This window comes from Schistocerca serialis, unplaced genomic scaffold (genome assembly GCF_023864345.2).
Source record: "Schistocerca serialis cubense isolate TAMUIC-IGC-003099 unplaced genomic scaffold, iqSchSeri2.2 HiC_scaffold_1417, whole genome shotgun sequence".
NCBI classification, from domain to species: domain Eukaryota; kingdom Metazoa; phylum Arthropoda; class Insecta; order Orthoptera; family Acrididae; genus Schistocerca; species Schistocerca serialis.
The window spans coordinates 32,733,881-32,805,969 of record NW_026047644.1 but is presented as its reverse complement, the minus strand read 5'-3'; positions in this window follow the sequence as shown (position 1 = coordinate 32,805,969).

Here is a 72,089-nt window from a genome sequence, read left to right as displayed (position 1 = left end):
AAGAAGGTCCAAGGGATACAGTAAACCTGAAGTGAAACATCGGAATCAAAAACTGGACTCACAGGAGAGGTTCAAATCATAGAAAGTTAGAGTGTCACTCCTCTTGTACTTAAGTCGCTATTGTGCCACTTGTATTATATACGGATGCAATTTCTGTGTTTTTTCGTCAATAAGAAGGTCCAAGGAATACAGTTAACCTGAAGTGAAGCATCCGAATCTAAAACTGACCTCACAGGAGAGGTTCGAATCATAGAAAGTAAGAGTGTCAGTCCTCTTGTAATTAAGTCGGCATTGTGCCATTTGTATTAAATTCGGATGCAATTTCGTTGTTTCATCGTCAATAAGAAGGTCCAAGGGATGCAGTAAACCTGAAGTGAAGCATCGGAATCTAAAACTGGACCCACAGGAGAGGTTCAAATCATAGAAAGTGAGAGTGTCAGTCCTCTTGTACTTAAGTCGGCATTGTGCCATTTGTACTAAATTCGGATGCAATTTCTGTGTTTCATCTTCAATAAGTAGGTCCAAGGGATACAGTAAACCTGAAGTGAAGCATCGGAATCTAAAACTAGACTCACAGGAGAGGTTCAAATCAAAGAAAGTTAGAGTGTCAGTCCTCTTGTACTTAAGTCGGAATTGTGCCTTTTGTATTAAATTCGGATGCATACTCTGTATTCCATCGTCAATAAGAAGGTCCAAGGGATACAGTAAACCTGAAGTGAAGCATCGGAATCTAAAACTGGAATCACAGGAGAGGTTCATATCATAGAAAGTTTGAGTGTCAGTCCTCTTGTACTTAAGTCGGCATTGTGCCTTTTGAGACTAATTCCGATGCTATTTCTGTGTTTCATCGTCAATAACATGGTCCAAGGGATACAGTAAACCTTAATCGACGCATCGGAATCTAAAACTGGACTCACAGGAGAGGTTCAAATCATAGAGAGTGATAGTGTCAGTCCTCTTTTACTTAAGTCGGCATTGTGCTTTTTGAATTTTATTCCGATGCAATTTTTGTGTTTCATCGTCAATAAGATGGTCCAAGGGATACAGTAAACCTGAAGTGAAGTTTCGGAATCTAAAACTGTACACACAGGAGAGGTTCAAATCATAGAAAGTGAGAGTGTCGGTCCTCTTGTACTTAAGTCGGCATTGTGCCATCTGTATTAAATTCGGATGCAATTTCTGTGTTTCATCGTCAATAAGAAGGTCCAAGGGATACAGTAAACCTGAAGTGAAGCATCGGAATCTGAAACTGGACTCACAGGAGAGATTCAAATCATTGATATAGTATCACTCCTCTTGTACTTATGTCGGTATTCTGCCTTTTGTATTAAATTCGGATGCAATTTCTGTGTTTCATTGTCAATAAGAAGGTCCAAGGGATAAGGTAAACCTGAAGTGAAGCATCGGAATCTAAAACTGGACTCACAGGGGAGGTTCAAATCATAGAAAGTTAGAGTGTCAGTCCTCTTTTACTTAAGTCATCATTGTGCCTTTTGTATTAACTTCCGATGCAATGTCTCTGCTTCATCGTCAATAAGAAGGTGCAAGAAATACAGTAAACCTGAGTGAAGCATCGGAATCTAAAACCGGACTCACAGGGGAGGTTCAAATAATAGAAAGTGAGCGTGTCAGTCCTCATGTACTTAAGTCGGCATTGTGCCATTTGTATTAAATTCGGATGCACTTTCTGTGTTTCATCTTCAATAAGAAGGTCCAAGGGATACAGTAAAACTGAAGTGAAGCATCGGAATCCAAAACTGGACTCACAGGAGAGGTTCCAATCATAGAAAGTGAGCGTGTCAGTCCTCATGTACTTAAGTCGGCATTGTGACTTTTGTATTAAAATCGGATGCAATTTCTGTGATTCTTCGTCTATAAGAAGGTCCAAGGGATACAGTAAACCTGAAGTGAAGCATCTGAATCTAAAACTGGACTCACAGGGGAGGTTCAAATCATAGAGAGTTAGAGTGTCTCTCCTCTTGTACTTAAGTCGGTATTGTGCCTTTTGTATTAAATTCGGATGCTATTTCTGTGTTTCCTCGTCAATAAGAAGGTCCAAGGGATACAGTAAACCTGAAGTGAAGCATCAGAATCTATAACTGGACTAACAGGAGAGGTTCAAATCATAGAAAGTGAGAGTGTCAGTCCTCTTGTACTTAAGTCGGCATTGTGCCATTTGTATTAAATTCGGATGCAATTTCTGTGTTTCGTCTATAACAAGGTCCAAGGGATACAGTAAACCTAAAGTGAAGCATCGCATATATAAAAATGGACTAACAGGAGAGGTTCAAATCATAGAAAATGAGAGTGTCAGTCCTCTTGTACTTAAGTCGGCATTGTGCCATTTGTATTAAATTCGGATGCACTTTCTGTGTTTCATCTTCAATAAGAAGGTCCAAGGGATACAGTAAAACTGAAGTGAAGCATCGGAATCTAAAACTGGACTCACAGGAGAGGTTCCAATCATAGAAAGTGAGCGTGTCAGTCCTCATGTACTTAAGTCGGCATTGTGACTTTTGTATTAAAATCGGATGCAATTTCTGTGATTCTTCGTCAATAAGAAGATCCAAGGGATACAGTAAACCTGAAGTGAAGCATCAGAATCTAAAACTGGACTCACAGGGGAGGTTCAAATCATAGAGAGTTAGAGTGTCTCTCCTCTTGTACTTAAGTCGGTATTGTGCTTTTGTATTAAATTCGGATGCTATTTCTGTGTTTCCTCGTCAATAAGAAGGTCCAAGGGATACAGTAAACCTGAAGTGAAGCATCAGAATCTATAACTGGACTAACAGGAGTGGTTCAAATCATAGAAAGTGAGAGTGTCAGTCCTCTTGTACTTAAGTCGGCATTGTGCCATTTGTATTAAATTCGGGTGCAATTTCTGTGTTTCATCGTCAATAAGAAGGTCCAAGGGATACAGTAAACCTGAAGTGAAGCATCGGACTCTAAAACTGGACTCACAGGAGAGATTTAAATCAAAGAAAGTGAGAGTGTCAGTCCTCTTTTACTTAAGTCGGCATTGTGCCTTTTGAATTTAATTGCGATGCAATTTCTGTGTTTCATCGTCAATAAGAAGGTCCACGGGATACAGCAAACCTGACGTGAAGCATCGGAATCTATAACTGGACTCGCAGGAGAGGTTCAAATCATAGAAATTGAGATTGTCGGTCCTCTTGTACTTAAGTCGGCATTGTGCCATTTTAATAAATTCGGATGCAATTCCTGTGATTCAAAGTCAATAAGAAGGTCCAAGAGTTACAGTAAACCAGAAGTGAAACATCGGAATCTAAAACTGGATTCACAGGAGAGGTTCAAATCATAGAAAGTTAGAGTGTCACTCCCCTTGTACATAAGTCGGTATTGTGCCTTTTGTATTAAATTCGGATGCAATTTCTGTGTTTCATCGTCAATATGAAGGTCCAAGGGATACAGTAAACCTGAAGAGAAACATCGGAATCTAAAACTGGACCCACCGGAGAAGTTCAAATCATAGAAAGTTAGAGTGTCAGTCCTCTTTTACTTATGTCGGCATTGTGTCATTTGTATTACATTCGAATGCAATTTCTATATTTCATCGTCAATAAGAAGGTCCAAGGGAAACAGAAACATGAAGATAAGCATCGGAATGTAAAAGTGGACTCACAGGAGAGGTACAAATCATAGAAAGTCAGAGTGTCAGTCCTCTTGTACTTAAGTCGGCATTGTGCATTTTGAACTTAATTCCGATGCAATTTCTGTGTTTCATCGTCAGTAAGAAGGTGCAAGGTATACAGTAAACCTAAAGTGAAGCATCGGAATCTGAATTTGGACTCACGGGAGAGGTTCAAATCATAGAAAGTGAGAGTGTCAGTCCTCTTGTACTTAAGGCCCCATTGTGCCTTTGTATTAAATTCGGATGCAATATCTGTGTTTCATCGTCAATAAGAAGGTCCAAGGGATACAGTAAACCTGAAGTGAAGCATCGGAATCTAAAACTGGACTCACAGGAAAGGTTCGAATCATAGAAAGTTAGAGTGTCAGTCCTCTTGTACTTAAGTCGGCATTGTGATTTTTGAATTTATTTCCGATGCAATTTCTGTGTTTCATTGTCAATAAGAAGGTCCAAGGGATACAATAAACCTGAAGTGAAGCATCGGAATCTAAAACTGGCCTGACAGGAGAGGTTCAAATCATAGAAAGTTTGAGTGTCACTCCTCTTTTACTTAAGTCATCATTGTGCCTTTTGTATTAACTTCCGATGCAATTTCTATGTTTCATCATCAATAAAAAGGTGCAATATATACAGTAAACCTGAAGTGAAGCATCGGAATCTAAAACCGGACTCACAGGAGAGGTTCAAATCATAGAAAGTGAGAGTGTCAGTCCTCTTGTACTAAAGTCGGCATTGTGCCATTTGTATTAAATTCGGATGCAATTTCTGTGTTTCGTCGTCAATAAGAAGATCCAAGGGATACAGTAAACCAGAAGTGAAGCATCGCAATCTAAAAATGGACTCACAGGAGAGGTTCAAATCAAAGAAAATGAGAGTGTCAGTCCTTTTGTACTTAAGTCGGCATTGTGCCATTTGTATTAAATTCGGATGCACTTTCTGTGTTTCATCTTCAATAAGAAGGTCCAATGGATACAGTAAAACTAAAGTGAAGCAACGGAATCTAAAACTGGACTCACAGGAGAGGTTCCAATCATAGAAAGTGAGCGTGTCTGTCCTCATGTACTTAAGTCGGCATTGTGACTTTTGTATTAAAATCGGATGCAATTTCTGTGATTCTTCGTCAATAAGAAGATCCAAGGGATACAGTAAACCTGAAGTGAAGCATTCGAATCTAAAACTGGACTCACAGGGGAGTTTCAAATCATAGAGAGATAGAGTGTCTCTCCTCTTGTACTTAAGTCGGTATTGTGCCTTTTGTATTAAATTCGGATGCTATTTCTGTGTTTCCTTGTCAATAAGAAGGTCCAAGGGATACAGTAAACCTGAAGTGAAGCATCGGAATCTAAAACTGGACTCACAGGAGAGGTTCAAATCATAGAAAGTTAGAGTATCAGTTCTCTTGTACTTAAGTCGGCATTGTGACTTTTGCATTAAAACCGGATGCAATTTCTGTGATTCTTCGTCAATAAGAAGGTCCAAGGGAGACAGTAAACCTGAAGTGAAGCATCAGAAGTTAAAACTGGACTCACAGGAGAGGTTAAAATCATAGAAAGTGAGAGGGTCAGTCCTCTTTTACTTAAGTCGGGTTTGTGCGTTTTGAATTTAATTCCGATGCAATTTCTGTGTTTCATCGTCAATAAGAAGGTCCAAGGGATACAGTAAACCTGAAGTGAAGCATCAGAATCTAAAACTGGACTAACAGGAGAGGTTCAAATCATAGAAAGTGAGAGTGTCAGTCCTCTTGTACTTAAGTCGGCATTGTGCCATTTGTATTAAATTCGGGTGCAATTTCTGTGTTTCATCGTCAATAAGAAGGTCCAAGGGATACAGTAAACCTGAAGTGAAACATCGGAATCAAAAACTGGACTCACAGGAGAGGTTCAAATCATTGAAAGTTAGAGTGTCACTCCTCTTGTACTTAAGTCGCTATTGTGCCACTTGTATTAAATACGGATGCAATTTCTGTGTTTTTTCGTCAATAAGAAGGTCCAAGGGATACAGTTAACCTGAAGTGAAGCATCCGAATCTAAAACTGACCTCACAGGAGAGGTTCGAATCATAGAAAGTAAGAGTGTCAGTCCTCTTGTAATTAAGTCGGCATTGTGCCATTTGTATTAGATTCGGATGCAATTTCGGTGTTTCATCGTCAATAAGAAGGTCCAAGGGATGCAGTAAACCTGAAGTGAAGCATCGGAATCTAAAACTGGACTCACAGGAGAGGTTCAAATCATAGAAAGTGAGAGTGTCAGTCCTATTGTACTTAAGTCGGCATTGTGCCATTTGTACTAAATTCGGATGCAATTTCTGTGTTTCATCTTCAGTAAGTAGGTCCAAGGGATACAGTAAACCTGAAGTGAAGCATCGGAATCTAAAACTAGACTCACAGGAGGGGTTCAAATCAAAGAAAGTTAGAGTGTCATTCCTCTTGTACTTAAGTCGGAATTGTGCCTTTTGTATTAAATTCGGATGCATACTCTGTGTTTCATCGTCAATAAGAAGGTCCAAGGGATACAGTAAACCTGAAGTGAAGCATCGGAATCTAAAACTGGACTCACAGGAAAGGTTCAAATCATAGAAAGTTTGAGTGTCAGTCCTCTTGTACTTAAGTCGGCATTGTGCCTTTTGAAATTAATTCCGATGCTATTTCTGTGTTTCATCGTCACTAAGATGGTACAAGGGATACAGTAAACCTTAATCGACGCATCGGAATCTAAAACTGGACTCATAGGAGAGGTTCAAATCATAGAGAGTGATAGTGTCAGTCCTCTTTTACTTAAGTCGGCATTGTGCCTTTTGAATTTTATTCCGATGCAATTTTTGTGTTTCATCGTCAATAAGATGGTCCAAGGGATACAGTAAACCTGAAGTGAAGTATCGGAATCTAAAACTGTACACACAGGAGAGGTTCAAATCATAGAAAGTGAGAGTGTCGGTCCTCTTGTACTTAAGTCGGCATTGTGCCATCTGTATTAAATTCGGATGCAATTTCTGTGTTTCATCGTCAATAAGAAGGTCCAAGGGATACAGTAAACCTGAAGTGAAGCATCGGAATCTAAAACTGGACTCACAGGAGAGATTCAAATCATAGATATAGTGTCACTCCTCTTGTACTTAAGTCGGTATTCTGCCTTTTGTATTAAATTCGGATGCAATTTCTGTGTTTCATTGTCAATAAGAAGGTCCAAGGGATAAGGTAAACCTGAAGTGAAGCATCGGAATCTAAAACTGGACTCACAGGAGAGGTTCAAATCATAGAAAGTTAGAGTGTCAGTCCTCTTTTACTTAAGTCATCATTCTGCCTTTTGTATTAACTTCCGATGCAATTTCTCTGTTTCATCGTCAATAAGAAGGTGCAAGATATACAGTAAACCTGAGTGAAGCATAGGAATCTAAAACCGGACTCACAGGAGAGGTTCAAATCATAGAAAGTGAGAGTGTCAGTCCTCTTGTACTTAAGTCGGCATTGTGCCATTTGTATTAAATTCGGATGCAATTTCTGTGTTTCATCTTCAATAAGAAGGTCCAAGGGATACAGTAAACCTGAAGTGAAGCATCGGAATCTAAAACTAGACTCACAGGAGCGGTTCAAATCATAGAAAGTGAGAGTGTCAGTCCTCTTGCACGTAAGTCGGCATTGTGCCTTTTGTATTAAATTCGGATGCAAACTCTGTGTTTCATCGTCAAAAAGAAGGTCCAAGGGATACAGTAAACCTGAAGTGAAGCATCGGAATCTAAAACTGGACTCACAGGAGAGGTTCAAAATATAGAAAGTTAGAGAGTCAGTCCTCTTGTACTTAAGTCGGCGTGGTGCCTTTTGAATTTAATTCCGATGCAACTTCTGTGTTTCATCGTCAATAAGAATTTGCAAGGTATACAGTAAACCTGAAGTGAAGCACCGGAATCTAAAACTGGGCTCACAGGAGAGGTTCAAATCATACAAAGTGAAAGTGTCAGTCCTCTTGTACTTTAGTCGCCATTGTGCCATTTGTATTAAATTCGGGTGCTATTTCTGTGTTTCATCGTCAATAAGAAGGTTCAAGGGAAACAGTAAACCAGAAGTATAGCATCGGAATCTAATACTGAACTCACAGGAGAGGTTGAAATCATAGAAAGTTAGAGTGTTTGTCCTCTTGTAATTAAGTCGGAATTGTGCCTTTAGTATTAAATTCGGATGCAAACTCTGTGTTTCATCGTCAATAAGAAGGTCCAAGAGATACAGTAATCCTGAAGTGAAGCATCGGAATCTAAAACTGGAATCACAGGAGAGGTTCAAATCATAGAAAGTTCGAGTGTCAGTCCTCTTGTACTTAAGTCGGCATTGTTCCATTTGTATTAAATTCGGATGCAATTTCTGTGATTCATCGTCAATAAGAAGGTCCAAGGGATACAGTAAACCTGAAGTGAAGCATCGGAATCTAAAACTGGACTCGCAGGAGAGGTTCAAATCATAGAAAGTGAGAGTGTCGGTCCTCTTGTACTTAAGTCGGCATTGTGCCATTTTAATCAATTCGGATGCAATTCCTGTGATTCAAAGTCAATAAGAAGGTCCAAGAGTTACAGTAAACCAGAAGTGAAACATCGGAATCTAAAACTGGATTCACAGGAGAGGTTCAAATCATAGAAAGTTAGAGTGTCACTCCCCTTGTACTTAAGTCGGTATTGTGCCTTTTGTATTAAATTCGGATGCAATTTCTGTATTTCATCGTCAATAAGAAGGTCCAAGGGATACAGTAAACCTGAAGAGAAGCATCGGAATCTAAAACTGGACCCACAGGAGAGGTTCAAATCGTAGAAAGTTATAGTGTCAGTCCTCTTTTACTTATGTCGGCATTGTGTCATTTGTATTAAATTCGAATGCAATTTCTATGTTTCATCGTCAATAAGAAGGTCCAAGGGAAACAGAAACATGAAGATAAGCATCGGAATGTAAAAGTGGACTCACAAGAGAGGTTCAAATCATAGAAAGTTAGAGTGTCAGTCCTCTTGTACTTAAGTCGGCATTGTGCATTTTGAACTTAATTCCGATGCAATTTCTGTGTTTCATCGTCAGTAAGAAGGTGCAAGGTATACAGTAAACCTGAAGTGAAGCATCGGAATCTGAATTTGGACTCACAGGAGAGGTTCAAATCATAGAAAGTGAGAGTGTCAGTCCTCTTGTACTTAAGTCGCCATTGTGCCTTTGTATTAAATTCGGATGCAATATCTGTGTTTCATCGTCAATAAGAAGGTCCAAGGGATACAGTAAACCTGAAGTGAAACATCGGAATCTAAAACTGGACTCACAGGAAAGGTTCAAATCATAGAAAGTTAGAGTGTCAGTCCTCTTGTACTTAAGTCGGCATTGTGCCATTTGTATTAAATTCGGATGCACTTTCTGTGTTTCATCTTCAATAAGAAGGTCCAATGGATACAGTAAAACTAAAGTGAAGCAACGGAATCTAAAACTGGACTCACAGGAGAGGTTCCAATCATAGAAAGTGAGCGTGTCTGTCCTCATGTACTTAAGTCGGCATTTTTACTTTTGTATTAAAATCGGATGCAATTTCTGTGATTCTTCGTCAATAAGAAGATCCAAGGGATACAGTAAACCTGAAGTGAAGCATCAGAATCTAAAACTGGGCTCACAGGGGAGGTTCAAATCATAGAGAGTTAGAGTGTCTCTCCTTTTGTACTGAAGTCGGTATTGTGCCTTTTGTATTAAAATCGGATGCTATTTCTGTGTTTCCACGTCAATAAGAAGGTCCAAGGGATACAGTAAACCTGAAGTGAAGCATCGGAATCTAAAACTGGACTCACAGGAGAGGTTCAAATCATAGAAAGTTAGAGTATCAGTCCTCTTGTACTTAAGTCGGCATTGTGACTTTTGTATTAAAATCGGTTGCAATTTCTGTGATTCTTCGTCAATAAGAAGGTCCAAGGGAGACAGTAAACCTGAAGTGAAGCATCAGAAGTTAAAACTGGACTCACAGGAGAGGTTAAAATCATAGAAAGAGAGAGGGTCAGTCCTCTTTTACTTAAGTCGGGTTTGTGCGTTTTGAATTTAATTCCGATGCAATTTCTGTGTTTCATCGTCAATAAGAAGGTCCAAGGGATACAGTAAACCTGAAGTGAGGCATCAGAATCTAAAACTGGACTAACAGGAGAGGTTCAAATCATAGAAAGTGAGAGTGTCTGACCTCTTGTACTTAAGTCGGCATTGTGCCATTTGTATTAAATTCGGGTGCAATTTCTGTGTTTCATCGTCAATAAGACGGTCCAAGGGATACAGTAAATCTGATGTGAAGCATCGGAATCGAAAACTGGACCCACAGGAGAGGTTCAAATCATAGAAACTTTGAGTGTCAGTCCTCTTGTACTTAAGTCGGCATTGTGCATTTGAATTTAATTCCGATGCAATTTCTGTGTGTCATCGTCAATAAGATGGACCAAGGGATACAGTAAACCTTAAGCAAAGCATCGGAATCTAAAACTGGACTCACAGGAGAGGTTCAAATCATAGAGAGTGAGAGTGTCAGTCCTTTTTTACTTAAGTCGGCATTGTGGCTTTTGAATTTAATTCCGATGCAATTTCTGTGTTTCATCGTCAATAAGAAGGTTCAAGGGATACAGTAAACCTGAAGTGAAGCATCGGAAACTAAAACTGGACTCACATTAGAGATTCAAATCATAGATATAGTGTCACTCCTCTTGTACTTAAGTCGGTATTGTGCCTTTTGTTTTAAATTGGGATGCAATTTCTGTGTTTCATCGTCAATAAGAAGGTCCAAGGGATACGGTAAACCTGAAGTGAAGCATCGGAATCTAAAACTGGACTCACGGGAGAGGTTCAAATCATAGAAATTTGGAGTGTCAGTCCTCTTGTACTTAAGACGGCTTTGTGATTTTTGAATTTAATTCCGATGCAATTTCTGTGTTTCATCGTCAATAAGAAGGTCCAAGGGATACAGTAAACCTGAAGTTAAGCATCGGAATCTAAATCTGGACTCACAGGAGAGGTTCAAATCATAGAAAGTGAGAGTGTCAGTCCACTTTCACTTAAGCAGCATTGTGGGTTTTGAATTTAATTCCGATGCAATTTCTGTGTTTCATCGTCAATAAGAAGGTCCATGGGATACTGTAAACCTGAAGTGAAGCATCGGAATCTAAAACTTGACTGACAGGAGAGGGTCAAATCATAGAAAGTGAGAGTGTCAGTCCTCTTGTACTTAAGTCGGCATTGTGCCTTTTGTATTAGATTCGGATGCAAACCCTGTGTTTCATCGTCAATAAGAAGGTACAAAGAATACAGTAAACCTGATGTGAAGCATCGGAATCTGAAACTGGACTCACAGGAGAGGTTCAAATCATAGAAAGTGAGAGTCTCAGTCCTCTTGTACTTAAGTCGCCATTGTGCCTTTTGTGTTAAATTCGGATGCAATTTCTGTGTTTCATCGTCAACAAGAACGTCCAAGGGATACAGTAAACCTGAAGTATAGCATCGGAATCTAAAACTGGACTCACAGGAGAGGTTCAAATCATAGAAAGTGAGAGTGTCAGACCTCTTGTACTTAAGTCAGCATTGTGCCATTTGTATTAAATTCGGATGCAATTCCTGTGATTCATAGTCAATAAGAAGGTCCAACGGATACAGTAAACCTGAAGTGAAACATCGGAATCTAAAACTGGACACACAGGAGAGGTTCAAATCATAGAAAGTTAGAGTGTCACTCCTCTTGTACTTAAGTCGCTATTGTTCCATTTGTATTAAATACGGATGCAATTTCTGTGTTTTTTCGTCAATAAGAAGGTCCAAGGGAGACAGTAAACCTGAAGTGAAGCATCAGAAGTTAAAACTGGACTCACAGGAGAGGTTAAAATCATAGAAAGTGAGAGGGTCAGTCCTCTTTTACTTAAGTCGGCTTTGTGCGTTTTGAATTTAATTCCGATGCAATTTCTGTGTTTCAACGTCAATAAGAAGGTCCAAGGGGTACAGTAAACCTGAAGTGAAGAATCAGAATCTAAAACTGGACTAATAGGAGAGGTTCAAATCATAGAAAGTGAGAGTGTCAGTCCTCTTGTACTTAAGTCGGCATTGTGCCATTTGTATTAAATTCGGGTGCAATTTTTGTGTTTCATCGTCAATAAGAAGGTCCAAGGGATACAGTAAACCTGATGTGAAGCATCGGAATCGAAAACTGGACCCACAGGAGAGGTTCAAATCATAGAAAGTTTGAGTGTCAGTCCTCTTGTACTTAAGTCGGCATTGTGCCTTTTGAATTTAATTCCGATGCAATTTCTGTGTTTCATCGTCAACAAGAACGTCCAAGGGGTACAGTAAACCTGAAGTATAGCATCGGAATCTAAAACTGGACTCAGAGGAGAGGTTCAAATCATAGAAAGTTTGAGTGTCAGTCCTCTTGTACTTAAGTCGGCATTGTGCCATTTGTATTAAATTCGGATGCAATTCCTGTGATTCATAGTCAATAAGGAGGTCCAACGGATACAGTAAACCTGAAGTGAAACATCGGAATCTAAAACTGGACTCACAGGAGGGGTTCAAATCATAGAAAGTTAGAGTGTCACTCCTCTTGTACTTAAGTCGGTATTGTGCCAATTGTATTAAATACGGATGCTATTTCTGTGTTTTTTCGTCAATAAGAAGGTCCAAGGGATACAGTTAACCTGAAGTGAAGCATCCGAATCTAAAACTGACCTCACAGGAGAGGTTCGAATCATAGAGAGTAAGAGTGACAGTCCTCTTGTACTTAAGTCGGCATTGTGCCTTTTGTATTAAATTCGGATGCAAACTCTGTGTTTCATCGTCAATAAGAAGGTCCAAGGGATACAGTAAACCTGAAGTGAAGCATCGGAATCTAAAACTGGACTCACATGAGAGGTTCAAAGCATAGAAAGTTAGAGTGTCAGACCTCTTGCACTTAAGTCGGCGTGGTGCCTTTTGAATTTTATTCCGATGCAACTTCTGTGTTTCGTCGTCAATAAGAAGGTCCAAGGGATACAGTAAACCTGAAGTATAGCATCGGAATCTAAAACTGGGCTCACAGGAGAGGTTCAAATTATAGAAAGTGAGAGTGTCAGTCCTCTTGTACTTAAGTCGGCATTGTGCCATTTGTATTAAATTCGGATGCAATTTCTGTGTTCCATCTTCAATAAGAAAGTCCAAGGGATACAATAACCTGAAGTGAAGCATTGGCATCTTAAACTAGACTCACAGGAGAGTTTCAAATCATAGAAAGTTAGAGTGTCAGTCCTCTTGCACGTAAGTCGGCATTGTGCCTTTTGTATTAAATTCGGATGCAAACTCTGTGTTTCATCGTGAATAAGAAGGTCCAAGGGATACAGTAAACCTGAAGTGAAGCATCGGAATCTAAAACTGGACTCACAGGAGAGGTTCAAATCATAGAAAGTTTGAGTGTCAGTCCTCTCGTACTTAAGTCGGCATTGTGCCTTTTGAATTTACTTCCGATGCAATTTCTGTGTATCATCGTCAATAAGATGGTCCAAGGGATACAGTAAACCTTAAGCGAAGCATCGGAATCTAAAACTGGACTCACAGGAGAGGTTCAAATCATAGAAAGTGAGAGTCTCAGTCCTTTTGTATTTAAGTCGCCATTGTGCCTTTTGTATTAAATTCGGATGCAATTTCTGTGTTTCATCGTCAACAAGAACGTCCAAGGGATACAGTAGACCTGATGAATAGCATCGGAATCTAAAACTGGACTCACAGGAGAGGTTCAAATCATAGAAAGTGAGAGTAACAGACCTTTTGTACCTAAGTCGGCATTGTGCCATTTGTATTAAATTCGGATGCAATTCCTGTGATTCATAGTCAATAAGAAGGTACAAGGGATACAGTAAACCTGAAGTGAAACATCGGAATCTAAAACTGGACTCACAGGAGAGGTACAAATCATAGAATGTGAGAGTCTCAGTCCTCTTGTACTTAAGTCGCCATTGGGCCTTTTGTATTAAATTCGGATGCAATTTCTGTGTTTCATCGTCAACAAGAACGTCCAAGGGATACAGTAAACCTGAAGTATAGGGTCGGAATCTAAAACAGGAGAGGTTCGAATCGTAGAAAGTGAGAGTGTCAGACCTCTTGTACTTAAGTCGGCATTGTGCCATTTGTATTAAATTCGGATGCAATTCCTGTGATTCATAGTCTATAAGAAGGTCCAAGGGATACAGTAAACCTGAAGTGAAGCATCGGAATCCAAAACTGGACTCACAGGAGAGGTTCAAATCATAGAAAGTTAGAGTGTCAGTCCTTTTGCACGTAAGTCGGCATTGTGCCATTTGTATTAAATTCGGATGCAAATTCTGTGTTTCATCGTCAATAAGAAGGTCCAAGGGACACAGTAAACCTGAAGTGAAGCATCGGAATCTAAAACTGGACTCACAGGAGAGGTTCAAAACATAGAAAGTTAGAGTGTCAGTCCTCTTGCACTTAAGTCGGCTTGATGCCTTTTGAATTTAATTCCGATGCAACTTCTGTGTTTCATCGTCAATAAGAAGGTGCAAGGTATACAGTAAACCTGAAGTGAAGCACCGGAATCTAAAACTGGGCTCACAGGAGTGGTTCAAGTCATAGAAAGTGAGAGTGTCCGTCCTCTTGTACTTTAGTCGCCATTGTGCCGTTTGTATTAAGTTCGGATGCAATTTCTGTGTTTCATCGTCAATAAGAAGGTCCAAGGGATACAGTAAACCTGAAGTATAGCATCGGAATCTAAAACTAAACTCATAGGAGAGGTTCAAATCTTCGAAAGTTAGAGTGTCAGTCCTCTTGTACTTAAGTCGGAATTGTGTCTTTTGTATTAAATTCGGATGCAAACTCTGTGTTTCATCGTCAATACGAAGGTCCAAGGGATACAGTAAACCAGAAATGAAGCATCGGAATCTAAAACTGGAATCACAGGAGAGGTTCAAATCATAAAAAGTTTGAGTGTCAGTCCTCTTGTACTTAAGTCGGCATTGTGCCTTTTGTATTAAATTCGGATGCAAACTCTGTGTTTCATCGTCAATAAGAAGGTCCAAGGGATACAGTAAACCTGATGTGAAGCATCGGATTCGAAAACTGGACCCACAGGAGAGGTTCAAATCATAGAAAGTTTGAGTGTCAGTCCTCTTGTACTTAAGTCGGCATTGTGCATTTTGAATTTAATTCCGATGCAATTTCAGTGTTTCATCGTCAATAAGCAGGTTCAAGGGATACAGCAAACCTGAAGTGAAGCATCGGAATCTGAAACTGGACTCGCAGGAGATGTTCAAATCATAGAAAGTGAGAGTGTCGGTCCTCTTGTACTTAGGTCGGCATTGGGCCATTTGTATTTAATTCGGATGCAATTTCTGTGTTTCATCGTGAATAAGAAGGTCCAAGGGATACAGTAAACCTGAAGTGAAGCATCGGAATCTAAAACTGGACTCACAGGAGAGGTTCAAATCATAGAAAGTGAGAGTGTCAGTCCTCTTGTACTTAAGTCGGCATTGTGCCATTTGTATTAAATTCGGATGCAATTTCTGTGTTTCATCTTCAATAAGAAAATCCAAGGGATACAGTAAACCTGAAGTGAAGCATCGGAATCTAAAACTAGACACACAGGAGAGGTTCAAATCATAGAAAGTTAGAGTGTCAGTCCTCTTGCACGTAAGTCGGCATTGTGCCTTTTGTATTAAATTCGGATGCAAACTCTGTGTTTCATCGTGAATGAGAAGGTCCAAGGGATACAGTAAACCTGAAGTGAAGCATCGGAATCTAAAACTGGACTCACAGGAGACGTTCAAATCATAGAAAGTTTGAGTGTCAGTCCTTTTGTACTTAAGTCGGCTTTGTGCGTTTTGAATTTAATTCCGATGCAATTTATGTGTTTCAACGTCAATAAGAAGGTCCAAGGAATACAGTAAACCTGAAGTGAAGCATCAAAAACTAAAACTGGACTAATAGGAGAGGTTCAAATCATAGAAAGTGAGAGTGTCAGTCCTCTTGCACTTAAGTCGGCATTGTGCCTTTTGTATTAGATTCGGATGCAAACCCTGTGTTTCATCGTCAATAAGAAGGTACAAGGTATACAGTAAACCTGAAGTGAAGCATCGGAATCTGAAACTGGACTCACAGGCGAGGTTCAAATCATAGAAAGTGAGAGTCTCAGTCCTCTTGTACTTAAGTCGGCATTGTGCCTTTTGTATTAAATTCGGATGCAATTTCTGTGTTTCATCGTCAACAAGAACGTCCAAGGGGTACAGTAAACCTGAAGTATAGCATCGGAATCTAAAACTGGACTCAGAGGAGAGGTTCAAATCATAGAAAGTTTGAGTGTCAGTCCTCTTGTACTTAAGTCGGCATTGTGCCATTTGTATTAAATTCGGATGCAATTCCTGTGATTCATAGTCAATAAGAAGGTCCAACGGATACAGTAAACCCGAAGTGAAACATCGGAATCTAAAACTGGACTCACAGGAGGGGTTCAAATCATAGAAAGTTAGAGTGTCACTCCTCTTGTACTTAAGTCGGTATTGTGCCATTTGTATTAAATACGGATGCTATTTCTGTGATTTTTCGTCAATAAGAAGGTCCAAGGGATACAGTTAACCTAAAGTGAAGCATCCGAATCTAAAACTGACCTCACAGGAGAGGTTCGAATCATAGAGAGTAAGAGGGACAGTCCTCTTGTACTTAAGTCGGCATTGTACCTTTTGTATTAAATTCGGATGCAAACTCTGTGTTTCATCGTCAATAAGAAGGTCCAAGGGATACAGTAAACCTGAAGTGAAGCATCGGAATCTAAAACTGGACTCACATGAGAGGTTAAAAGCATAGAAAGTTAGAGTGTCAGTCCTCTTGCACTTAAGTCGGCGTGGTGCCTTTTGAAATTTATTCCGATGCAACTTCTGTGTTTCGTCGTCAATAAGAAGGTCCAAGGGATACAGTAAACCTGAAGTGAAACATCGGAATCTAAAACTGGACTCACAGGAGAGGTTCAAATCATAGAAAGTTTGAGTGTCAGTTCTTTTGTATTTAAGTCGACATTGTGCCTTTTGTATTAAATTCGGATGCAATTTCTGTGTCTCATCGTCAATAAGAAGGTCCAAGGGATACAGTAAACCTGAAGTGAAGCATCGGAATCCAAAACTGGACTCACAGGAGAGGTACAAATCATAGAATGTGAGAGTCTCAGTCCTCTTGTACTTAAGTCGCCATTGGGCCTTTTGTATTAAATTCGGATGCAATTTCTGTGTTTCATCGTCAACAAGAACGTCCAAGGGATACAGTAAACCTGAAGTATAGGGTCGGAATCTAAAACAGGAGAGGTTCGAATCGTAGAAAGTGAGAGTGTCAGACCTCTTGTACTTAAGTCGGCATTGTGCCATTTGTATTAAATTCGGATGCAATTCCTGTGATTCATAGTCTATAAGAAGGTCCAAGGGATACAGTAAACCTGAAGTGAAGCATCGGAATCCAAAACTGGACTCACAGGAGAGGTTCAAATCATAGAAAGTTAGAGTGTCAGTCCTTTTGCACGTAAGTCGGCATTGTGCCATTTGTATTAAATTCGGATGCAAATTCTGTGTTTCATCGTCAATAAGAAGGTCCAAGGGACACAGTAAACCTGAAGTGAAGCATCGGAATCTAAAACTGGACTCACAGGAGAGGTTCAAAACATAGAAAGTTAGAGTGTCAGTCCTCTTGCACTTAAGTCGGCTTGGTGCCTTTTGAATTTAATTCCGATGCAACTTCTGTGTTTCATCGTCAATAAGAAGGTGCAAGGTATACAGTAAACCTGAAGTGAAGCACCGGAATCTAAAACTGGGCTCACAGGAGTGGTTCAAATCATAGAAAGTGAGAGTGTCAGTCCTCTTGTACTTTAGTCGCCATTGTGCCGTTTGTATTAAGTTCGGATGCAATTTCTGTGTTTCATCGTCAATAAGAAGGTCCAAGGGATACAGTAAACCTGAAGTATAGCATCGGAATCTAAAACTAAACTCATAGGAGAGGTTCAAATCTTCGAAAGTTAGAGTGTCAGTCCTCTTGTACTTAAGTCGGAATTGTGTCTTTTGTATTAAATTCGGATGCAAACTCTGTGTTTCATCGTCAATACGAAGGTCCAAGGGATACAGTAAACCAGAAATGAAGCATCGGAATCTAAAACTGGAATCACAGGAGAGGTTCAAATCATAAAATTTTGAGTGTCAGTCCTCTTGTACTTAAGTCGGCATTGTGCCTTTTGTATTAAATTCGGATGCAAACTCTGTGTTTCATCGTCAATAAGAAGGTCCAAGGGATACAGTAAACCTGATGTGAAGCATCGGATTCGAAAACTGGACCCACAGGAGAGGTTCAAATCATAGAAAGTTTGAGTGTCAGTCCTCTTGTACTTAAGTCGGCATTGTGCATTTTGAATTTAATTCCGATGCAATTTCAGTGTTTCATCGTCAATAAGCAGGTTCAAGGGATACAGCAAACCTGAAGTGAAGCATCGGAATCTGAAACTGGACTCGCAGGAGATGTTCAAATCATAGAAAGTGAGAGTGTCGGTCCTCTTGTACTTAGGTCGGCATTGGGCCATTTGTATTTAATTCGGATGCAATTTCTGTGTTTCATCGTGAATAAGAAGGTCCAAGGGATACAGTAAACCTGAAGTGAAGCATCGGAATCTAAAACTGGACTCACAGGAGAGGTTCAAATCATAGAAAGTGAGAGTGTCAGTCCTCTTGTACTTAAGTCGGCATTGTGCCATTTGTATTAAATTCGGATGCAATTTCTGTGTTTCATCTTCAATAAGAAAATCCAAGGGATACAGTAAACCTGAAGTGAAGCATCGGAATCTAAAACTAGACACACAGGAGAGGTTCAAATCATAGAAAGTTAGAGTGTCAGTCCTCTTGCACGTAAGTCGGCATTGTGCCTTTTGTATTAAATTCGGATGCAAACTCTGTGTTTCATCGTGAATGAGAAGGTCCAAGGGATACAGTAAACCTGAAGTGAAGCATCGGAATCTAAAACTGGACTCACAGGAGACGTTCAAATCATAGAAAGTTTGAGTGTCAGTCCTTTTGTACTTAAGTCGGCTTTGTGCGTTTTGAATTTAATTCCGATGCAATTTATGTGTTTCAACGTCAATAAGAAGGTCCAAGGAATACAGTAAACCTGAAGTGAAGCATCAAAAACTAAAACTGGACTAATAGGAGAGGTTCAAATCGTAGAAAGTGAGAGTGTCAGTCCTCTTGCACTTAAGTCGGCATTGTGCCTTTTGTATTAGATTCGGATGCAAACCCTGTGTTTCATCGTCAATAAGAAGGTACAAGGTATACAGTAAACCTGAAGTGAAGCATCGGAATCTGAAACTGGACTCACAGGAGAGGTTCAAATCATAGAAAGTGAGAGTCTCAGTCCTCTTGTACTTAAGTCGGCATTGTGCCTTTTGTATTAAATTCGGATGCAATTTCTGTGTTTCATCGTCAACAAGAACGTCCAAGGGGTACAGTAAACCTGAAGTATAGCATCGGAATCTAAAACTGGACTCAGAGGAGAGGTTCAAATCATAGAAAGTTTGAGTGTCAGTCCTCTTGTACTTAAGTCGGCATTGTGCCATTTGTATTAAATTCGGATGCAATTCCTGTGATTCATAGTCAATAAGAAGGTCCAACGGATACAGTAAACCCGAAGTGAAACATCGGAATCTAAAACTGGACTCACAGGAGGGGTTCAAATCATAGAAAGTTAGAGTGTCACTCCTCTTGTACTTAAGTCGGTATTGTGCCATTTGTATTAAATACGGATGCTATTTCTGTGATTTTTCGTCAATAAGAAGGTCCAAGGGATACAGTTAACCTAAAGTGAAGCATCCGAATCTAAAACTGACCTCACAGGAGAGGTTCGAATCATAGAGAGTAAGAGGGACAGTCCTCTTGTACTTAAGTCGGCATTGTACCTTTTGTATTAAATTCGGATGCAAACTCTGTGTTTCATCGTCAATAAGAAGGTCCAAGGGATACAGTAAACCTGAAGTGAAGCATCGGAATCTAAAACTGGACTCACATGAGAGGTTAAAAGCATAGAAAGTTAGAGTGTCAGTCCTCTTGCACTTAAGTCGGCGTGGTGCCTTTTGAAATTTATTCCGATGCAACTTCTGTGTTTCGTCGTCAATAAGAAGGTCCAAGGGATACAGTAAACCTGAAGTGAAACATCGGAATCTAAAACTGGACTCACAGGAGAGGTTCAAATCATAGAAAGTTTGAGTGTCAGTTCTTTTGTATTTAAGTCGACATTGTGCCTTTTGTATTAAATTCGGATGCAATTTCTGTGTCTCATCGTCAATAAGAAGGTCCAAGGGATACAGTAAACCTGAAGTGAAGCATCGGAATCCAAAACTGGACTCACAGGAGAGGTTCAAATCGTAGAAAGTTAGAGTGTCAGTCCTTTTGCACGTAAGTCGGCATTGTGCCTTTTTTATTAAATTCGGATGCAAATTCTGTGTTTCATCGTCAATAAGAAGGTCCAAGGGATACAGTGAACCTGAAGTGAAGCATCGGAATCTAAAACTGGACTCACAGGAGAGGTTCAAAACATAGAAAGTTAGAGTGTCAATCCACTTGCACTTAAATCAGCGTGGTGCATTTTGAATTTAATTCCGATGCAATTTCTGTGTTTCATCGTCAATAAGAAGGTCCAAGGGATACAGTAAACCTTAAGTATAGCATCAGAATCTAAAACTGGGCTCACAGGAGAGGTTCAAATCATAGAAAGTGAGAGTGTCAGTCCTCTTGTACTTTAGTCGCCATTGTGCCGTTTGTATTAAATTCGGATGCAATTTCTGTGTTTCATCGTCAATAAGAAGGTCCAAGGGATACAGTAAACCTGAAGTATAGCATCGGAATCTAAAACTAAACTCACAGTAGAGGTTCAAATCATAGAAAGTTAGAGTGTCAGTCCTCTTGTACTTAAGACGGAATTGTGTCTTTTGTATTAAATTCGGATGCAAACTCTGTGTTTCATCGTCGATAAGAAGGTCCAAGGGATACAGTAAACCTGAAATGAAGCATCGGAATCTAAAACTGGAATCACAGGAAAGGTTCAAATCATAAAAAGTTTGAGTGTCAGTCCTCTTGTACTTAAGTCGGCATTGTGCATTTTGTATTAAATTCGGACGCAAACTCTGTGTTTCATCGTCAATAAGAAGGTCCAAGGGATACAGTAAATCTGAAGTGAAGCATCGGAATCTGAAACTGGACTCACAGGACAGGTTCAAATCATAGAAAGTGAGAGTCTCAGTCCTCTTGTACTTAAGTCGCCATTGTGCCTTTTGTATTAAATTCGGATGCAATTTCTGTGTTTCATCGTCAACAAGAACGTCCAAGGGATACAGTAAACCTGAAGTATAGGATCGGAATCTAAAACAGGAGAGGTTCGAATCGTAGAAAGTGAGAGTGTCAGACCTCTTGTACTTAAGTCGGCATTGTGCCATTTGTATTAAATTCGGATGCAATTCCTGTGATTCATAGTCAATAAGAAGGTCCAAGGGATACAGTAAACCTGAAGTGAAACATCGGAATCTAAAACTGGACTCACAGGAGATGTTCAAATCATAGAAAGTTAGAATGTCACTCCTCTTGTACTTAAGTCGGTATTGTGCCATTTGTATTAAATACGGATGCAATTTCTGTGTTTTTTCGTCAATAAGAAGGTCCAAGGGATACAGTTAACCTGAAGTGAAGCATCCGAATCTGAAACTGACCTGACAGGAGAGGTTCGAATCATAGAGAGTAAGAGTGACAGTCCTCTTGTACGTAAGTCGGCATTATGCCATTTGTATTAAATTCGGATGCAATTTCTGTGTTTCATCGTCAATAAGAAGGTCCAAGGGATACAGTAAACCTGAAGTGAAGCATCGGAATCCAAAACTGGACTCACAGGAGAGGTTCAAATCATAGAAAGTTAGAGTGTCAGTCCTTTTGCACGTAAGTCGGCATTGTGCCATTTGTATTACATTAGGATGCAAATTCTGTGTTTCATCGTCAATAAGAAGGTCCAAGGGATACAGTAAACCTGAAGTGAAGCATCGGAATCTAAAACTGGACTCACAGGAGAGGTTCAAAACATAGAAAGTTAGAGTGTCAGTCCTCTTGCACTTACGTCGGCGTGGTGCCTTTTGAATTTAATTCCGATGCAACTTCTGTGTTTCATCGTCAATAAGAAGGTGCAAGGTATACAGTAAACCTGAAGTGAAGCACCGGAATCTAAAACTGGGCTCACAGGAGAGGTTCAAATCATAGAAAGTGAGAGTGTTAGTCCTTTTGTACTTTAGTCGCCATTGTGCCGTTTGTATTAAATTCGGATGCAATTTCTGTGTTTCTTCGTCAATAAGAAGGTCCAAGGGATACAGTAAACCTGAAGTATAGCATCGGAATCTAAAAGTAAACTCATAGGAGAGGTTCAAATCATAGGAAATTAGAGTGTCAGTCTTCTTGTACTTAAGTCGGAATTGTGTCTTTTGTATTATATTCGGATGCAAACTCTGTGTTTCATCGTCAATAAGAAGGTCCAAGGGATACAGTAAACCAGAAATGAAGCATCGGAATCTAAAACTGGAATCACAGGAGAGGTTCAAATCATAAAAAGTTTGAGTGTCAGTCCTCTTGAACTTAAGTCGGCATTGTGCCTTTTGTATTAAATTCGGATGCAAACTCTGTGTTTCATCGTCAATAAGAAGGTCGAAGGGATACAGTAAACCTGATGTGAAGCATCGGAATCGAAAACTGGACCCACAGGAGAGGTTCAAATCATAGAAAGTTTGAGTGTCAGTCCTCTTGTACTTAAGTCGGCATTGTGCCTTTTGAATTTAATTCCGATGCAATTTCAGTGTTTCATCGGCAATAAGCAGGTTCAAGGGATACAGCAAACCTGAAGTGAAGCATCGAAATCTGAATCTGGACTCGCAGGAGATGTTCAAATCATAGAGAGTGAGAGTGTCGGTCCTCTTGTACTTAGGTCGGCATTGGGCCATTTGTATTTAATTCGGATGCAATTTCTGTGTTTCAGCGTCAATAAGAAGGTCCAAGGGATACAGTAAACCTGAAGTGAAGCATTGGAATCTAAAACTGGACTCACAGAAGAGGTTCAAATCATAGAAAGTGATAGTGTCAGTCCTCTTGTACTTAAGTCGGCATTGTGCCATTTGTATTAAATTCGGATGCAAATTCTGTGTTTCATCGTCAATAAGAAGGTCCAAGGGATACAGTAAACCTGAAGTGAAGCATCGGAATCTAAAACTGGACTCACAGGAGAGGTTCAAAACATAGAAAGTTAGAGTGTCAGTCCTCTTGCACTTACGCCGGCGTGGTGCCTTTTAAATTTAATTCCGATGCAACTTCTGTGTTTCATCGTCAATAAGAAGGTGCAAGGTATACAGTAAACCTGAAGTGAAGCACCGGAATCTAAAACTGGGCTCACAGGAGAGGTTCAAATCATAGAAAGTGAGAGTGTCAGTCCTCTTGTACTTTAGTCGCCATTGTGCCGTTTGTATTAAATTCGGATGCAATTTCTGTGTTTCTTCGTCAATAAGAAGGTCCAAGGGATACAGTAAACCTGAAGTATAGCATCGGAATCTAAAACTAAACTCATAGGAGAGGTTCAAATCATAGAAAGTTAGAGTGTCAGTCCTCTTGTACTTAAGTCGGAATTGTGTCTTTTGTATTAAATTCGGATGCAAACTCTGTGTTTCATCGTCAATAAGAAGGTCCAAGGGATACAGTAAACCAGAAATGAAGCATCGGAATCTAAAACTGGAATCACAGGAGAGGTTCAAATCATAAAAAGTTTGAGTGTCAGTCCTCTTGTACTTAAGTCGGCATTGTGCCTTTTGTATTAAATTCGGATGCAAACTCTGTGTTTCATCGTCAATAAGGAGGTCGAAGGGATACAGTAAACCTGATGTGAAGCATCGGAATCGAAAACTGGACCCACAGGAGAGGTTCAAATCATAGAAAGTTTGAGTGTCAGTCCACTTGTACTTAAGTCGGCATTGTGCCTTTTGAATTTATTTCCGATGCAATTACAGTGTTTCATCGGCAATAAGCAGGTTCAAGGGACACAGCAAACCTGAAGTGAAGCATCGAAATCTGAAACTGGACTCGCAGGAGATGTTCAAATCATAGAAAGTGAGAGTGTCGGTCCTCTTGTACTTAGGTCGGCATTGGGCCATTTGTATTTAATTCGGATGCAATTTCTGTGTTTCAGCGTCAATAAGAAGGTCCAAGGGATACAGTAAACCTGAAGTGAAGCATCGGAATCTAAAACTGGACTCACAGGAGAGGTTCAAATCATAGAAAGTGAGAGTGTCAGTCCTCTTGTACTTAAGTCGGCATTGTGCCATTTGTATTAAATTCGGATGCAATTTCTGTGTTTCATCTTCAATAAGAACATCCAAGGGATACAGTAAACCTGAAGTGAAGCATCGGAATCTAAAACTAGACACACAGGAGAGGTTCAAATCATAGAAAGTTAGAGTGTCAGTCCTCTTGCACGTAAGTCGGCATTGTGCCTTTTGTATTAAATTCGGATGCAAACTCTGTGTTTCATCGTGAATAAGAAGGTCCAAGGGATACAGTAAACCTGAAGTGAAGCATCGGAATCTAAAACTGGACTCACAGGAGAGGTTCAAATCATAGAAAGTTTGAGTGTCAGTCCTCTTGTACTTAAGTCGGCATTGTGCCTTTTGAATTTAATTCCGATGCAATTTCAGTGTATCATCGTCAATAAGATGGTCCAAGGGATACAGTAAACCTTAAGCGAAGCAACGGAATCTAAAACTGGACTCACAGGAGAGGTTCAAATCATAGAGAGTGAGAGTGTCAGTCCTCTTTTACTTATGTCGGCATTGTGCCTTTTGAATTTAATTCCGATGCAATTTCAGTGTATCATCGTCAATAAGATGGTCCAAGGGATACAGTAAACCTTAAGCGAAGCAACGAAATCTAAAACTGGACTCACAGGAGAGGTTCAAATCATAGAGAGTGAGAGTGTCAGTCCTCTTTTACTTAAGTCGGCATTGTGCCTTTTGAATTTAATTCAGTTGCAATTTCTGTGTTTCATCGTCAATAAGAAGGTCCAAGGGATACAGTAAACCTGAAGTGAAGCATCGGAATCTGAAACTGGACTCACAGGAGAGGTTCAAATCATAGAAAGTGAGAGTGGCAGTCCTCTTGTACTTAAGTCGGAATTGTGTCTTTTGTATTAAATTCGGATGCAAAGTCTGTGTTTCATCGTCGATAAGAAGGTCCAAGGGATACAGTAAACCTGAAATGAAGCATCGGAATCTAAAACTGGAATCACAGGACAGGTTCAAATCATAAAAAGTTTGAGTGTCAGTCCTCTTGTACTTAAGTCGGCATTGTGCATTTTGTATTAAATTCGGATGCAAACTCTGTGTTTCATCGTCAATAAGAAGGTCCAAGGGATACAGTGAACCTGATGTGAAGCATCGGAATCGAAAACTCGACCCACAGGAGAGGTTCAAATCACAGAAAGTTTGAGTGTCAGTCCTCTTGTACTTAAGTCGGCATTGTGCCTTTTGAATTTAATTCCGATGCAATTTCTGTGTTTCATCGTCAATAACAAGGTCCAAGGGATACAGTAAATCTGAAGTGAAGCATCGGAATCTGAAACTGGACTCACAGGAGAGGTTCAAATCATAGAAAGTGAGAGTCTCAGTCCTCTTGTACTTAAGTCTCAATTGTGCCTTTTGTATTAAATTCGGATGCAATTTCTGTGTTTCATCGTCAACAAGAACGTCCAAGGGATACAGTAAACCTGAAGTATAGGATCGGAATCTAAAACTGGACTGACAGGAGAGGTTCAAATCGTAGAAAGTGAGAGTGTCAGACCTCTTGTACTTAAGTCGGCATTGTGCCATTTGTATAAAATTCGGATGCAATTTCTGTGTTTCATCGTCAATAAGAAGGTCCAAGGGATACAGTAAACCTGAAGTGAAGCTTCCGAATCCAAAACTGGACTCACAGGAGAGGTTCAAAACATAGAAAGTTAGAGTGTCAGTCCTCTTGCACTTAAGTCGGCGTGGTGCCTTTTGAATTTAATTCCGATGCAACTTCTGTGTTTCATCGTCAATAAGAAGGTGCAAGGTATACAGTAAACCTGAAGTAAAGCACCGGAATCTAAAACTGGGCTCACAGGAGTGGTTCAAATCATAGAAAGTGAGAGTGTCAGTCCTCTTGTACTTTAGTCGCCATTGTGCAGTTTGTATTAAATTCGGATGCAATTTCTGTGTTTCATCGTCAATAAGAAGGTCCAAGGGATACAGTAAACCTGAAGTATAGCATCGGAATCTAAAACTAAACTCATAGGAGAGGTTCAAATCATAGAAAGTTAGAGTGTCAGTCCTCTTGTACTTAAGTCGGAATTGTGTCTTTTGTATTAAATTCGGATGCAAACTCTGTGTTTCATCGTCAATAAGAAGGTCCAAGGGATACAGTAAACCAGAAATGAAGCATCGGAATCTAAAACTGGAATCACAGGAGAGGTTCAAATCATAAAAAGTTTGAGTGTCAGTCCTCTTGTACTTAAGTCGGCATTGTGCCTTTTGTATTAAATTCGGATGCAAACTCTGTGTTTCATCGTCAATAAGAAGGTCCAAGGGATACAGTAAACCTGATGTGAAGCATCGGAATCGAAAACTGGACCCACAGGAGAGGTTCAAATCATAGAAAGTTTGAGTGTCAGTCCTGTTGTACTTAAGTCGGCATTGTGCCTTTTGAATTTAATTCCGATGCAATTTCAGTGTTTCATCGTCAATAAGCAGGTTCAAGGGATACAGCAAACCTGAAGTGAAGCATCGGAATCTGAAACTGGACTCGCAGGAGATGTTCAAATCATAGAAAGTGAGAGTGTCGGTCCTCTTGTACTTAGGTCGGCATTGGGCCATTTGTATTTAATTCGGATGCAAATTCTGTGTTTCATCGTCAATAAGAAGGTCCAAGGGATACAGTAAACCTGAAGTGAAGCATCAGAATCTAAAACTGGACTCACAGGAGAGGTTCAAATCATAGAAAGTGAGAGTGTCAGTCCTCTTGTACTTAAGTCGGCATTGTGCCATTTGTATTAAATTCGGATGCAATTTCTGTGTTTCATCTTCAATAAGAAAATCCAAGGGATACAGTAAACCTGAAGTGAAGCATCGGAATCTAAAACTAGACACACAGGAGAGGTTCAAATCATAGAAAGTTAGAGTGTCAGTCCTCTTGCACGTAAGTCGGCATTGTGCCTTTTGTATTAAATTCGGATGCAAACTCTGTGTTTCATCGTGAATAAGAAGGTCCAAGGGATACAGTAAACCTGAAGTGAAGCATCGGAATCTAAAACTGGACTCACAGGAGAGGTTCAAATCATAGAAAGTTTGAGTGTCAGTCCTCTTGTACTTAAGTCGGCATTGTGCCTTTTGAATTTAATTCCGATGCAATTTCAGTGTATCATCGTCAATAAGATGGTCCAAGGGATACAGTAAACCTTAAGCGAAGCATCGGAATCTAAAACTGGACTCACAGGAGAGGTTCAAATCATAGAGAGTGAGAGTGTAAGTCCTCTTTTACTTAAGTCGGCATTGTGCCTTTTGAATTTAATTCAGTTGCAATTTCTGTGTTTCATCGTCAATAAGAAGGTCCAAGGGATACAGTAAACCTGAAGTGAAGCATCGGAATCTGAAACTGGACTCACAGGAGAGGTTCAAATCATAGAAAGTGAGAGTGGCAGTCCTCTTGTACTTAAGTCGGAATTGTGTCTTTTGTATTAAATTCGGATGCAAAGTCTGTGTTTCATCGTCGATAAGAAGGTCCAAGGGATACAGTAAACCTGAAATGAAGCATCGGAATCTAAAACTGGAATCACAGGAGAGGTTCAAATCATAAAAAGTTTGAGTGTCTGTCCTCTTGTACTTAAGTCGGCATTGTGCATTTTGTATTAAATTCGGATGCAAACTCTGTGTTTCATCGTCAATAAGAAGGTCCAAGGGATACAGTGAACCTGATGTGAAGCATCGGAATCGAAAACTCGACCCACAGGAGAGGTTCAAATCATAGAAAGTTTGAGTGTCAGTCCTCTTGTACTTAAGTCGGCATTGTGCCTTTTTAATTTAATTCCGATGCAATTTCTGTGTTTCATCGTCAATAAGAACGTCCAAGGGATACAGTAAATCTGAAGTGAAGCATCGGAATCTGAAACTGGACTCACAGGAGAGGTTCAAATCATAGAAAGTGAGAGTCTCAGTCCCCTTGTACTTAAGTCGCAATTGTGCCTTTTGTATTAAATTCGGATGCAATTTCTGTGTTTCATCGTCAACAAGAACGTCCAAGGGATACAGTAAACCTGAAGTATAGGATCGGAATTTAAAACTGGACTGACAGGAGAGGTTCAAATCGTAGAAAGTGAGAGTGTCTGACCTCTTGTACTTAAGTCGGCATTGTGCCATTTGTATAAAATTCGGATGCAATTTCTGTGTTTCATCGTCAACAAGAAGGTCCAAGGGATACAGTAAACCTGGATTGAAGCATCCGAATCCAAAACTGGACTCACAGGAGAGGTTCAAAGCATAGAAAGTTAGAGTGTCAGTCCTATTGCACGTAAGTCGGCATTGTGCCATTTGTATTAAATTCGGATGCAAATTCTGTGTTTCATCGTCAATAAGAAGGTCCGAGGGATTCAGTAAACCTAAAGTGATGCATCGGAATCTAAAACTGGACTCACAGGAGAGGTTCAAAACATAGAAAGTTAGAGTGTCAGTCCTCTTGCAGTTAAGTCGGCGTGGTGCCTTTTGAATTTAATTCCGATGCAACTTCTGTGTTTCATCGTCAATAAGAAGGTGCAAGGTATACAGTAAACCTGAAGTGAAGCACCGGAATCTAAAACTGGGCTCACAGGAGAGGTTCAAATCATAGAAAGTGAGAGTGTCAGTCCTCTTGTACTTTAGTCGCCATTGTGCCGTTTGTATTAAATTCGGATGCAATTTCTGTGTTTCATCGTCAATAAGAGGGTCCAAGAATACAGTAAACCTGAAGTATAGCATCGGAATCTAAAACTAAACACATAGGAGAGGTTCAAATCATAGAAAGTTCGAGTGTCAGTCCTCTTGTACTTATGTCGGAATTGTGTCTTTTGTATTAAATTCGGATGCAAACTCTGTGTTTCGTCGTCAATAAGAAGGTCCAAGGGATACAGTAAACCAGAAATGAAGCATCGAAATCTAAAACTGGAATCACAGGAGAGGTTCAAATCATAAAAAGTTTGAGTGTCAGTCCTCTTGTACTTAAGTCTGCATTGTGCCTTTTGTATTAAATTCGGATGCAAACTCTGTGTTTCATCGTCAATAAGAAGGTCCAAGGGATACAGTAAACCTGATGTGAAGCATCGGAATCGAAAACTGGACCCACAGGAGAGGTTCAAATCATAGAATGTTTGAGTGTCAGTCCTCTTGTACTTAAGTCGGCATTGTGCCTTTTGAATTCATTTCCGATGCAATTTCTGTGTTTCATCGTCAATAAGCAGGTTCAAAGGATACAGCAAACCTGAAGTGAAGCATCGGAATCTAAAACTGGACTCGCAGGAGATGTTCAAATCATAGAAAGTGAGAGTGTCGGTCCTCTTGTACTTAAGTCGGCATTGGGCCATTTGTATTAAATTCGGATGCAATTTCTGTGTTTCATCGTCAATAAGAAAATCCAAGGGTTACAGTAAACCCGAAGTGAAGCATCGGAATCTAAAACTAGACACACAGGAGAGGTTCAAATCATAGAAAGTTAGAGTGTCAGTCCTCTTGCACGTAAGTCGGCATTCTGCCTTTTGTATTAAATTCGGATGCAAACTCTGTGTTTCATCGTGAATAAGAAGGTCCAAGGGATACAGTAAACCTGAAGTGAAGCATCGGAATCTAAAACTGGACTCACAGGAGAGGTTCAAAACATAGAAAGTTAGAGCGTCAGTCCTCTTGCACTTAAGTCGGCGTGGTGCCTTTTGAATTTAATTCCGATGCAACTTCTGTGTTTCATCGTCAATAAGAAGGTGCAAGGTATACAGTAAACCTGAAGTGAAGCACCGGAATCTAAAACTGGGCTCACAGGTGTGGTTCAAATCATAGAAAGTGAGAGTGTCAGTCCTCTTTTACTTTAGTCGCCATTGTGCCGTTTGTATTAAATTCGGATGCAATTTCTGTGTTTCATCGTCAATAAGAAGGTCCAAGGGATACAGTAAACCTGAAGTATAGCATCGGAATCTAAAACTAAACTCATAGGAGAGGTTCAAATCATAGAAAGTTAGAGTGTCAGTCCTCTTGTACTTAAGTCGGAATTGTGTCTTTTGTATTAAATTCGGATGGAAACTCTGTGTTTCATCGTCAATAAGAAGGTCCAAGGGATACAGTAAACCAGAAATGAAGCATCGGAATCTAAAACTGGAATCACAGGAGAGGTTCAAATCATAAAAAGTTTGAGTGTCAGTCCTCTTGTACTTAAGTCGGCATTGTGCCTTTTGTATTAAATTCGGATGCAAACTCTGTGTTTCATCGTCAATAAGAAGGTCCAAGGGATACAGTAAACCTGATGTGAAGCATCGGAATCGAAAACTGGACCCACAGGAGAGGTTCAAATCATAGAAAGTTTGAGTGTCAGTCCACTTGTACTTAAGTCGGCATTGTGCCTTTTGAATTTAATTCCGATGCAATTTCAGTGTTTCATCGTCAATAAGCAGGTTCAAGGGGTACAGCAAACCTGAAGTGATGCATCGGAATCTGAAACTGGACTCGCAGGAGATGTTCAAATCATAGAAAGTGAGAGTGTCGGTCCTCTTGTACTTAGGTCGGCATTGGGCCATTTGTATTTAATTCGGATGCAATTTCTGTGTTTCATCGTCAATAAGAAGGTCCAAGGGATACAGTAAACCTGAAGTGAAGCATCAGAATCTAAAACTGGACTCACAGGAGAGGTTCAAATCATAGAAAGTGAGAGTGTCAGTCCTCTTGTACTTAAGTCGGCATTGTGCCATTTGTATTAAATTCGGATGCAATTTCTGTGTTTCATCTTCAATAAGAAAATCCAAGGGATACAGTAAACCTGAAGTGAAGCATCGGAATCTAAAACTAGACACACAGGAGAGGTTCAAATCATAGAAAGTTAGAGTGTCAGTCCTCTTGCACGTAAGTCGGCATTGTGCCTTTTGTATTAAATTCGGATGCAAACTCTGTGTTTCATCGTGAATAAGAAGGTCCAAGGGATACAGTAAACCTGAAGTGAAGCATCGGAATCTAAAACTGGACTCACACGAGTGGTTCAAATCATAGAAAGTTTGAGTGTCAGTCCTCTTGTACTTAAGTCGGCATTGTGCCTTTTGAATTTAATTCCGATGCAATTTCTGTGTATCATCGTCAATAAGAAGGTCCAAGGGACACAGTAAACCTTAAACGAAGCATCGGATTCTAGAACTGGACTCACAGGAGAGGTTCAAATCCTAGAGAGTGAGAGTGTCAGTCCTCTTTTACTTAAGTCGGCATTGTGCCTTTTGAATTTAATTCAGTTGCAATTTCTGTGTTTCATCGTCAATAAGAAGGTCCAAGGGATACAGTAAACCTGAAGTGAACCATCGGAATCTGAAACTGGATTCACAGGAGAGGTTCAAATCATAGAAAGTGAGAGTGGCAGTCCTCTTGTACTTAAGTCGGAATTGTGTCTTTTGTATTAAATTCGGATGCAAACTCTGTGTTTCTTCGTCGATAAGAAGGTCCAAGGGATACAGTAAACCTGAAATTAAGCATCGGAATCTAAAACTGGAATCACAGGAGAGGTTCAAATCATAAAGAGTTTGAGTGTCAGTCCTCTTGTACTTAAGTCGGCATTGTGCATTTTGTATTAAATTCGGATGCAAACTCTGTGTTTCATCGTCAATAAGAAGCTCCAACGGATACAGTGAACCTGATGTGAAGCATCGGAATGGAAAACTCGACCCACAGGAGAGGTCAAATCATAGAAAGTTTGAGTGTCAGTCCTCTTGTACTTAAGTCGGCATTGTGCCTTTTGAATTTAATTCCGATGCAATTTCTGTGTTTCATCGTCAATAAGAAGGTCCAAGGGATACAGTAAATCTGAAGTGAAGCATCGGAATCTGAAACTGGACTCGCAAGAGAGGTTCAAATCATAGAATGTGAGAGTCTCAGTCCTCTTGTACTTAAGTCGCAATTGTGCCTTTTGTATTAAATTCGGATGCAATTTCTGTGTTTCATCGTCAACAAGAACGTCCAAGGGATACAGTAAACCTGAAGTATAGGATCGGAATCTAAAACTGGACTCACAGGAGAGGTTCAAATCGTAGAAAGTGAGAGTGTCAGACCTCTTGTACTTAAGTCGGCATTGTGCCATTTGTATTAAATTCGGATGCAATTCCTGTGATTCATAGTCAATAAGAAGGCCCAAGGGATACAGTAAACCTGAAGTGAAACATCGGAGTCTAAAACTGGACTCACAGGAAAGGTTCAAATCACAGAAAGTTAGAGTGTCACTCCTCTTGTATTTAAGTCGGTATTGTGCCATTTGTATTAAATACGGATGCAATGTCTGTGTTTTTTCGTCAATAAGAAGGTCGAAGGGATACAGTTAACATGAAGTGAAGCATCCGAATCTAAAACTGACCTCACAGGAGAGGTTCGAATCATAGAGAGTAAGAGTGACAGTCCTCTTGTACTTAAGTCGGCATTGTGCCATTTGTATTAAATTCGGATGCAATTTCTGTGTTTCATCGTCAATAAGAAGGTCCAAGTGATACAGTAAACCTGAAGTGAAGCATCCGAATCCAAAACAGGAATCACAGGAGAGGTTCAAATCATAGAAAGTTAGAGTGTCAGTCCTATTGCACGTAAGTCGGCATTGTGCCATTTGTATTAAATTCGGATGCAAATTCTGTGTTTCATCGTCAATAAGAAGGTCCAAGGGATACAGTAAAACTGAAGTGAAGCATCGGAATCTAAAACTGGACTCACAGTAGAGGTTCAAAACATAGAAAGTTAGAGTGTCAGTGCTCTTGCACTTAAGTCGGCGTGGTGCCTTTTGAATTCTATTCCGATGCAACTTCTGTGTTTCATCGTCAATAAGAAGGTGCAAGGTATACAGTAAACCTGAAGTGAAGCACCGGAATCTAAAACTGGGCTCACAGGAGTGGTACAAGTCATAGAAAGTGAGAGTGTCAGTCCTCTTGTACTTTAGTCGCCATTGTGCCGTTTGTATTAAATTCTGATGCAATTTCTGTGTTTCATCGTCAATAAGAAGGTCCAAGGGATACAGTAAACCTGAAGTATAGCATCGGAATCTAAAACTAAACTCATAGGAGAAGTTCAAATCATAGAAAGTTAGAGTGTCTGTCCTCTTGTACTTAAGTCGGAATTGTGTCTTTTGTATTAAATTCGGATGCAAACTCTGTGTTTCATCGTCAATAAGAAGGTCCAAGGGATACAGTAAACCAGAAAAGAAGCATCGGAATCTAAAACTGGAATCACAGGAGAGGTTCAAATCATAAAAAGTTTGAGTGTCAGTCCTCTTGTACTTAAGTCGGCATTGTGCCTTTTGTATTAAATTCGGATGCAAACTCTGTGTTTCATCGTCAATAAGAAGGTCCAAGGGATACAGTAAACCTGATGTGAAGCATCGGAATCGAAAACTGGACCCACAGGAGAGGTTCAAATCATAGAAAGTTTGAGTGTCAGTCCTCTTGTACTTAAGTCGGCATTGTGCCTTTTGAATTTAATTCCGATGCAATTTCAGTGTTTCATCGTCAATAAGCAGGTTCAAGGGATACAGCAAACCTGAAGTGAAGCATCGGAATCTGAAACTGGACTCGCAGGAGATGTTCAAATCATAGAAAGTGAGAGTGTCGGTCCTCTTGTACTTAGGTCGGCATTGGGCCATTTGTATTTAATTCGGATGCAATTTCTGTGTTTCATCGTCAATAAGAAGGTCCAAGGGATACAGTAAACCTGAAGTTAAGCATCAGAATCTAAAACTGGACTCACAGGAGAGGTTCAAATCATAGAAAGTGAGAGTGTCAGTCCTCTTGTACTTAAGTCGGCATTGTGCCATTTGTATTAAATTCGGATGCAATTTCTGTGTTTCATCTTCAATAAGAAAATCCAAGGGATACAGTAAACCTGAAGTGAAGCATCGGAATCTAAAACTAGACACACAGGAGAGGTTCAAATCATAGAAAGTTAGAGTGTCAGTCCTCTTGCACGTAAGTCGACATTGTGCCTTTTGTATTAAATTCGGATGCAAACTCTGTGTTTCATCGTGAATAAGAAGGTCCAAGGGATACAGTAAACCTGAAGTGAAGCATCGGAATCTAAAACTGGACTCACAGGAGAGGTTCAAATCATAGAAAGTTTGAGTGTCAGTCCGCTTGTACTTAAGTCGGCATTGTGCCTTTTGAATTTAATTCCGATGCAATTTCTGTGTATCATCGTCAATAAGACGGTCCAAGGGATACAGTAAACCTTAAGCGAAGCATCGGAATCTAAAACTGGACTCACAGGAGAGGTTCAAATCATAGAGAGTGAGAGTGTCAGTCCTCTTTTACTTAAGTCGTCATTGTGCCTTTTGAATTTAATTCAGTTGCAATTTCTGTGTTTCATCGTCAATAAGAAGGTCCAAGGGATACAGTAAACCTGAAGTGAAGCATCGGAATCTGAAACTGGACTCACAGGAGAGGTTCAAATCATAGAAAGTGTGAGTGGCAGTCCTCTTGTACTTAAGTCGGAATTGTGTCTTTTGTATTAAATTCGGATGCAAACTCTGTGTTTCATCGTCGATAAGAAGGTCCAAGGGATACAGTAAACCTGAAATGAAGCATCGGAATCTAAAACTGGAATCACAGGAGAGGTTCAAATCATAAAAAGTTTGAGTGTCAGTCCTCTTGTACTTAAGTCGGCATTGTGCATTTTGTATTAAATTCGGATGCAAACTCTGTGTTTCATCGTCAATAAGAAGGTCCAAGGGATACAGTGAACCTGATGTGAAGCATCGGAATCGAAAACTCGACCCACAGGAGAGGTTCAAATCATAGAAAGTTTGAGTGTCAGTCCTCTTGTACTTAAGTCGGCATTGTGCCTTTTGAATTTAATTCCGATGCAATTTCTGTGTTTCATCGTCAATAAGAAGGTCCAAGGGATACAGTAAATCTGAAGTGAAGCATCGGAATCTGAAACTGGACTCACAGGAGAGGTTCAAATCATAGAATGTGAGAGTCTCAGTCCTCTTGTACTTAAGTCGCAATTGTGCCTTTTGTATTAAATTCGGATGCAATTTCTGTGTTTCATCGTCAACACGAACGTCCAAGGGATACAGTAAACCTGAAGTATAGGATCGGAATCCAAAACTGGACTCACAGGAGAGGTTCAAATCGTAAAAAGTGAGAGTGTCAGACCTCTTGTACTTAAGTCGGCATTGTGACATTTGTATTAAATTCGGATGCAATTCCTGTGATTCATAGTCAATAAGAAGGCCCAAGGGATACAGTAAACCTGAAGTGAAGCATCGGAATCGAAAACTGGACCCACAGGAGAGCTTCAAATCATAGAAAGTTTGAGTGTCAGTCCTCTTGTACTTAAGTCGGATTTGTGCCTTTTGAATTTATTTCCGATGCAATTTCTGTGTTTCATCGTCAATAAGCAGGTTCAAGGGATACAGCAAACCTGAAGTGAAGCATCCGAATCCAAAACTGGAATCACAGGAGAGGTTCAAATCATAGAAAGTTAGAGTGTCAGTCCTATTGCACGTAAGTCGGCATTGTGCCATTTGTATTAAATTCGGATGCAAATTCTGTGTTTCATCGTCAATAAGAAGGTCCAAGGGATACAGTAAACCTGAAGTGAAGCATCGGAATCTAAAACTGGACTCACAGTAGAGGTTCAAAACATAGAAAGTTAGAGTGTCAGTCCTCTTGCACTTAAGTCGGCGTGGTGCCTTTTGAATTTAATTCCGATGCAACTTCTGTGTTTCATCGTCAATAAGAAGGTGCAAGATATACAGTAAACCTGAAGTGAAGCACCGGAATCTAAAACTGGGCTCACAGGAGAGGTTCAAATCATAGAAAGTGAGAGTGTCAGTCCTCTTGTACTTTAGTCGCCATTGTGCCGTTTGTATTAAATTCGGATGCAATTTCTGTGTTTCATCGTCAATAAGAAGGTCCAAGAATACAGTAAACCTGAAGTATAGCATCGGAATCTAAAACTAAACTCATAGGAGAGGTTCAAATCATAGAAAGTTTGAGTGTCAGTCCTCTTGTACTTAAGTCGGAATTGTGTCTTTTGTATTAAATTCGGATGCAAACTATGTGTTTCATCGTCAATAAGAAGGTCCAAGGGATACAGTAAACCAGAAATGAAGCATCGAAATCTAAAACTGGAATCACAGAAGAGGTTCAAATCATAAAAAGTTTGAGTGTCAGTCCTCTTGTACTTAAGTCGGCATTGTGCCTTTTGTATTAAATTCGGATGCAAACTCTGTGTTTCATCGTCAATAAGAAGGTCCAAGGGATACAGTAAACCTGATGTGAAGCATCGGAATCGAAAACTGGACCCACAGGAGAGCTTCAAATCATAGAAAGTTTGAGTGTCAGTCCTCTTGTACTTAAGTCGGATTTGTGCCTTTTGAATTTATTTCCGATGCAATTTCTGTGTTTCATCGTCAATAAGCAGGTTCAAGGGATACAGCAAACCTGAAGTGAAGCATCGGAATCTAAAACTGGACTCGCAGGAGATGTTCAAATCATAGAAAGTGAGAGTGTCGGTCCTCTTGTACTTAAGTCGGCATTGGGCCATTTGTATTAAATTCGGATGCGATTTCTGTGTTTCATCGTCAATAAGAAAATCCAAGGGATACAGTAAACCTGAAGTGAGGCATCGGAATCTAAAACTAGACACACAGGAGAGGTTCAAATCATAGAAAGTTAGAGTGTCAGTCCTGTTGCACGTAAGTCGGCATTGTGCCTTTTGTATTAAATTAGGATGCAACCTCTGTGTTTCATCGTGAATAAGAATGTCCAAGGGATACAGTAAACCTGAAGTGAAGCATCGGAATCTAAAACTGGACTCACAGGAGTGGTTCAAAACATAGAAAGTTAGAGTGTCAGTCCTCTTGCAGTTAAGTCGGCGTGGTGCCTTTTGAATTTAATTCCGATGCAACATCTGTTTTTCATTGTCAATAAGAAGGTGCAAGGTATACAGTAAACCTGAAGTGAAGCACCGGAATCTAAAACTGGGCTCACAGGAGAGGTTCAAATCATAGAAAGTGAGAGTGTCAGTCCTCTTGTACTTTAGTCGCCATTGTGCCGTTTGTATTAAATTCGGATGCAATTTCTGTGTTTCATCGTCAATAAGAAGGTCCAAGGGATACAGTAAACCTGAAGTATAGCATCGGAATCTAAAACTAAACTCATAGGAGAGGTTCAAATCATTGAAAGTTAGAGTGTCAGTCCTCTTGTACTTAAGTCGGAATTGTGTCTTTTGTATTAAATTCGGATGCAAACTCTGTGTTTCATCGTCAAAAAGAAGGTCCAAGGGATACAGTAAACCAAAAATGAAGCATCGGAATCTAAAACTGGAATCACAGGAGAGGTTCAAATCATAAAAAGTTTGAGTGTCAGTGCTCTTGTACTTAAGTCGGCATTGTGCCTTTTGTATTAAATTCGGATGCAAACTCTGTGTTTCATCGTCAATAAGAAGGTCCAAGGGATACAGTAAACCTGATGTGAAGCATCGGAATCGAAAACTGGACCCACAGGAGAGGTTCAAATCATAGAAAGTTTGAGTGTCAGTCCTCTTGTACTTAAGTCGGCATTGTGCCTTTTGAATTTAATTCCGATGCAATTTCAGTGTTTCATCGTCAATGAGCAGGTTCAAGGGATACAGCAAACCTGAAGTGAAGCATCGGAATCTGAAACTGGACTCGCAGGAGATGTTCAAATCATTGAAAGTGAGAGTGTCGGTCCTCTTGTACTTAGGTCGGCATTGGGCCATTTGTATTTAATTCGGATGCAATTTCTGTGTTTCATCGTCAATAAGAAGGTCCAAGGGATACAGTAAACCTGAAGTGAAGCATCGGAATCTAAAACTGGACTCACAGGAGAAGTTCAAATCATAGAAAGTGAGAGTGTCAGTCCTCTTGTACTTAAGTCGGCATTGTGCCATTTGTATTAAATTCGGATGCAATTACTGTGTTTCATCTTCAATAAGTAAATCCAAGGGATACAGTAAACCTGAAGTTAAGCATCGGAATCTAAAACTAGACACACAGGAGAGGTTCAAATCATAGAAAGTTAGAGTGTCAGTCCTCTTGCACGTAAGTCGGCATTGTGCCTTTTGTATTAAATTCGGATGCAATTCCTGTGATTCATAGTCAATAAGAAGGTCCAAGGGATACAGTGAACCTGATGTGAAGCATCGGAATCGAAAACTCGACCCACAGGAGACGTTCAAATCATAGAAAGTTTGAGTGCCAGTCCTCTTGTACTTAAGTCGGCATTGTGCCTTTTGAATTTAATTCCGATGCAATTTCTGTGTTTCATCGTCAATAAGAAGGTCCAAGGGATACAGGAAATCTGAATTGAAGCATCGGAATCTGAAACTGGACTCACAGGAGAGGTTCAAATCATAGAAAGTGAGAGTCTCAGTCCTCTTGTACTTAAGTCGCAATTGTGCCTTTTGTATTAAATTCGGAAGCAATTTCTGTGTTTCATCGTCAACAAGAACGTCCAAGGGATACAGTAAACCTGAAGTATAGGATCGGAATCTAAAACTGGACTCACAGGAGAGGTTCAAATCGTAGAAAGTGAGAGTGTCAGACCTCTTGTACTTAAGTCGGCATTGTGCCATTTGTATTAAATTCGGATGCAATTCCTGTGATTCATAGTCAATAAGAAGGTCCAAGGGATACAGTAAACCTGAAGTGAAACATCGGAATCTAAAACTGGACTCACAGGAAAGGTTCAAATCATAGAAAGTTAGAGTGTCACTCCTCTTGTACTTAAGTCGGTATTGTGCCATTTGTATTAAATACGGATGCAATTTCTGTGTTTTTTCGTCAATAAGAAGGTCCAAGGGATACAGTTAACCTGAAGTGAAGCATCCGAATCTAAAACTGACCTCACAGGAGAGGTTCGAATCATAGAGAGTAAGAGTGACAGTCCTCTTGTACTTAAGTCGGCATTGTGCCATTTGTATTAAATTCGGATGCAATTTCTGTGTTTCATCGTCAATAAGAAGGGCCAAAAGATACAGTAAACCTGAAGTGAAGCATCCGAATCCAAAACTGGACTCACAGGAGAGGTTCAAATCATAGAAAGTTAGAGTGTCAGTCCTATTGCACGGAAGTCGGCATTGTGCCATTTGTATTAAATTCGGATGCAAATTCTGTGCTTCATCGTCAATAAGAAGGTCCAAGGGATACAGTAAACCTGAAGTGAAGCATCGGAATCTAAAACTGGACTTACATGAGAGGTTCAAAACATAGAAAGTTAGAGTGTCAGTCCTCTTGCACTTAAGTCGGCGTGGTGCCTTTTGAATTTAATTCCGATGCAACTTCTGTGTTTCATCGTCAATACGAAGGTGCAAGGTATACAGTAAACCTCAAGTGAAGCACCGGAATCTAAAACTGGGCTCACAGGAGAGGTTCAAATCATAGAAAGTGAGAGTGTCAGTCCTCTTGTACTTTAGTCGCCATTGTGCCGTTTGTATTAAATTCGGATGGAATTTCTGTGTTTCATCGTCAATAAGAAGGTCCAAGGGATACAGTAAACCTGAAGTATAGCATCGGAATCTAAAACTAAACTCATAGGAGAGGTTCAAATCATAGAAAGTTCGAGTGTCAGTCCTCTTGTACTTAAGTCGGCATTGTGCCTTTTGAATTTAATTCCGATGCAATTTCTGTGTATCATCGTCAATAAGATGGTCCAAGGGATACAGTAAACCTTAAGCGAAGCATCGGAATCTAAAACTAAACTCACAGGAGAGGTTCAATTCATTGAAAGTGAGAGTGGCTGTCCTCTTGTACTTAAGTCGGAATTGTGTCTTTTGTATTAAATTCGGATGCAAACTCTGTGCTTCATCGTCGATAAGAAGGTCCAAGGAATACAGTAAACCTGAAATGAAGCATCGGAATCTAAAACTGGAATCACAGGTGAGGTTCAAATCATAAAAAGTTTGAGTGTCAGTCCTCTTGTACTTAAGTCGGCATTGTGCATTTTGTATTAAATTCCGATGCAAACTCTGTGTTTCATCGTCAATAAGAAGGTCCAAGGGATACAGTGAACCTGATGTGAAGCATCGGAATCGAAAACTCGACACACAGGAGAGGTTCAAATCATAGAAAGTTTGAGTGTCAGTCCTCTTGTACTTAAGTCGGCATTGTGCCTTTTGAATTTAATTCCGATGCAATTTCTGTGTTTCATCGTCAATAAGAAGGTCCAAGGGATACAGTAAACCAGAAATGAAGCATCGGAATCTAAAACTGGAATCACAGGAGAGGTTCAAATCATAGAAAGTGAGAGTCTCAGTCCTCTTGTACTTAAGTCGCAATTGTGCCTTTTGTATTAAATTCGGATGCAATTTCTGTGTTTCATCGTCAACAAGAACGTCCAAGGGATACAGTAAACCTGAAGTATAGGATAGGAATCTAAAACTGGACTCACAGGAGAGGTTCAAATCGTAGAAAGTGTGAGTGTCAGACCTCTTGTACTTAAGTCGGCATTGTGCCATTTGTATTAAATTCGGATGCAATTCCTGTGATTCATAGTCAATAAGAAGGTCCAAGGGATACAGTAAACCTGAAGTGAAACATCGGAATCTAAAACTGGACTCACAGGAAAGGTTCAAATCATAGAAAGTTAGAGTGTCACTCCTCTTGTACTTAAGTCGGTATTGTGCCATTTGTATTAAATACGGATGCAATTTCTGTGTTTTTTCGTCAATAAGAAGGTCCAAGGGATACAGTTAACCTGAAGTGAAGCATCCGAATCTAAAACTGACCTCACAGGAGAGGTTCGAATCTTAGAGGGTAAGAGTGACAGTCCTCTTGTACTTAAGTCGGCATTGTGCCATTTGTATTAAATTCGGATGCAATTTCTGTGTTTCATCGTCAATAAGAAGGTCCAAGGGATACAGTAAACCTGAAGTGAAGGATCCGAATCCAAAACTGGACTCACAGGAGAGGTTCAAATCATAGAAAGTTAGAGTGTCAGTCCTATTGCACGTAAGTCGGCATTGTGCCATTTGTATTAAATTCGGATGCAAATTCTGTGCTTCATCGTCAATAAGAAGGTCCAAGGGATACAGTAAACCAGAAATGAAGCATCGAAACCTAAAACTGGAATCACAGGAGAGGTTCAAATCATAAAAAGTTTGAGTGTCAGTCCTCTTGTACTTAAGTCGGCATTGTGCCTTTTGTATTAAATTCGGATGCAAAATCTGTGTTTCATCGTCAATAAGAAGGTCCAAGGGATACAGTAAACCTGATGTGAAGCATCGGAATCGAAAACTGGACCCACAGGAGAGGTTCAAATCATAGAAAGTTTGAGTGTCAGTCCTCTTGTACTTAAGTCGGCATTGTGCCTTTTGAATTTATTTCCGATGCAATTTCTGTGTTTCGTCGTCAATAAGAAGGTGCAAGGTATACAGTAAACCTGAAGTGAAGCACCGGAATCTAAAACTGGGCTCACAGGAGAGGTTCAAATCATAGAAAGTGAGAGTGTCAGTCCTCTTGTACTTTAGTCGCCATTGTGCCGTTTGTATTAAATTCGGATGCAATTTCTGTGTTTCATCGTCAATAAGAAGGTCCTAGGGATACAGTAACCCTGAAGTATAGCATCGGAATCTAAAACTAAACTCATAGGAGAGGTTCAAATCATTGAAAGTTAGAGTGTCAGTCCTCTTGTACTTAAGTCGGAATTGTGTCTTTTGTATTAAATTCGGATGCAAACTCTGTGTTTCATCGTCAATAAGAAGATCCAAGGGATACAGTAAACCAGAAATGAAGCATCGGAATCTAAAACTGGAATCACAGGAGAGGTTCAAACCATAAAAAGTTTGAGTGTCAGTGCTCTTGTACTTAAGTCGGCATTGTGCCTTTTGTATTAAATTCGGATGCAAACTCTGTGTTTCATCGTCAATAAGAAGGTCCAAGGGATACACTAAACCTGATGTGAAGCATCGGAATCGAAAACTGGACCCACAGGAGAGGTTCAAATCATAGAAAGTTTGAGTGTCAGTCCTCTTGTACTTAAGTCGGCATTGTGCCTTTTGAATTTAATTCCGATGCAATTTCAGTGTTTCATCGTCAATAAGCAGGTTCAAGGGATACAGCAAACCTGAAGTGAAGCATCGGAATCTGAAACTGGACTCGCAGGAGATGTTCAAATCATTGAAAGTGAGAGTGTCGGTCCTCTTGTACTTAGGTCGGCATTGGGCCATTTGTATTTAATTCGGATGCAATTTCTGTGTTTCATCGTCAATAAGAATGTCAAAGGGATACAGTAAACCTGAAGTGAAGCATCCGAATCTAAAACTGGACTCACAGGAGAGGTTCAAATCATAGAAAGTGAGAGTGTCAGTCCTCTTGTACTTAAGTCGGCATTGTGCCTTTTGAATTTAATTCCGATGCAATTTCTGTAAATCATCGTCAATAAGATGGTCCAAGGGATACAGTAAACCTTAAGCGAAGCATCGGAATCTAAAACTGGACTCACAGGAGAGGTTCTAATCAAAGAGAGTGAGAGTGTCAGACCTCTTTTACTAAAGTCGGCATTGTGCCTTTTGAATTTAATTCAGTTGCAATTTCTGTGTTTCATCGTCAATAAGAAGGTCCAAGGGATACAGTAAACCTGAAGTGAAGCATCGGAATCTGAAACTGGACTCACAGGAGAGGTTCAAATCATAGAAAGTGAGAGTGGCAGTCCTCTTGTACTTAAGTCGGAATTGTGTCTTTTGTATTAAATTCGGATGCAAACTCTGTGTTTCATCGTCGATAAGAAGGTCCAAGGGATACAGTAAACCTGAAATGAAGCATCGGAATCTAAAACTGGAATCACAGGAAAGGTTCAAATCATAAAAAGTTTGAGTGTCAGTCCTCTTGTACTTAAATCGGCATTGTGCATTTTGTATTAAATTCGGATGCAAACTCTGTGTTTCATCGTCAATAAGAAGCTCCAAGGGATACAGTGAATCTGATGTGAAGCATCGGAATCGAAAACTCGACCCACAGGAGAGGTTCAAATCATAGAAAGTTTGATTGTCAGTCCTCTTGTACTTAAGTCGGCATTGTGCCTTTTGAATTTAATTCCAATGCAATTTCTGTGTTTCATCGTCAATAAGAAGGTCCAAGGGATACAGTAAATCTGAAGTGAAGCATCGGAATCTGAAACTGGACTCACAGGAGAGGTTCAAATCATAGAAAGTTAGAGTGTCACTCCTCTTGTACTTAAGTCGGTATTGTGCCATTTGTATTAAATACGGATGCAATTTCTGTGTTTTTTCGTCAATAAGAAGGTCCAAGGGATACAGTTAACCTGAAGTGAAGCATCCGAATCTAAAACTGACCTCACAGGAGAAGTTCGAATCATAGAGAGTAAGAGTGACAGTCCTCTTGTAATTAAGTCGGCATTGTGCCATTTGTATTAAATTCGGATGCAATTTCTGTGTTTCATCGTCAATAAGAAGGTCCAAGGGATACAGTAAACCTGAAGTGAAGCATCCGAATCCAAAACTGGACTCACAGGAGAGGTTCAAATCATAGAAAGTTAGAGTGTCAGTCCTATTGCACGGAAGTCGGCATTGTGCCATTTGTATTAAATTCGGATGCAAATTCTGTGCTTCATCGTCAATAAGAAGGTCCAAGTGATACAGTAAACCTGAAGTGAAACATCGGAATCTAAAACTGGACTCACATGAGAGGTTCAAAACATAGAAAGTTAGAGTGTCAGTCCTCTTGCACTTTTGAATTTAATTCCGATGCAACTTCTGTGTTTCATCGTCAATAAGAAGGTGCAAGGTATACAGTAAACCTCAAGTGAAGCCAGGAATCTAAAACTGGGCTCACAGGAGAGGTTCAAATCATAGAAAGTGAGAGTGTCAGTCCTCTTGTACTTTAGTCGCCATTGTGCCGTTTGTATTAAATTCGGATGCAATTTCTGTGTTTCATCGTCAACATGAGGGTCCAAGGGATACAGTAAACCTGAAGTATAGCATCGGAATCTAAAACTAAACTCATAGGAGAGGTTCAAATCATAGAAAGTTCGAGTGTCAGTCCTCTTGTACTTAAGTCGGCATTGTGCCTTTTGAATTTAATTCCGATGCAATTTCTGTGTATCATCGTCAATAAGATGGTCCAAGGGATACAGTAAACCTTAAGCGAAGCATCGGAATCTAAAACTGGACTCACAGGAGAGGTTCAAATCATAGAGAGTGAGAGTGTCAGTCCTCTTGTACTTTAGTCGCCATTGTGCCGTTTGTATTAAATTCGGATGCAATTTCTGTGTTTCATCGTCTATAAGAAGGTCCAAGGGATACAGTAAACCTGAAGTATAGCATCGGAATCTAAAACGAAACTCATAGGAGAGGTTCAAATCATAGAAAGTTCGAGTGTCAGTCCTCTTGTACTTAAGTCGGAATTGTGTCTTTTGTATTAAATTCGGATGCAAACTCTGTGTTTCATCGTCAATAAGAAGGTCCAAGGGATACAGTAAACCTTAAAATGAAGCATCGAAACCTAAAACTGGAATCACAGGAGAGGTTCAAATCATAAAAAGTTTGAGTGTCAGTCCTCTTGTACTTAAGTCGGCATTGTGCCTTTTGTATTAAATTCGGATGCAAAATCTGTGTTTCATCGTCAATAAGAAGGTCCAAGGGATACAGTAAACCTGATGTGATGCATCGGAATCGAAAACTGGACCCACAGGAGAGGTTCAAATCATAGAAAGTTTGAGTGTCAGTCCTCTTGTACTTAAGTCGGCATTGTGCCTTTTCAATTTATTTCCGATGCAAATTCTGTGTTTCATCGTCAATAAGAAGGTGCAAGGTATACAGTAAACCTGAAGTGAAGCACCGGAATCTAAAACTGGGCTCACAGGAGAGGTTCAAATCATAGAAAGTGAGAGTGTCAGTCCTCTTGTACTTTAGTCGCCATTGTGCCGTTTGTATTAAATTCGGATGCAATTTCTGTGTTTCATCGTCAATAAGAAGGTCCTAGGGATACAGTAACCCTGAAGTATAGCATCGGAATCTAAAACTAAACTCATAGGAGAGGTTCAAATCATTGAAAGTTAGTGTGTCAGTCCTCTTGTACTTAAGTCGGAATTGTGTCTTTTGTATTAAATTCGGATGCAAACTCTGTGTTTCATCGTCAATAAGAAGGTCCAAGGGATACAGTAAACCAGAAATGAAGCATCGGAATCTAAAACTGGAATCACAGGAGAGGTTCAAATCATAAAAAGTTTGAGTGTCAGTGCTCTTGTACTTAAGTCGGCATTGTGCCTTTTGTATTAAATTCGGATGCAAACTCTGTGTTTCATCGTCAATAAGAAGGTCCAAGGGATACAGTAAACCTGATGTGAAGCATCGGAATCGAAAACTGGACCCACAGGAGAGGTTCAAATCATAGAAAGTTTGAGTGTCAGTCCTCTTGTACTTAAGTCGGCATTGTGACTTTTGAATTTAATTCCGATTCAATTTCAGTGTTTCATCGTCAATAAGCAGGTTCAAGGGATACAGCAAACCTGAAGTGAAGCATCGGAATCTGAAACTGGACTCGCAGGAGATGTTCAAATCATAGAAAGTGAGAGTGTCGGTCCTCTTGTACTTAGGTCGGCATTGGGCCATTTGTATTTAATTCGGATGCAATTTCTGTGTTTCATCGTCAATAAGAAGGTCCAAGGGATACAGTAAACCTGAAGTGAAGCATCGGAATCTAAAACTGGACTCACAGGAGAGGTTCAAATCATAGAAAGTGAGAGTGTCAGTCCTCTTGTACTTAAGTCGGCATTGTGCCATTTGTATTAAATTCGGATGCAATTTCTGTGTTTCATCTTCAATAAGAAAATCCAAGGGATACAGTAAACCTGAAGTGAAGCATCGGAATCTAAAACTAGACACACAGGAGAGGTTCAAATCATAGAAAGTTAGAGTGTCAGTCCTCTTGCACATAAGTCGGCAATGTGCCTTTTGTATTAAATTCGGATGCAAACTCTGTGTTTCATAGTGAATAAGATGGTCCAAGGGATACAGTAAACCTGAAGTGAAGCATCGGAATCTTAAACTGGACTCACAGGAGAGGTTCAAATCATAGAAAGTTTGAGTGTCAGTCCTCTTGTACTTAAGTCGGCATTGTGCCTTTTGAATTTAATTCCGATGCAATTTCTGTAAATCATGGTCAATAAGATGGTCCAAGGGATACAGTAAACCTTAAGCGAAGCATCGGAATCTAAAACTGGACTCACAGGAGAGGTTCAAATCATAGAGAGTGAGAGTGTCAGACCTCTTTTACTAAAGTCGGCATTGTGCCTTTTGAATTTAATTCAGTTGCAATTTCTGTGTTTCATCGTCAATAAGAAGGTCCAAGGGATACAGTAAACCTGAATTGAAGCATCGGAATCTGAAACTGGACTCACAGGAGAGGTTCAAATCATAGAAAGTGAGAGTGGCAGTCCTCTTGTACTTAAGTCGGAATTGTGTCTTTTGTATTAAATTCGGATGCAAACTCTGTGTTTCATCGTCAATAAGAAGGTCCAAGGGATACAGTAAACCTGAAATGAAGCATCGTAATCTAAAACTGGAATCACAGGAGAGGTTCAAATCATAAAAAGTTTGAGTGTCAGTCCTCTTGTACTTAAGTCGGCATTGTGCATTTTGTATTAAATTCGCATGCAAACTCTGTGTTTCATCGTCAATAAGAAGGTGCAAGGTATACAGTAAACCTGAAGTGAAGCACCGGAATCTAAAACTGGGCTCACAGGAGAGGTTCAAATCATAGAAAGTGAGAGTGTCAGTCCTCTTGTACTTTAGTCGCCATTGTGCCGTTTGTATTAAATTCGGATGCAATTTCTGTGTTTCATCGTCAATAAGAAGGTTTCAAGGGATACAGTAAACCTGAAGTATAGCATCGGAATCTAAAACTAAACTCATAGGAGAGATTCAAATCATAGAAAGTTCGAGTGTCAGACCTCTTGTACTTAAGTCGGCATTGTGCCTTTTGAATTTAATTCCGATGCAATTTCTGTGTATCATCGTCAATAAGATGGTCCAAGGGATACAGTAAACCTTAAGCGAAGCATCGGAAGCTAAAACTGGACTCACAGGAGAGGTTCAAATCATAGAGAGTGAGAGTGTCAGTCCTCTTTTACTTAAGTTGGCATTGTGCCTTTTGAATTTAATTCAGTAGCAATTTCTGTGTTTCATCGTCAATAAGAAGGTCCAAGGGATACAGTAAACCTGAAGTGAAGCATCGGAATCTGAAACTGGACTCACAGGAGAGGTTCAAATCATAGAAAGTGAGAGTGGCAGTCCTCTTGTACTTAAGTCGGAATTGTGTCTTTTGTATTAAATTCGGATGCAAACTCTGTGCTTCATCGTCGATAAGAAGGTCCAAGGAATACAGTAAACCTGAAATGAAGCATCGGAATCTAAAACTGGAATCACAGGAGAGGTTCAAATCATAAAAAGTTTGAGTGTCAGTCCTCTTGTACTTAAGTCGGCATTGTGCATTTTGTATTAAATTCGGATGCAAACTCTGTGTTTCATCGTCAATAAGAAGGTCCAAGGGATACAGTGAACCTGATGTGAAGCATCGGAATCGAAAACTCGACCCACAGGAGAGGTTCAAATCATAGTAAGTTTGAGTGTCAGTCCTCTTGTACTTAAGTCGGCATTGTGCCTTTTGAATTTAATTCCGATGCAATTTCTGTGTTTCATCGTCAATAAGAAGGTCCAAGGGATACAGTAAACCAGAAATGAAGCATCGGAATCTAAAACTGGAATCACAGGAGAGGTTCAAATCATAGAAAGTGAGAGTCTCAGTCCTCTTGTACTTAAGTCGCAATTGTGCCTTTTGTATTAAATTCGGATGCAATTTCTGTGTTTCATCGTCAACAAGAACGTCCAAGGGATACAGTAAACCTGAAGTATAGGATCGGAATCTAAAACTGGACTCACAGGAGAGGTTCAAATCGTAGAAAGTGAGAGTGTCAGACCTCTTGTACTTAAGTCGGCATTGTGCCATTTGTATTAAATACGGGTGCAATTCCTGTGATTCATAGTCAATAAGAAGGTCCAAGGGATACAGTAAACCTGAAGTGAAACATCGGAATCTAAAACTGGACTCACAGGAAAGGTTCAAATCATAGAAAGTTAGAGTGTCACTCCTCTTGTACTTTAGTCGGTATTGTGCCATTTGTATTAAATACGGATGCAATTTCTGTGTTTTTTCGTCAATAAGAAGGTCCAAGGGATACAGTTAACCTGAAGTGAAGCATCCGAATCTAAAACTGACCTCACAGGAGAGGTTCGAATCATAGAGAGTAAGAGTGACAGTCCTCTTGTACATAAGTCGGCATTGTGCCATTTGTATTAAATTCGGATGCAATTTCTGTGTTTCATCGTCAATAAGAAGGTCCAAGGGATACAGTAAACCTGAAGTGAAGCATCCGAATCCAAAACTGGACTCACAGGAGAGGTTCAAATCATAGAAAGTTAGAGTGTCAGTCCTATTGCACGTAAGTCGGCATTGTGCCATTTGTATTAAATTCGGATGCAAATTCTGTGCTTCATCGTCAATAAGAAGGTCCAAGGGATACAGTAAACCTGACGTGAAGCATCGGTATCTAAAACTGGACTCACAGGAGAGGTTCAAAACATAGAAAGTTAGAGTGTCAGTCCTCTTGCACTTAAGTCGGTGTGGTGCCTTTTGAATTTAATTCCGATGCAAATTCTGTGTTTCATCGTCAATAAGAAGGTGCAAGGTATACAGTAAACCTGAAGTGAAGCACCGGAATCTAAAACTGGGCTCACAGCAGAGGTTCAAATCATAGAAAGTGAGAGTGTCAGTCCTCTTGTACTTTAGTCGCCATTGTGCCGTTTGTATTAAATTCGGATGCAATTTCTGTGTTTCATCGTCAATAAGAAGGTCCAAGGGATACAGTAAACCTGAAGTATAGCATCGGAATCTAAAACTAAACTCATAGGAGAGGTTCAAATCTTAGAAAGTTCGAGTGTCAGTCCTCTTGTACTTAAGTCGGAATTGTGTCTTTTGTATTAAATTCGGATGCAAACTCTGTGTTTCATCGTCAATAAGAAGGTCCAAGGGATACAGTAAACAAGAAATGAAGCATCGAAACCTAAAACTGGAATCACAGGAGAGGTTCAAATCATAAAAAGTTTGAGTGTCAGTCCTCTTGTTCTTAAGTCAGCATTGTGCCTTTTGTATTAAATTCGGATGCAAAATCTGTGTTTCATCGTCAATAAGAAGGTCCAAGGGATACAGTAAACCTGATGTGAAGCATCGGAATCGAAAACTGAACCCACAGGAGAGGTTCAAATCATAGAAAGTTTGAGTGTCAGTCCTCTTGTACTTAAGTCGGCATTGTGCCTTTTGAATTTATTTCCGATGCAATTTCTGTGTTTCATCGTCAATAAGAAGTTGCAAGGTATACAGTTAACATGAAGTGAAGCACCGGAATCTAAAACTGGGCTCACAGGAGAGGTTCAAATCATAGAAAGTGAGAGTGTCAGTCCTCTTGTACTTTAGTCGCCATTGTGCCGTTCGTATTAAATTCGGATGCAATTTCTGTGTTTCATCGTCAATAAGAAGGTCCAAGGGATACAGTAAACCTGAAGTATAGCATCGGAATCTAAAACTAAACTCATAGGAGAGGTTCAAATCATAGAAAGTTAGAGTGTCAGTCCTCTTGTACTTAAGTCGGAATTGTGTCTTTTGTATTAAATTCGGATGCAAACTCTGTGTTTCGTCGTCAATAAGAAGGTCCTAGGGATACAGTAAACCAGAAATGAAGCATCGGAATCTAAAACAGGAATCACAGGAGAGGTTCAAATCATAAAAAGTTTGAGTGTCAGTCCTCTTGTACTTAAGTCGGCATTGTGCCTTTTGTATTAAATTCGGATGCAAACTCTGTGTTTCGTCGTCAATAAGAAGGTCCAAGGGATACAGTAAACCTGATGTGAAGCATCGGAATCGAAAACTGGACCCACAGGAGAGGTTCAAATCATAGAAAGTGAGAGTGTCAGTCCTCTTGTACTTAAGTCGGCATTGTGGCATTTGTATAAAATTCGGATGCAATTTCTGTGTTTCATCGTCAATAAGCAGGTTCAAGGGATACAGCAAACCTGAAGTGAAGCATCGGAATCTGAAACTGGACTCGCAGGAGATGTTCAAATCATAGAAAGTGAGAGTGTCGGTCCTCTTGTACTTAGGTCGGCATTGGGCCATTTGTATTTAATTCGGATGCAATTTCTGTGTTTCATCGTCAATAAGAAGGTCCAAGGGATACAGTAAACCTGAAGTGAAGCATCGGAATCTAAAACTGGACTCACAGGAGAGGTTCAAATCATAAAAAGTTTGAGTGTCAGTCCTCTTGTACTTAAGTCGGCATTGTGCATTTTGTATTAAATTCGCATGCAAACTCTGTGTTTCATCGTCAATAAGAAGGTGCAAGGTATACAGTAAACCTGAAGTGAAGCACCGGAATCTAAAACTGGGCTCACAGGAGAGGTTCAAATCATAGAAAGTGAGAGTCTCAGTCCTCTTGTACTTAAGTCGCAATTGTGCCTTTTGTATTAAATTCGGATGCAATTTCTGTGTTTCATCGTCAACAAGAACGTCCAAGGGATACAGTAAACCTGAAGTATAGGATCGGAATCTAAAACTGGACTCACAGGAGAGGTTCAAATCGTAGAAAGTGAGAGTGTCAGACCTCTTGTACTTAAGTCGGCATTGTGCCATTTGTATTAAATTCGGATGCAATTCCTGTGATTCATAGTCAATAACAAGGTCCAAGGTATACAGTAAACCTGAAGTGAAACATCGGAATCTAAAACTGGACTCACAGGAAAGGTTCAAATCATAGAAAGTTAGAGTGTCACTCCTCTTGTACTTAAGTCGGTAATGTGCCATTTGTATTAAATACGGATGCAATTTCTGTGTTTTTTCGTCAATAAGAAGGTCCAAGGGATACAGTTAACCTGAAGTGAAGCATCCGAATCTAAAACTGACCTCACAGGAGAGGTTCGAATCATAGAGAGTAAGAGTGACAGTCCTCTTGTACTTAAGTCGGCATTGTGCCATTTGTATTAAATTCGGATGCAATTTCTGTGTTTCATCGTCAATAAGAAGGTCCAAGGGATACAGTAAACCTGAAGTGAAGCATCCGAATCCAAAACTGGACTCACAGGAGAGGTTCAAATCCTAGAAAGTTAGAACGTCAGTCCTATTGCACGTAAGTCGGCATTGTGCCATTTGTATTAAATTCGGATGCAAATTCTGTGCTTCATCGTCAATAAGAAGGTCCAAGGGATACAGTAAACCTGAAGTGAAGCATCGGAATCTAAAACTGGACTCACAGGAGAGGTTCAAAACATAGAAAGTTAGAGTGTCAGTCCTCTTGCACTTAAGTCGGCGTGGTGCCTTTTGAATTTAATTCCGATGCAAATTCTGTGTTTCATCGTCAATAAGAAGGTGCAAGGTATACAGTAAACCTGAAGTGAAGCACCGGAATCTTAAACTGGGCTCACAGGAGAGGTTCAAATCATAGAAAGTGAGAGTGTCAGTCCTCTTGTACTTTAGTCGCCATTGTGCCGTTTGTATTAAATTCGGATGCAATTTCTGTGCTTCATCGTCAATAAGAAGGTTTCAAGGGATACAGTAAACCTGAAGTATAGCATCGGAATCTAAAACTAAACTCATAGGAGATGTTCAAATCTTAGAAAGTTCGAGTGTCAGTCCTCTTGTACTTAAGTCGGCATTGTGCCTTTTGAATTTAATTCCGATGCAATTTCTGTGTATCATCGTCAATAAGATGGTCCAAGGGATACAGTAAACCTTAAGCGAAGCATCGGAAGCTAAAACTGGACTCACAGGAGAGGTTCAAATCATAGAGAGTGAGAGTGTCAGTCCTCTTTTACTTATGTTGGCATTGTGCCTTTTAAATTTAATTCAGTAGCAATTTCTGTGTTTCATCGTCAATAAGAAGGTCCAAGGGATACAGTAAATCTGAAGTGAAGCATCGGAATCTGAAACTGGACTCTCAGGAGAGGTTCAAATCATAGAAAGTGAGAGTGGCAGTCCTCTTGTACTTAAGTCGGAATTGTGTCTTTTGTATTAAATTCGGATGCAAACTCTGTGCTTCATCGTCGATAAGAAGGTCCAAGGAATACAGTAAACCTGAAATGAAGCATCGGAATCTAAAACTGGAATCACAGGAGAGGTTCAAATCATAAAAAGTTTGAAAGTCAGTCCTCTTGTACTTAAGTCGGCATTGTGCATTTTGTATTAAATTCGGATGCAAACTCTGTGTTTCATCGTCAATAAGAAGGTCCAAGGGATACAGTGAACCTGATGTGAAGCATCGGAATCGAAAACTCGACCCACAGGAGAGGTTCAAATCATAGAAAGTTTGAGTGTCAGTCCTCTTGTACTTAAGTCGGCATTGTGCCTTTTGAATTTAATTCCGATGCAATTTCTGTGTTTCATCGTCAATAAGAAGGTCCAAGGGATACAGTAAACCAGAAATGAAGCATCGGAATCTAAAACTGGAATCACAGGAGAGGTTCAAATCATAGAAAGTGAGAGTCTCAGTCCTCTTGTACTTAAGTCGCAATTGTGCCTTTTGTATTAAATTCGGATGCAATTTCTGTGTTTCATCGTCAACAAGAACGTCCAAGGGATACAGTAAACCTGAAGTATAGGATCGGAATCTAAAACTGGACTCACAGGAGAGGTTCAAATCGTAGAAAGTGAGAGTGTCAGACCTCTTGTACTTAAGTCGGCATTGTGCCATTTGTATTAAATTCGGATGCAATTCCTGTGATTCATAGTCAATAACAAGGTCCAAGGTATACAGTAAACCTGAAGTGAAACATCGGAATCTAAAACTGGACTCACAGGAAAGGTTCAAATCATAGAAAGTTAGAGTGTCACTCCTCTTGTACTTAAGTCGGTATTGTGCCATTTGTATTAAATACGGATGCAATTTCTGTGTTTTTTCGTCAATAAGAAGGTCCAAGGGATACAGTTAACCTGAAGTGAAGCATCCGAATCTAAAACTGACCTCACAGGAGAGGTTCGAATCATAGAGAGTAAGAGTGACAGTCCTCTTGTACTTAAGTCGGCATTGTGCCATTTGTATTAAATTCGGATGCAATTTCTGTGTTTCATCGTCAATAAGAAGGTCCAAGGGATACAGTAAACCTGAAGTGAAGCATCCGAATCCAAAACTGGACTCACAGGAGAGGTTCAAATCCTAGAAAGTTAGAACGTCAGTCCTATTGCACGTAAGTCGGCATTGTGCCATTTGTATTAAATTCGGATGCAAATTCTGTGCTTCATCGTCAATAAGAAGGTCCAAGGGATACAGTAAACCTGAAGTGAAGCATCGGAATCTAAAACTGGACTCACAGGAGAGGTTCAAAACATAGAAAGTTAGAGTGTCAGTCCTCTTGCACATAAGTCGGCGTGGTGCCTTTTGAATTTAATTCCGATGCAAATTCTGTGTTTCATCGTCAATAAGAAGGTGCAAGGTATACAGTAAACCTGAAGTGAAGCACCGGAATCTAAAACTGGGCTCACAGGAGAGGTTCAAATCATAGAAAGTGAGCGTGTCAGTCCTCTTGTACTTTAGTCGCCATTGTGCCGTTTGTATTAAATTCGGATGCAATTTCTGTGTTTCATCGTCAATAAGAAGGTCCAAGGGATACAGTAAACCTGAAGTATAGCATCGGAATCTAAAACTAAACTCATAGGAGATGTTCAAATCTTAGAAAGTTCGAGTGTCAGTCCTCTTGTACTTAAGTCGGCATTGTGCCTTTTGAATTTAATTCCGATGCAATTTCTGTGTATCATCGTCAATAAGATGGTCCAAGGGATACAGTAAACCTTAAGCGAAGCATCGGAAGCTAAAACTGGACTCACAGGAGAGGTTCAAATCATAGAGAGTGAGAGTGTCAGTCCTCTTTTACTTATGTTGGCATTGTGCCTTTTAAATTTAATTCAGTAGCAATTTCTGTGTTTCATCGTCAATAAGAAGGTCCAAGGGATACAGTAAATCTGAAGTGAAGCATCGGAATCTGAAACTGGACTCTCAGGAGAGGTTCAAATCATAGAAAGTGAGAGTGGCAGTCCTCTTGTACTTAAGTCGGAATTGTGTCTTTTGTATTAAATTCGGATGCAAACTCTGTGCTTCATCGTCGATAAGAAGGTCCAAGGAATACAGTAAACCTGAAATGAAGCATCGGAATCTAAAACTGGAATCACAGGAGAGGTTCAAATCATAAAAAGTTTGAAAGTCAGTCCTCTTGTACTTAAGTCGGCATTGTGCATTTTGTATTAAATTCGGATGCAAACTCTGTGTTTCATCGTCAATAAGAAGGTCCAAGGGATACAGTGAACCTGATGTGAAGCATCGGAATCGAAAACTCGACCCACAGGAGAGGTTCAAATCATAGAAAGTTTGAGTGTCAGTCCTCTTGTACTTAAGTCGGCATTGTGCCTTTTGAATTTAATTCCGATGCAATTTCTGTGTTTCATCGTCAATAAGAAGGTCCAAGGGATACAGTAAACCAGAAATGAAGCATCGGAATCTAAAACTGGAATCACAGGAGAGGTTCAAATCATAGAAAGTGAGAGTCTCAGTCCTCTTGTACTTAAGTCGCAATTGTGCCTTTTGTATTAAATTCGGATGCAATTTCTGTGTTTCATCGTCAACAAGAACGTCCAAGGGATACAGTAAACCTGAAGTATAGGATCGGAATCTAAAACTGGACTCACAGGAGAGGTTCAAATCGTAGAAAGTGAGAGTGTCAGACCTCTTGTACTTAAGTCGGCATTGTGCCATTTGTATTAAATTCGGATGCAATTCCTGTGATTCATAGTCAATAACAAGGTCCAAGGTATACAGTAAACCTGAAGTGAAACATCGGAATCTAAAACTGGACTCACAGGAAAGGTTCAAATCATAGAAAGTTAGAGTGTCACTCCTCTTGTACTTAAGTCGGTATTGTGCCATTTGTATTAAATACGGATGCAATTTCTGTGTTTTTTCGTCAATAAGAAGGTCCAAGGGATACAGTTAACCTGAAGTGAAGCATCCGAATCTAAAACTGACCTCACAGGAGAGGTTCGAATCATAGAGAGTAAGAGTGACAGTCCTCTTGTACTTAAGTCGGCATTGTGCCATTTGTATTAAATTCGGATGCAATTTCTGTGTTTCATCGTCAATAAGAAGGTCCAAGGTATACAGTAAACCAGAAATGTAGCATCGGAATCTAAAACTGGAATCACAGGAGAGGTTCAAATCATAAAAAGTTTGAGTGTCAGTCCTCTTGTACTTAAGTCGGCATTGTGCCTTTTGTATTAAATTCGGATGCAAACTCTGTGTTTCGTCGTCAATAAGAAGGTCCAAGGGATACAGTAAACCTGATGTGAAGCATCGGAATCGAAAACTGGACCCACAGGAGAGGTTCAAATCATAGAAAGTGAGAGTGTCAGTCCTCTTGTACTTAAGTCGGCATTGTGGCATTTGTATAAAATTCGGATGCAATTTCTGTGTTTCATCGTCAATAAGTAGGTCCAAGGGATACAGTAAACCTGAAGTGAAGCATCCGAATCCAAAACTGGACTCACAGGAGAGGTTCAAATCATAGAAAGTTAGAGTGTCAGTCCTGTTGCACGTAAGTCGGCATTGTGCCATTTGTATTAAATTCGGATGCAAATTCTGTGCTTCATCGTCAATAAGAAGGTCCAAGGGATACAGTAAACCTGAAGTGAAGCATCGGAATCTAAAACTGGACTCACAGGAGAGGTTCAAAACATAGAAAGTTAGAGAGTCAGTCCTCTTGCACTTAAGTCGGCGTGGTGCCTTTTGAATTTAATTCCGATGCAACTTCTGTGTTTCATCGTCAATAAGAAGGTGCAAGGTATACAGTAAACCTGAAGTGAAGCACCGGAATCTAAAACTGGGCTCACAGGAGAGGTCCAAATCATAGAAAGTGAGAGTGTCAGTCCACTTGTACTTTAGTCGCCATTGTGCCGTTTGTATTAAATTCGGATGCAAACTCTGTGTTTCATCGTCAATTAGAAGGTCCAAGGGATACAGTAAACCAGAAATGAAGCATCGGAATCTAAAACTGGAATCACAGGAGAGGTTCAAATCATAAAAAGTTTGAGTGTCAGTCCTCTTGTACTTAAGTCGGCATTGTGCCTTTTGTATTAAATTCGGATGCAAACTCTGTGTTTCGTCGTCAATAAGAAGGTCCAAGGGATACAGTAAACCTGATGTGAAGCATCGGAATCGAAAACTGGACCCACAGGAGAGGTTCAAATCATAGAAAGTGAGAGTGTCAGTCCTCTTGTACTTAAGTCGGCATTGTGGCATTTGTATAAAATTCGGATGCAATTTCTGTGTTTCATCGTCAATAAGCAGGTTCAAGGGATACAGCAAACCTGAAGTGAAGCATCGGAATCTGAAACTGGACTCGCAGGAGATGTTCAAATCATAGAAAGTGAGAGTGTCGGTCCTCTTGTACTTAGGTCGGCATTGGGCCATTTGTATTTAATTCGGATGCAATTTCTGTGTTTCATCGTCAATAAGAAGGTCCAAGGGATACAGTAAACCTGAAGTGAAGCATCGGAATCTAAAACTGGACTCACAGGAGAGGTTCAAATCATAAAAAGTTTGAGTGTCAGTCCTCTTGTACTTAAGTCGGCATTGTGCATTTTGTATTAAATTCGCATGCAAACTCTGTGTTTCATCGTCAATAAGAAGGTGCAAGGTATACAGTAAACCTGAAGTGAAGCACCGGAATCTAAAACTGGGCTCACAGGAGAGGTTCAAATCATAGAAAGTGAGAGTCTCAGTCCTCTTGTACTTAAGTCGCAATTGTGCCTTTTGTATTAAATTCGGATGCAATTTCTGTGTTTCATCGTCAACAAGAACGTCCAAGGGATACAGTAAACCTGAAGTATAGGATCGGAATCTAAAACTGGACTCACAGGAGAGGTTCAAATCGTAGAAAGTGAGAGTGTCAGACCTCTTGTACTTAAGTCGGCATTGTGCCATTTGTATTAAATTCGGATGCAATTCCTGTGATTCATAGTCAATAACAAGGTCCAAGGTATACAGTAAACCTGAAGTGAAACATCGGAATCTAAAACTGGACTCACAGGAAAGGTTCAAATCATAGAAAGTTAGAGTGTCACTCCTCTTGTACTTAAGTCGGTATTGTGCCATTTGTATAAAATACGGATGCAATTTCTGTGTTTTTTCGTCAATAAGAAGGTCCAAGGGATACAGTTAACCTGAAGTGAAGCATCCGAATCTAAAACTGACCTCACAGGAGAGGTTCGAATCATAGAGAGTAAGAGTGACAGTCCTCTTGTACTTAAGTCGGCATTGTGCCATTTGTATTAAATTCGGATGCAATTTCTGTGTTTCATCGTCAATAAGAAGGTCCAAGGGATACAGTAAACCTGAAGTGAAGCATCCGAATCCAAAACTGGACTCACAGGAGAGGTTCAAATCCTAGAAAGTTAGAACGTCAGTCCTATTGCACGTAAGTCGGCATTGTGCCATTTGTATTAAATTCGGATGCAAATTCTGTGCTTCATCGTCAATAAGAAGGTCCAAGGGATACAGTAAACCTGAAGTGAAGCATCGGAATCTAAAACTGGACTCACAGGAGAGGTTCAAAACATAGAAAGTTAGAGTGTCAGTCCTCTTGCACTTAAGTCGGCGTGGTGCCTTTTGAATTTAATTCCGATGCAAATTCTGTGTTTCATCGTCAATAAGAAGGTGCAAGGTATACAGTAAACCTGAAGTGAAGCACCGGAATCTAAAACTGGGCTCACAGGAGAGGTTCAAATCATAGAAAGTGAGAGTGTCAGTCCTCTTGTACTTTAGTCGCCATTGTGCCGTTTGTATTAAATTCGGATGCAATTTCTGTGTTTCATCGTCAATAAGAAGGTTTCAAGGGATACAGTAAACCTGAAGTATAGCATCGGAATCTAAAACTAAACTCATAGGAGATGTTCAAATCTTAGAAAGTTCGAGTGTCAGTCCTCTTGTACTTAAGTCGGCATTGTGCCTTTTGAATTTAATTCCGATGCAATTTCTGTGTATCATCGTCAATAAGATGGTCCAAGGGATACAGTAAACCTTAAGCGAAGCATCGGAAGCTAAAACTGGACTCACAGGAGAGGTTCAAATCATAGAGAGTGAGAGTGTCAGTCCTCTTTTACTTATGTTGGCATTGTGCCTTTTGAATTTAATTCAGTAGCAATTTCTGTGTTTCATCGTCAATAAGAAGGTCCAAGGGATACAGTAAATCTGAAGTGAAGCATCGGAATGTGAAACTGGACTCTCAGGAGAGGTTCAAATCATAGAAAGTGAGAGTGGCAGTCCTCTTGTACTTAAGTCGGAATTGTGTCTTTTGTATTAAATTCGGATGCAAACTCTGTGCTTCATCGTCGATAAGAAGGTCCAAGGAATACAGTAAACCTGAAATGAAGCATCGGAATCTAAAACTGGAATCACAGGAGAGGTTCAAATCATAAAAAGTTTGAGTGTCAGTCCTCTTGTACTTAAGTCGGCATTGTGCCTTTTGAATTTAATTCCGATGCAATTTCTGTGTTTCATCGTCAATAAGAAGGTCCAAGGGATACAGTAAACCAGAAATGAAGCATCGGAATCTAAAACTGGAATCACAGGAGAGGTTCAAATCATAGAAAGTGAGAGTCTCAGTCCTCTTGTACTTAAGTCGCAATTGTGCCTTTTGTATTAAATTCGGATGCAATTTCTGTGTTTCATCGTCAACAAGAACGTCCAAGGGATACAGTAAACCTGAAGTATAGGATCGGAATCTAAAACTGGACTCACAGGAGAGGTTCAAATCGTAGAAAGTGAGAGTGTCAGACCTCTTGTACTTAAGTCGGCATTGTGCCATTTGTATTAAATTCGGATGCAATTCCTGTGATTCATAGTCAATAACAAGGTCCAAGGTATACAGTAAACCTGAAGTGAAACATCGGAATCTAAAACTGGACTCACAGGAAAGGTTCAAATCATAGAAAGTTAGAGTGTCACTCCTCTTGTACTTAAGTCGGTATTGTGCCATTTGTATTAAATACGGATGCAATTTCTGTGTTTTTTCGTCAATAAGAAGGTCCAAGGGATACAGTTAACCTGAAGTGAAGCATCCGAATCTAAAACTGACCTCACAGGAGAGGTTCGAATCATAGAGAGTAAGAGTGACAGTCCTCTTGTACTTAAGTCGGCATTGTGCCATTTGTATTAAATTCGGATGCAATTTCTGTGTTTCATCGTCAATAAGAAGGTCCAAGGGATACAGTAAACCTGAAGTGAAGCATCCGAATCCAAAACTGGACTCACAGGAGAGGTTCAAATCCTAGAAAGTTAGAACGTCAGTCCTATTGCACGTAAGTCGGCATTGTGCCATTTGTATTAAATTCGGATGCAAATTCTGTGCTTCATCGTCAATAAGAAGGTCCAAGGGATACAGTAAACCTGAAGTGAAGCATCGGAATCTAAAACTGGACTCACAGGAGAGGTTCAAAACATAGAAAGTTAGAGTGTCAGTCCTCTTGCACTTAAGTCGGCGTGGTGCCTTTTGAATTTAATTCCGATGCAAATTCTGTGTTTCATCGTCAATAAGAAGGTGCAAGGTATACAGTAAACCTGAAGTGAAGCACCGGAATCTAAAACTGGGCTCACAGGAGAGGTTCAAATCATAGAAAGTGAGAGTGTCAGTCCTCTTGTACTTTAGTCGCCATTGTGCCGTTTGTATTAAATTCGGATGCAATTTCTGTGTTTCATCGTCAATAAGAAGGTCCAAGGGATACAGTAAACCTGAAGTATAGCATCGGAATCTAAAACTAAACTCATAGGAGATGTTCAAATCTTAGAAAGTTCGAGTGTCAGTCCTCTTGTACTTAAGTCGGAATTGTGTCTTTTGTATTAAATTCGGATGCAAACTCTGTGTTTCCTCATCAATAAGAAGGTCCAAGGTATACAGTAAACCAGAAATGAAGCATCGGAATCTAAAACTGGAATCACAGGAGAGGTTCAAATCATAAAAAGTTTGAGTGTCAGTCCTCTTGTACTTAAGTCGGCATTGTGCCTTTTGTATTAAATTCGGATGCAAACTCTGTGTTTCGTCGTCAATAAGAAGGTCCAAGGGATACAGTAAACCTGATGTGAAGCATCGGAATCGAAAACTGGACCCACAGGAGAGGTTCAAATCATAGAAAGTGAGAGTGTCAGTCCTCTTGTACTTAAGTCGGCATTGTGGCATTTGTATAAAATTCGGATGCAATTTCTGTGTTTCATCGTCAATAAGTAGGTCCAAGGGATACAGTAAACCTGAAGTGAAGCATCCGAATCCAAAACTGGACTCACAGGAGAGGTTCAAATCATAGAAAGTTAGAGTGTCAGTCCTGTTGCACGTAAGTCGGCATTGTGCCATTTGTATTAAATTCGGATGCAAATTCTGTGCTTCATCGTCAATAAGAAGGTCCAAGGGATACAGTAAACCTGAAGTGAAGCATCGGAATCTAAAACTGGACTCACAGGAGAGGTTCAAAACATAGAAAGTTAGAGAGTCAGTCCTCTTGCACTTAAGTCGGCGTGGTGCCTTTTGAATTTAATTCCGATGCAACTTCTGTGTTTCATCGTCAATAAGAAGGTGCAAGGTATACAGTAAACCTGAAGTGAAGCACCGGAATCTAAAACTGGGCTCACAGGAGAGGTCCAAATCATAGAAAGTGAGAGTGTCAGTCCACTTGTACTTTAGTCGCCATTGTGCCGTTTGTATTAAATTCGGATGCAAACTCTGTGTTTCATCGTCAATTAGAAGGTCCAAGGGATACAGTAAACCAGAAATGAAGCATCGGAATCTAAAACTGGAATCACAGGAGAGGTTGAAATCATAAAAAGTTTGAGTGTCAGTCCTCTTGTACTTAAGTCGGCATTGTGTCTTTTGTATAAAATTCGGATGCAAACTCTGTGTTTCATCGTCAATAAGAAGGTCCAAGGGATACAGTAAACCAGAAATGAAGCATCGAAACCTAAAACTGGACCCACATGAGAGGTTCAAATCATAGAAAATTTGAGTGTCAGTCCTCTTGTACTTACGTCGGCATTGTGCCCTTTGAATTTAATTCCGATTCAATTTCAGTGTTTCATCGTCAATAAGCAGGTTCAAGGGATACAGCAAACCTGAAGTGAAGCATCGGAATCTGAAACTGGACTCGCAGGAGATGTTCAAATCATAGAAAGTGAGAGTGTCGGTCCTCTTGTACTTAGGTCGGCATTGGGCCATTTGTATTTAATTCGGATGCAATTTCTGTGTTTCATCGTCAATAAGAAGGTCCAAGGGATACAGTAAACCTGAAGTGAAGCATCGGAATCTAAAACTGGACTCACAGGAGAGTTTCAAATCATAGAAAGTGAGAGTGTCAGTCCTCTTGTACTTAAGTCGGCATTGTGCCATTTGTATTAAATTCGGATGCAATTTCTGTGTTTCATCTTCAATAAGAAAATCCAAGGGATACAGTAAACCTGAAGTGAAGCATCGGAATCTAAAACTAGACACACAGGAGAGGTTCAAATCATAGAAAGTTAGAGTGTCAGTCCTCTTGCACGTACGTCGGCATTGTGCCTTTTGTATTAAATTCGGATGCAAACTCTGTGTTTCATCGTGAATAAGAAGGTCCAAGGGATACAGTAAACCTGAAGTGAAGCATCGGAATCTAAAACTGGACTCACAGGAGAGGTTCAAATCATAGAAAGTTTGAGTGTCAGTCCTCTTGTACTTAAGTCGGCATTGTGCCTTTTGAATTTAAATCCGATGCAATTTCTGTGTATCATCGTCAATAAGATGGTCCAAGGGATACAGTAAACCTTAAGCGAAGCATCGGAATCTAAATCTGGACTCACAGGAGAGGTTCAAATCATAGAGAGTGAGAGTGTCAGTCCTCTTTTACTTAAGTCGGCATTGTGCCTTTTGAATTTAATTCAGTTGCAATTTCTGTGTTTCATCGTCAATAAGAAGGTCCAAGGGATACAGTAATCCTGAAGTGAAGCATCGGAATCTGAAACCGGACTCACAGGAGAGGTTCAAATCATAGAAAGTGAGAGTGGCAGTCCTCTTGTACTTAAGTCGGAATTGTGTCTTTTGTATTAAATTCGGATGCAAACTCTGTGTTTCATCGTCGATAGGAAGGTCCAAGGGATACAGTAAACCTGAAATGTAGCATCGGAATCTAAAACTGGAATCACAGGAGAGGTTCAAATCATAAAAAGTTTGAGTGTCAGTCCTCTTGTACTTAAGTCGGCATTGTGCATTTTGTATTAAATTCGGATGCAAACTCTGTGTTTCATCGTCAATAAGAAGGTCCAAGGGATACAGTGAACCTGATGTGAAGCATCGGAATCGAAAACTCGACCCACAGGAGAGGTTCAAATCATAGAAAGTTTGAGTGTCAGTCCTCTTGTACTTAAGTCGGTATTGTGCCATTTGTATTAAATACGGATGCAATTTCTGTGTTTCATCGTCAATAAGAAGGTCCAAGGGATACAGTAAACCTGAAGTATAGCATCGGAATCTAAAACTAAACTCATAGGAGAGGTTCAAATCTTAGAAAGTTCGAGTGTCAGTCCTCTTGTACTTAAGTCGGAATTGTGTCTTTTGTATTAAATTCGGATGCAAACTCTGTGTTTCATCGTCAATAAGAAGGTCCAAGGCATACAGTAAACCAGAAATGAAGCATCGAAACCTAAAACTGGAATCACAGGAGAGGTTCAAATCATAAAAAGTTTGAGTGTCAGTCCTCTTGTACTTAAGTCAGCATTGTGCCTTTTGTATTAAATTCGGATGCAAAATCTGTGTTTCATCGTCAATAAGAAGGTCCAAGGGATACAGTAAACCTGATGTGAAGCATCGGAATCGAAAACTGGACCCACAGGAGAGGTTCAAATCATAGAAAGTTTGAGTGTCAGTCCTCTTGTACTTAAGTCGGCATTGTGCCTTTTGAATTTATTTCCGATGCAATTTCTGTGTTTCATCGTCAATAAGAAGTTGCAAGGTATACAGTAAACCTGAAGTGAAGCACCGGAATCTAAAACTGGGCTCACAGGAGAGGTTCAAATCATAGAAAGTGAGAGTGTCAGTCCTCTTGTACTTTAGTCGCCATTGTGCCGTTTGTATTAAATTCGGATGCAGTTTCTGTGTTTCATCGTCAATAAGAAGGTCCAAGGGATACAGTAAACCTGAAGTATAGCATCGGAATCTAAAACTAAACTCATAGGAGAGGTTCAAATCATAGAAAGTTAGAGTGTCAGTCCTCTTGTACTTAAGTCGGAATTGTGTCTTTTGTATTAAATTCGGATGCAAACTCTGTGTTTCATCGTCAATAAGAAGGTCCTAGGGATACAGTAAACCAGAAATGAAGCATCGGAATCTAAAACTGGAATCACAGGAGAGGTTCAAATCATAAAAAGTTTGAGTGTCAGTCCTCTTGTACTTAAGTCGGCATTGTGCCTTTTGTATTAAATTCGGATGCAAACTCTGTGTTTCGTCGTCAATAAGAAGGTCCAAGGGATACAGTAAACCTGATGTGAAGCTTCGGAATCGAAAACTGGACCCACAGGAGAGGTTCAAATCATAGAAAGTGAGAGTGTCAGTCCTCTTGTACTTAAGTCGGCATTGTGGCATTTGTATAAAATTCGGATGCTATTTCTGTGTTTCATCGTCAATAAGAAGGTCCAAGGGATACAGTAAACCTGAAGTGAAGCATCGGAATCTAAAACTGGACTCACAGGAGAGGTTCAAATCATAGAAAGTTTGAGTGTCAGTCCTCTTGTACTTAAGTCGGCATTGTGCCTTTTGAATTTAAATCCGATGCAATTTCTGTGTATCATCGTCAATAAGATGGTCCAAGGGATACAGTAAACCTTAAGCGAAGCATCGGAATCTAAATCTGGACTCACAGGAGAGGTTCAAATCATAGAGAGTGAGAGTGTCAGTCCTCTTTTACTTAAGTCGGCATTGTGCCTTTTGAATTTAATTCAGTTGCAATTTCTGTGTTTCATCGTCAATAAGAAGGTCCAAGGGATACAGTAATCCTGAAGTGAAGCATCGGAATCTGAAACTGGACTCACAGGAGAGGTTCAAATCATAGAAAGTGAGAGTGGCAGTCCTCTTGTACTTAAGTCGGAATTGTGTCTTTTGTATTAAATTCGGATGCAAACTCTGTGTTTCATCGTCGACAGGAAGGTCCAAGGGATACAGTAAACCTGAAATGTAGCATCGGAATCTAAAACTGGAATCACAGGAGAGGTTCAAATCATAAAAAGTTTGAGTGTCAGTCCTCTTGTACTTAAGTCGGCATTGTGCATTTTGTATTAAATTCGGATGCAAACTCTGTGTTTCATCGTCAATAAGAAGGTCCAAGGGATACAGTGAACCTGATGTGAAGCATCGGAATCGAAAACTCGACCCACAGGAGAGGTTCAAATCATAGAAAGTTTGAGTGTCAGTCCTCTTGTACTTAAGTCGGTATTGTGCCATTTGTATTAAATACGGATGCAATTTCTGTGTTTCATCGTCAATAAGAAGGTCCAAGGGATACAGTAAACCTGAAGTATAGCATCGGAATCTAAAACTAAACTCATAGGAGAGGTTCAAATCTTAGAAAGTTCGAGTGTCAGTCCTCTTGTACTTAAGTCGGAATTGTGTCTTTTGTATTAAATTCGGATGCAAACTCTGTGTTTCATCGTCAATAAGAAGGTCCAAGGGATACAGTAAACCAGAAATGAAGCATCGAAACCTAAAACTGGAATCACAGGAGAGGTTCAAATCATAAAAAGTTTGAGTGTCAGTCCTCTTGTACTTAAGTCAGCATTGTGCCTTTTGTATTAAATTCGGATGCAAAATCTGTGTTTCATCGTCAATAAGAAGGTCCAAGGGATACAGTAAACCTGATGTGAAGCATCGGAATCGAAAACTGGACCCACAGGAGAGGTTCAAATCATAGAAAGTTTGAGTGTCAGTCCTCTTGTACTTAAGTCGGCATTGTGCCTTTTGAATTTATTTCCGATGCAATTTCTGTGTTTCATCGTCAATAAGAAGTTGCAAGGTATACAGTAAACCTGAAGTGAAGCACCGGAATCTAAAACTGGGCTCACAGGAGAGGTTCAAATCATAGAAAGTGAGAGTGTCAGTCCTCTTGTACTTTAGTCGCCATTGTGCCGTTTGTATTAAATTCGGATGCAGTTTCTGTGTTTCATCGTCAATAAGAAGGTCCAAGGGATACAGTAAACCTGAAGTATAGCATCGGAATCTAAAACTAAACTCATAGGAGAGGTTCAAATCATTGAAAGTTAGAGTGTCAGTCCTCTTGTACTTAAGACGGAATTGTGTCTTTTGTATTAAATTCGGATGCAAACTCTGTGTTTCATCGTGAATAAGAAGGTCCTAGGGATACAGTAAACCAGAAATGAAGCATCGGAATCTAAAACTGGAATCACAGGAGAGGTTCAAATCATAAAAAGTTTGAGTGTCAGTCCTCTTGTACTTAAGTCGGCATTGTGCCTTTTGTATTAAATTCGGATGCAAACTCTGTGTTTCGTCGTCAATAAGAAGGTCCAAGGGATACAGTAAACCTGATGTGAAGCATCGGAATCGAAAACTGGACCCACAGGAGAGGTTCAAATCATAGAAAGTGAGAGTGTCAGTCCTCTTGTACTTAAGTCGGCATTGTGGCATTTGTATAAAATTCGGATGCTATTTCTGTGTTTCATCGTCAATAAGAAGGTCCAAGGGATACAGTAAACCTGAAGTGGAGCATCCGAATCCAAAACTGGACTCACAGGAGAGGTTCAAATCATAGAAAGTTAGAGTGTCAGTCCTGTTGTACGTAAGTCGGCATTGTGCCATTTGTATTAAATTCGGATGCAAATTCTGTGCTTCATCGTCAATAAGAAGGTCCAAGGGATACAGTAATCCTGAAGTGAAGCATCGGAATCTAAAACTGGACTCACAGGAGAGGTTCAAAACATAGAAAGTTAGAGAGTCAGTCCTCTTGCACTTAAGTCGGCGTGGTGCCTTTTGAATTTAATTCCGATGCAACTTCTGTGTTTCATCGTCAATAAGAAGGTGCAAGGTATACAGTAAACCTGAAGTGAAGCACCGGAATCTAAAACTGGGCTCACAGGAGAGGTTCAAATCATAGAAAGTGAGAGTGTCAGTCCTCTTGTACTTTAGTCGCCATTGTGCCGTTTGTATTAAATTCGGATGCAATTTCTGTGTTTCATCTTCAATAAGAAAATCCAAGGGATACAGTAAACCTGAAGTGAAGCATCGGAATCTAAAACTGGACTCGCAGGAGATGTTCAAATCATAGAAAGTGAGAGTGTCGGTCCTCTTGTACTTAGGTCGGCATTGGGCTATTTGTATTTAATTCGGATGCAATTTCTGTGTTTCATCGTCAATAAGAAGGTCCAAGGGATACAGTAAACCTGAAGTGAAGCATCGGAATCTAAAACTGGACTCACAGGAGAGTTTCAAATCATAGAAAGTGAGAGTGTCAGTCCTCTTGTACTTAAGTCGGCATTGTGCCATTTGTATTAAATTCGGATGCAATTTCTGTGTTTCATCTTCAATAAGAAAATCCAAGGGATACAGTAAACCTGAAGTGAAGCATCGGAATCTAAAACTAGACACACAGGAGAGGATCAAATCATAGAAAGTTAGAGTGTCAGTCCTCTTGCACGTACGTCGGCATTGTGCCTTTTGTATTAAATTCGGATGCAAACTCTGTGTTTCATCGTGAATAAGAAGGTCCAAGGGATACAGTAAACCTGAAGTGAAGCATCGGAATCTAAAACTGGACTCACAGGAGAGGTTCAAATCATAGAAAGTTTGAGTGTCAGTCCTCTTGTACTTAAGTCGGCATTGTGCCTTTTGAATTTAAATCCGATGCAATTTCTGTGTATCATCGTCAATAAGATGGTCCAAGGGATACAGTAAACCTTAAGCGAAGCATCGGAATCTAAATCTGGACTCACAGGAGAGGTTCAAATCATAGAGAGTGAGAGTGTCAGTCCTCTTTTACTTAAGTCGGCATTGTGCCTTTTGAATTTAATTCAGTTGCAATTTCTGTGTTTCATCGTCAATAAGAAGGTCCAAGGGATACAGTAATCCTTAAGTGAAGCATCGGAATCTGAAACTGGACTCACAGGAGAGGTTCAAATCATAGAAAGTGAGAGTGGCAGTCCTCTTGTACTTAAGTCGGAATTGTGTCTTTTGTATTAAATTCGGATGCAAACTCTGTGTTTCATCGTCGATAGGAAGGTCCAAGGGATACAGTAAATCTGAAATGTAGCATCGGAATCTAAAACTGGAATCACAGGAGAGGTTCAAATCATAAAAAGTTTGAGTGTCAGTCCTCTTGTACTTAAGTCGGCATTGTGCATTTTGTATTAAATTCGGATGCAAACTCTGTGTTTCATCGTCAATAAGAAGGTCCAAGGGATACAGTGAACCTGATGTGAAGCATCGGAATCGAAAACTCGACCCACAGGAGAGGTTCAAATCATAGAAAGTTTGAGTGTCAGTCCTATTGTACTTAATTCAGCATTGTGCCTTTTGAATTTAATTTCGATGCAATTTCTGTGTTTCATCGTCAATAAGAAGGTCCAAGGGATACAGTAAATCTGAAGTGAAGCATCGGAATCTGAAACTGGACTCACAGGAGAGGTTCAAATCATACAAAGTGAGAGTCTCAGTCCTCTTGTACTTAAGTCGCAATTGTGCCTTTTGTATTAAATTCGGATGCAATTTCTGTGTTTCATCGTCAACAAGAACGTCCAGGGGATACAGTAAACCTGAAGTATAGGATCGGAATCTAAAACTGGACTCACAGGAGAGGTTCAAATCGTAGAAAGTGAGAGTGTCAGACCTCTTCTACTTAAGTCGGCATTGTGCCATTTGTATTAAATTCGGTTGCAATTCCTGTGATTCATAGTCAATAAGAAGGTCCAAGGGATACAGTAAACCTGATGTGAAACATCGGAATCTAAAACTGGACTCACAGGAAAGGTTCAAATCATAGAAAGTTAGAGTGTCACTCCTCTTGTACTTAAGTCGGTATTGTGCCATTTGTATTAAATACGGATGCAATTTCTGTGTTTTTTCGTCAATAAGAAGGTCGAAGGGATACAGTTAACCTGAAGTGAAGCATCCGAATCTAAAACTGACCTCACAGGAGAGGTTCGAATCATAGAGAGTAAGAGTGACAGTCCTCTTGTACTTAAGTCGGCATTGTGCCATTTGTATTAAATTCGGATGCAATTTCTGTGTTTCATCGTCAATAAGAAGGTCCAAGGGATACAATAAACCTGAAGTATAGCATCGGAATCTAAAACTAAACTCATAGGAGAGGTTCAAATCATAGAAAGTTAGAGTGTCAGTCCTCTTGTACTTAAGTCGGAATTGTGTCTTTTGTATTAAATTCGGATGCAAACTCTGTGTTTCATCGTCAATAAGAAGGTCCTAGGGATACAGTATACCAGAAATGAAGCATCGGAATCTAAAACTGGAATCACAGGAGAGGTTCAAATCATAAAAAGTTTGAGTGTCAGTCCTCTTGTACTTAAGTCGGCATTGTGCCTTTTGTATTAAATTCGGATGCAAACTCTGTGTTTCGTCGTCAATAAGAAGGTCCAAGGGATACAGTAAACCTGATGTGAAGCATCGGAATCGAAAACTGGACCCACAGGAGAGGTTCAAATCATAGAAAGTGAGAGTGTCAGTCCTCTTGTACTTAAGTCGGCATTGTGGCATTTGTATAAAATTCGGATGGTATTTCTGTGTTTCATCGTCAATAAGAAGGTCCAAGGGATACAGTAAACCTGAAGTGAAGCATCCGAATCCAAAACTGGACTCACAGGAGAGGTTCAAATCATAGAAAGTTAGAGTGTCAGTCCTGTTGCACGTAAGTCGGCATTGTGCCATTTGTATTAAATTCGGATGAAAATTCTGTGCTTCATCGTCAATAAGAAGGTCCAAGGGATACAGTAAACCTGAAGTGAAGCATCGGAATCTAAAACTGGACTCACAGGAGAGGTTCAAAACATAGAAAGTTAGAGAGTCAGTCCTCTTGCACTTAAGTCGGCGTGGTGCCTTTTGAATTTAATTCCGATGCAACTTCTGTGTTTCATCGTCAATAAGAAGGTATAAGGTATACAGTAAACCTGAAGTGAAGCACCGGAATCTAAAACTGGGCTCACAGGAGAGGTTCAAATCAAAGAAAGTGAGAGTGTCAGTCCTCTTGTACTTTAGTCGCCATTGTGCCGTTTGTATTAAATTCGGATGCAAACTCTGTGTTTCATCGTCAATAAGAAGGTCCAAGGGATACAGAAAACCAGAAATGAAGCATCGAAACCTAAAACTGGCCCCACAGGAGAGGTTCAAATCATAGAAAATTTGAGTGTCAGTCCTCTTGTACTTACGTCGGCATTGTGCCCGTTGAATTTAATTCCGATTCAATTTCAGTGTTTCATCGTCAATAAGCAGGTTCAAGGGATACAGCAAACCTGAAGTGAAGCATCGGAATCTGAAACTGGACTCGCAGGAGATGTTCAAATCATAGAAAGTGAGAGTGTCGGTCCTCTTGTGCTTAGGTCGGCATTGGGCCATTTGTATTTAATTCGGATGCAATTTCTGTGTTTCATCGTCAATAAGAAGGTCCAAGGGATACAGTAAACCTGAAGTGAAGCATCGGAATCTAAAACTGGACTCACAGGAGAGTTTCAAATCATAGAAAGTGAGAGTGTCAGTCCTCTTGTACTTAAGTCGCCATTGTGCCATTTATAATAAATTCGGATGCAATTTCTGTGTTTCATCTTCAATAAGAAAATCCAAGGGATACAGTAAACCTGAAGTGAAGCATCGGAATCTAAAACTAGACACACAGGAGAGGTTCAAATCTTAGAAAGTTAGAGTGTCAGTCCTCTTGCACGTACGTCGGCATTGTGCCTTTTGTATTAAATTCGGATGCAAACTCTGTGTTTCATCGTGAATAAGAAGGTCCAAGGGATACAGTAAACCTGAAGTGAAGCATCGGAATCTAAAACTGGACTCACAGGAGAGGTTCAAATCATAGAAAGTTTGAGTGTCAGTCCTCTTGTACTTAAGTCGGCATTGTGCCTTTTGAATTTAAATCCGATGCAATTTCTGTGTATCATCGTCAATAAGATGGTCCAAGGGATACAGTAAACCTTAAGCGAAGCATCGGAATCTAAATCTGGACTCACAGGAGAGGTTCAAATCATAGAGAGTGAGAGTGTCAGTCCTCTTTTACTTAAGTCGGCATTGTGCCTTTTGAATTTAATTCAGTTGCAATTTCTGTGTTTCATCGTCAATAAGAAGGTCCAAGGGATACAGTAATCCTGAAGTGAAGCATCGGAATCTGAAACTGGACTCACAGGAGAGGTTCAAATCATAGAAAGTGAGAGTGGCAGTCCTCTTGTACTTAAGTCGGAATTGTGTCTTTTGTATTAAATTCGGATGCAAACTCTGTGTTTCATCGTCGATAGGAAGGTCCAAGGGATACAGTAAACCTGAAATGTAGCATCGGAATCTAAAACTGGAATCACAGGAGAGGTTCAAATCATAAAAAGTTTGAGTGTCAGTCCTCTTGTACTTATGTCGGCATTGTGCATTTTGTATTAAATTCGGATGCAAACTCTGTGTTTCATCGTCAATAAGAAGGTCCAAGGGATACAGTGAACCTGATGTGAAGCATCGGAATCGAAAACTCGACCCACAGGAGAGGTTCAAATCATAGAAAGTGAGAGTCTCAGTCCTCTTGTACTTAATTCGGCATTGTGCCTTTTGAATTTAATTCCGATGCAATTTCTGTGTTTCATCGTCAATAAGAAGGTCCAAGGGATACAGTAAATCTGATGTGAAGCATCGGAATCTGAAACTGGACTCACAGGAGAGGTTCAAATCATAGAAAGTGAGAGTCTCAGTCCTCTTGTACTTAAGTCGCAATTGTGCCTTTTGTATTAAATTCGGATGCAATTTCTGTGTTTCATCGTCAACAAGAACGTCCAGGGGATTCAGTAAACCTGAAGTATAGGATCGGAATCTAAAACTGGACTCACAGGAGAGGTTCAAATCGTAGAAAGTGAGAGTGTCAGACCTCTTCTACTTAAGTCGGCATTGTGCCATTTGTATTTAATTCGGATGCAATTCCTGTGATTCATAGTCAATAAGAAGGTCCAATTGATACAGTAAACCTGAAGTGAAACATCGGAATCTAAAACTGGACTCACAGGAAAGGTTCAAATCATAGAAAGTTAGAGTGTCACTCCTCTTGTACTTAAGTCGGTATTGTGCCATTTGTATTAAATACGGATGCAATTTCTGTGTTTTTTCGTCAATAAGAAGGTCGAAGGGATACAGTTAACCTGAAGTGAAGCATCCGAATCTAAAACTGACCTCACAGGAGAGGTTCGAATCATAGAGAGTAAGAGTAACAGTCCTCTTGTACTTAAGTCGGCATTGTGCCATTTGTATTAAATTCGGATGCAATTTCTGTGTTTCATCGTCAATAAGAAGGTCCAAGGGATACAGTAAACCTGACGTGAAGCATCCGAATCCAAAACTGGACTCACAGGAGAGGTTCCAATCATAGAAAGTTAGAGTGTCAGTCCTATTGCACGTAAGTCGGCATTGTGCCATTTGTATTAAATTCGGATGCAAATTCTGTGCTTCATCGTCAATAAGAAGGTCCAAGGGATACAGTAAAGCAGAAGTGAAGCATCGGAATCTAAAACTGGACTCACATGAGAAGTTCAAAACATAGAAAGTTAGAGTGTCAGTCCTCTTGCACTTAAATCGGCGTGGTGCCTTTTGAATTTAATTCCGATGCAACTTCTGTGTTTCATCGTCAATAAGAAGGTGCAAGGTATACAGTAAACCTGAAGTGAAGCACCGGAATCTAAAACTGGGCTCACAGGAGAGGTTCAAATCATAGGAAGTGAGAGTGTCAGTCCTCTTGTACTTTAGTCGCCATTGTGCCGTTTGGATTAAATTCGGATACAATTTCTGTGTTTCATCGTCAA